General features: G+C 38.0%; 1 protein-coding gene across 4 annotated transcripts; it reads left to right on the top strand.

Moving 5' to 3' along the window:
* Positions 1-29,368: 29,368 nt before the first annotated feature.
* CPSF6 (cleavage and polyadenylation specific factor 6) lies at positions 29,369-59,707 on the top strand. Of its 4 annotated transcripts, none has more exons than XM_012788709.2 (11): positions 29,369-29,499; positions 41,267-41,476; positions 42,847-42,950; positions 45,059-45,204; positions 46,103-46,276; positions 46,403-46,513; positions 46,951-47,455; positions 47,804-47,919; positions 48,680-48,833; positions 51,964-52,153; positions 59,091-59,707. In XM_012788709.2, the coding sequence occupies exons 1-10, from the start codon at positions 29,440-29,442 to the stop codon at positions 52,148-52,150; spliced, it is 1,767 nt and encodes a 588-aa protein (XP_012644163.1). In that variant the 5' UTR covers positions 29,369-29,439; the 3' UTR covers positions 52,151-52,153; positions 59,091-59,707. The 4 variants fall into 4 exon arrangements, with proteins under 4 accessions (XP_012644163.1, XP_012644161.1, XP_012644165.1 ...); XM_012788707.2 differs by having other exon boundaries at positions 51,961-52,153; XM_012788711.2 differs by lacking the exon at positions 46,403-46,513.
* The last annotated feature ends 12,382 nt before the right edge of the window (positions 59,708-72,089 follow it).

The following is a 72,089-nucleotide window of genomic DNA, read 5'->3' as shown; positions in this document are numbered from 1 at the left end:
GATGCCACGGCACTCACTCTAGCCTGGGCAACAAAGCAAGACTCTGTCTCAAAAAAATAAATAAATATTCATGGGAATTGCCATTACTGAGAAGTTAAGAGTTTCTGCTATTTTTTTCTATCCAAAAAAATTCCATGGTAGAACATTTAATCAGGAGGAGGTTTTCACTAAAGAAGAACACTCAGTGATAGCTTTTAGAGGATGTCATTTGTTTAGCAATATGAATCAGCACAAGCATCAGTTTGGACATTGTACAGAGAACAAGAAAAGGAGCTATTTTTCCCTGTATAGGAACACTGTGCCAACAGGACCACAATCTTCTCGTGACTGATTGCTGATAGTTAACGATTCAAATTTGACTTTGGCATAATTTCTAAGCAAGTCTTTCCTTGCTCAAAAGCAAATGCACTCTGTGTCTCTCGCTGCCCTCTATTGGCTGGAATGAGAGGTGCTGGCTCGGGTGGAATTGGGTAATCAGTAACCTAACATCTTTTTCTAGCAGTAAATGCACGCGACACTTTGCTGTACACAGGTTACCCTTCAGCATAGTTTGACCTTAAGTATCTTACACATATAATTCCCATTTTTTCAGACATAAGATTAACTGGCATCCCCCATACAGTGTTGTGGTGCATAGAGACTCCGGGCTTTGTGGAGAATCTTGTCACTCTATGACCTTGGGCAAGTGATAAAATTTCCCTAACTCTTCCCTAATCTAGCTTCCGTGAGTCATTGCAGAAAGGAATGAAATAGTGTTTGTAAAGCACGGTTTCTAGAAGAGATGCAGTGCTTGATAAATATTGCTTTTCTTCCCTACCCTCACTCACGTTCCCTTGTGCACCCCGGAAATATTTCTAGGGGTGAATCCATAGCAAAACACTTGCAGGTACGTTATTTCATCTCACAACAACTCCTATCTTCACAAATAAGTAGTAGAAGCTAAACTCCACACAAATTCGATTCCAAATTTTGTTGGTTCACATCACTGTGTTTCTCCGTTGTAGCATTAGAAAGTGTGATATCCTTCTACCACCACCATTACTTCTGCCTAACACTCTTTTTCGCTCTCCTAGGTGCAATGGACTGATTGTTTTTGTCTCTGCCAAAATTCATATGTTGAAATCTTCACCTTCAATGCGATGGTATTAGCGGTTGGAGCCTTTGGGAGGTAATTATAGGGTGAAGCTCTCATGAATGGGATTAGTTCCCTTATAAAAGGGACCACAAAGAACTCTCTCGCCTTATTTCTACCATGTGAGGACACAGAGAGAAGATGACTACCTATGAACCAAGAAGCAGGCCCTCACTAGACACCAAATGAGTCTTCTGGCACCTTGACCTTGGACTTCTTAGCTTCCAGAACTATTAGAAATAAATGTTTGCTGTTTAAACCACCCAGTCTATGGTATTCTATTATAGCAGTCCAAAAGGATTAGGACACTAGGTTAAGAAAAATTTTGGTAACTACTCATCTTTCATATAGTTGGATGCCACTAAATATTGTTTAACGTTGATAAAACTAGAAATACAGGAGGTTACATAGAGATAACAATTAGGGAAATAAACACAGAAATAGTTAAAAGTGGTTACCTAATGGAAGTGGGGCTGGAAATGGGGCGGAGAGGAAGACAAGAGACTTTTATGTTGGTTTTAGATTCTCCAGTATTGTTTAATTTTGTTACATGTGTGCATATTAATTTTATAATTATCTTTTTAAAAATTTCTCTTCTTTTCAAAGAAGACGTGGTTGCAGGTGCCGTGGAGTCGTGGTGTGCTCCCTTCTGCTCCTTACTCACCACTGTTCACTTTCACAGAGGAACAAGTCAGTCAGGAAGCCACGCCACAGCCATGGCTTTTAAAGATACCAGAAATACACCTGTGGAGGCAGAGGTTGAGTGAGAACTCGCTGTCACAGAGGGTTACAACAGATCCTTTTCGTATCCCTGCTCTGGGGGACTCACAGGTCTGATAATGCTAGGATAAAACCCTCACTCCAAAGATAGGATGTAGGCCAGGTGCGGTGGCTCACGCCTGTAATCCTAGCACTCTGGGAGGCGTGGATTGCTTGAGGTCAGGAGTTCCAAACCAGCCTGAACAAGAGCGAGACCCCCCCCCCGTCTCTACTATAAATAGAAAGAAATTAATTGGCCAACTAATATATATAGAAAAAATTAGGCCGGGCATGGTGGCACATACCTGTAGTCCCAGCTACTCAGTAGGCTGAGGCAGTAGGATTGCTTGAGCCCAGGAGTTTGAGGTTGCTGTGAGCTAGGCTGGCGCCACGGCACTCACTCTAGCCTGGGCAACAAAGTGAGACTCTGTTTCAAAAACAAAACAAAACAAAGATAGGATGTAAAATGTGGTGTTTGGCACATCCCCTCAGTCCACCTCTGATATTAGCTGAAGTCAAACAGTTCCCTAGCTCACTGCCAGTGCTCCATTCTGAGAGGCCCTGTAACTCTCCCTTATTCTGCTCTGGGTTTTTTTGAAGCCACAGGAGCTCCCTGGACCCACGTGCAGGACAGCGCAAAAGTACAGAGGAAATGAACACCTTGGGGACAGACCTCAACCAGAGGTGAAATGGATAAGACAGGTAAGAGCAGTTCCATTACAGCTTTATTCATATTAGCCAAAGTGGAAACAACCCAATGCCCATCAACAGAAGAACAGTTAAGTTAATTGTGGTATATTCATAAGACAGAATACTACACAGGGATAGAACAATCTACTGATAAAAGCAATAACAAGGATGAATCTCATAGATATTAAGTTGAATGGAAGAAGACAAATTTAAAAGAATATACACTATTAACATAAATCATTGTTCTGGCCGGGCGTGGTGGCTCACACCTGTAATCCTAGCTCTTTGGGAGGCCGAGGCGGGCAGATCATTTGAGTTCAGGAGTTCGAAACCAACCTGAGCAAGCAACCTGTCTCTACCATAAATAGAAAGAAATTAATTGGGCAACTAATATATATAGAAAAAAAATTAGCCAGGCATGGTGGCGCATGCCTGTAGTCCCAGCTACTTGGGAGGCTGAGGCAGAAGGATCGCTTGAGCCCAGGAGTTTGAGGTTGCTGTGAGCTAGGCTGACGCCATGGCACTCACTCTAGCCTGGGCAACAAAGTGAGACTCTGTCTCAAAAACAAAACAAACAAACAAAAATCATTGTTTTATTCAAAAAGAAAAGAATGCATACCATATGATTTCCCCCATACAAAATTCTAGAATGGGCAAAACTAATCTATGATGATAGAAGTTAGTTTGAATAATGATTACAGACTGAGAAACAAGAGGGACCCTTTCAAGGTGATGGGAATTTTCTATATCTTGATCTGTGTGGTGAAACACAAGCGTATACATATGCGATAATTCATCAAGCTATCCACTTAGGATTGCTGCTTTGGGTCCATATGTATTATCTTTCTATAAAAGTTTAAAAAATATTGGGGGTTCTCTTTGCAAGAACTGTTGGGTAACCAATGAACAGTGTCTGCCATATCCACTCCAGGGGGCCTGAGAGCCAAAGATCCTGATCTCCCTACACTACCTTGGGTGCGTTCTCCACTGACCCTGTGAAGAAGGGCATGAGGTGCACTCTCTAAAGACATTCCCCTGGGAGGCTGGTGGAGGTGGAATCCTTGGAGTTCAGAATTCTAGTCAAATATTCCTTTGCTCGTCACTTGCATTGGTATGGTGGTGTGTAAAAGGAACATGGAAAGATAAGATAGATCTCCTCAAATTTAGACCTATTGCCTAAAATTCAATTTCATGAGCATTGTGGGAGGCCTGGGATTTTACTGCTGGAGTCAATGATGAAGGTAGATCTGGAAACATAATTATCTATGGTGAACACAAATAACACAGCTCTCAGCCGACAACTGGGAGGCCTCTTTTTCTTCCTGCTATCACCATCCTAAGATTACACTGAAATGTACAGTTCCTAAGGTCTTCACTGGTTGTCACTTAGACATATCTCCTCATGAATTTTATTTGGCTGCAAGGCTTAATTTAAATAAAGCAGCAGGTGAAGACTTTGCTATCAAAATTATTTAAAGCTTCTTCTAAATCACCTCTTCCAAAATACAGACCCATTTGCTTGTTAAACACTCCACTTAAACATTATGTCTATTTCTTCCTTAAAATATGTCCGACTGAGGATTTCTGGGTCAGTGTTTTATGTAAGATTCAATAGAATTGCAAGCTGAGGGCAGGAGTGGTGGCTCACACCTGCAATCCTAGCACTCTGGGAGTGGCAGGCAGATTGCTCAAGGTCAGGAGTTTGAAACCAGCCTGAGCAAGAGCAAGAACCCATCTCTACTATAAATAGAAAGAAATTAATTGGCCAACTAATATATATATAGAAAAAATTAGCCGGGCATGGTGGCTCATGCCTGTAGTCCCAGCTACTTGGGAGGCTGAGGCAGGAGGATCTCTTGAGCCCAGGAGTTTGAGGTTGCTGAGAGCTAGGCTAGTGAGACTCTGTCTCAAAAAAAAAAAAATAGAATTGCAAGTTCAGATACTCCACTATTACATAATAGAAAAAATTATCAAGAATAATTTATTGTTAGTTACCTCATATTCTTCTTGGAATTAAATGGGCATAACTTTAAATAAATGAATTATAGAGCCGGTTTTTCCTGTTTATTTTTAACGTACTTCTCTGCCTTTAACCCTGAACAAGAATGACTCTAGGTTAAGCTCCCTGAGCATAGTATTAGCTTCTAATTATTGGTTCTTACAGAAAGCTGCATCTTAACATCTTAGCAAGAGGCACTATCTGCATTCTTACAAATCTGTCTCCTGGTAAACCAGATATTGAGGGGCCTGAAGCAGGACTGTGTTTTTACCTGTCTCCCACACTTTCTTTTTCTGTTTTTTTTTTGATGGTAAAAATAACATAATGTTAAATTCACCATCCTAATCATCCTTAAGTGTACAGTTCAGTAGTGTTAAATACATTCATATTGTTGTGCAACAGATCTCTAGAATATTTTCAATCTTGTAATACCGAAACTCTATACCCATTGGACACTAATTCCCCCTTTGCCTTCTCCCTCTCTCCAGCCTGTGGTAACTACCTTTCTACTTTCTGTTTCCATGATTAACTGTTTCTATGATTTTTTTTTTTTTTTTGAGACAGAGTCTCGCTTGTTGCCCAGGCTAGAGTGAGTGCCGTGGCGTCAGCTTAGCTCACAGCAACCTCAAACTCCTGGGCTCAAGCAATCCTGCTGGCTCAGCCTCCCGAGTAGCTGGGACTACAGGCATGCGCCACCATGCCCGGCTAATTTTTTTTATATATATATTAGTTGGCCAATTAATTTCTTTCTATTTATAGTAGAGACGGGGTCTCGCTCTTGCTCAGGCTGGTTTCGAACTCCTGACCTCGAGCAATCCGCCCGCCTCAGCCTCCCAGAGTGCTAGGATTACAGGCGTGAGCCACCGCGCCCGGCTTGTTTCTATGATTTTTTCACTTTGGATGTTTTATGAGAGAAGTCATAGAGTATTCATCCTTTGTGACTAGCTTATTTTGCTTAGCATAATGTCTTCAGGATTCACCCATGTCCCCACACTTTCTTTTTAACCACTCTTTGAATGATACAAAACCACTGGATGACCCTAGGTTCATTCCCCCCTGCTAGAGGCATAAACCAGGAATGGCTCTAATGTTGCTCAAAACTGGGCTTTTCATGGGAGCATTATGTGGCTTTTTCTATATTTATGATGAGTGATTGGTAAAATCTTCTTTGAAAAGCTTCCATGCTAAGTCACCTCATTCATGCTCTAGAATAAAAAACTTGGGGAACTTGAATTTGTTCATTTATTGAAGGCCCAGAATAGGCCCTTAAAAATGACTCTGCCTTGATTATATGTACTCCCCCAATGTACTTTTGAAATCAGGAGGGTATGGGAGACTGTATTTTACAAAAATGGCTGCAACAGTATTTCTAGCCCGACATGCTCTTCCAAATTTTACCACTTAACCATCAACACTTGGGTCCATATCTCCTCTCTTTGAACCTGGGCAGAGGTTTGTGCAAAAGCTTCAATGAATAGGATGTAGTATAAGTGACAGTGCATGACTTCTAAGGATAGGTCATAAAAGTTTATATGACTTTCACCTGGTCCTCTCTCTTGCTCTCTCTCACTCTCTTAGACATGCGTCTTTTTTTTGTTTGTTTGTTTGGTTTTTTTTTTGAGACAGAGTCTCACTTTGTTGCCCAGGCTAGAGTGAGTGCCGTGGCGTCAGCCTGGCTCACAGCAACCTCAATCTCCGGGGCTCAGTGATCCTACTGCCTCAGCCTCCCGAGTAGCTGGGACTACAGGCATGCGCCACCATGCCCGGCTAATTTTTTGTATATATATTTTTAGTTGGTCAATTAATTTATTTCTATTTTTGGTAGAGACAGGGTCTCGCTCAGGCTGGTTTCGAACTCCTGACCTTGAGCAATCCGCCCGCCTTGGCCTCCCAAAGTGCTAGGATTACAGGTGTGAGCCACCACGCCCGGCCTTAGACATGTGTCTTTAGAGTCCTGAGCCACCTTGTAAGAAGTTCAGCTCTCCTAAAGCCAGACTGCTGGACAGACCACATGCAAAAACTACATAGAGATAGAGTTGCCCAAGGAGCCCATCTGTACCAGCACCCAGCTGATTGAGTCTTCCCCAGCCTGGCAATAGATGTGTGAATGAGCAAGCCTTCAGATGATTCAAGCCCTAGCCCCTGTCTGACCGTAACCACATGAGAAAGCTGAGCAAGAAGTGCCTAGCTGAGCCCTGTCAACCCCCATAACCATGAGAGATAATAATAATGACCATTGCCATTTTAAGCTACAATGTGTTGGGGTGGTTTCTTAGGCAGCAATAGAGAATGGGAACAGAGGGCTTGTCATACATTTATCCTAAAGAAGCTTTTAGTTAGATGCCTTACTTTTCATAAAACCCCATTTGTTAACTAAAATATAGAGTTCTATCCTAAAGCAACAACATAGAACAACTACCCTTCAGACTCTGATAGAGAATATAAACTCCAATGATCTGTTCCCAACCCTTAACAAAGGTCTGGTTTAGAGAGGTGATTTCAATGGAAAATTGTTGGAAGTACTTGCACTCCTCTGGATTTTCTAGGTGTAGTTTTTGATGTACTTAAAATTTTAGAAAGTTTCAGTGTTGAGCCACATTTCCTTGGACCCTGATAAAATTGCTCTCAGTAAATTGGGCCATAGTTCATGCTGCAGCTTTCACACTACAAGACAAACTTTAGCAAAGCTCTGTTGGATTTGCTGTAAGAATATCATTGAGGACACTGTTCACCATATCCCTCCATGTCCCAGATATAAAACCAAATACTAGAAATTTCTTTTAGAGCCAAGCTCCAATAAAGGTTGATAAAATAGAATGTTTTGCCTTCATAGTCAAGAAAATCATGATTAGCCTTCAGCTCTTTTTTTTTTTTTTTCAGACAGAGTCTTGCTTTGTTGCCCAGGCTAGAGTGAGTGCCATGGTGTCAGCCCAGCTCACAGCAACCTCAAACTCCTGGGCTCAAGCAATCCTGCTGCCTCAGCCTCCCGAGTAGCTGGGACTACAGGCATGCGCCACCATGCCTGGCTAATTTTTTCTATATATATTAGTTGACCAATTAATTTGTCTCTATTTATAGTAGAGACAGGGTCTCGCTCTTGCTCAGGCTGGTTTAGAACTCCTGACCTTGAACAATCTGCACGCCTGAGCCTCCCAGAGTGCTAGAATTACAGGCGTGAGCCACTGCGCCCGGCCTCAGTTCTTTTTTTGAGAGAGGGTCTTGCTCTGTCTCTCAGGCTAGAATGCAGTGATGTCATCACAATTCACAGCAACCTTAAACTCCTGAGGCTCAAGCCATCCTCCTGCTTTAGTCTCCTGAGTAGCTGGGACTACAGATGCAAAATGCCACATCTTGCTAATTTTCAAAATCTTTTGTGGAGACAGGGTCTCGTTGTGTTGCCCAGGCTGGTCTTGAACTCCTAGGTTCAAGCAACCTTCCCACCTTGGCCTACCAAAGTGCTGGGATTACAGGTGTGAGCCACCATGCACCCAAGCAGGCATAATTTTTTTCAGCAAAAAACTCAAATTCAAATCTGTGGCTCAGCTTAAATAATTATTGCTGGGATCCTATTGCTTGTATATCTCCATTTCATTCTACTGACTTGCTTTTGCCTAATGTATATTCCTTGAGCTCCTGGCTGTATTTATTATTTATACTTTTTATCTAATTATACATATTATTGTAAGCTTTTTCAAATACCTTGTGGAAGGGAGTATGATAATAATTATAAACGGAGAGGTAAATGAATGTATAAGTAAATTACCCTTCTGACCCTCACCAAATTATCAGCTTCCCACAGGTCTGGTTTAATGATTCATTCATTTACTTTCAAATATGGATTAGGCATCTACAATGGGCCACGCATTGTATTAGGGAGAATCAGAGCTGAAAAGATTTTTTTAAAACCCACAGTCCTTACCCTCTGGGAAACAGAGTGCCTGAAGGTGGTCCAGAAATTCAGGGCCTGATAGCAGTGAGGGGTAATTTCAAATAGCAACATCTTTGAGGTCTCGTAGTCATCATAAAGCCACATATCTTGGTCTTTTTCATAAATAAGCTGGGGTGGGTGAGGAGTGAGGAGTAGATACTACCTGAATACACTCTTTAGGTTCCTGGCCAGGAACATCCAAAAGCTACCATCTCAAAAATTCCTTCTAGTTCTAGAGAAGCTGTTGATAAAACTTGCCCCTCAGACCTGGAATGGCACTTCTATGCCGACCAATTCATTTGTCCTCTAAGAGGCCAACACTTGTAACTCTCTGGTTTGTGATTGGCTGCTAGCTCTACTTCTATACAGATTCTTTGACTCCTACTCAGGCCACCTGCAGCCTTCATTTATACCAGTTGGGTAAACTTTTGCACCTGTCTCTCAGGCTACATCAAGGTCCTCCAACCCTGGAAACTCTCAGCTTCTCCTCTTGTCAATGGTGACAATAAATCTAATCTGCTTTGTCAACCATAAACCTTGGAGTCCTGCCCACATCATTATTTCTGACAGAATTTCTGTGAATGTTTCTAGTGTCCTTCGTGCTCTTGTCTCCAGAAGTTCTCCCTAACACTGGGATATTTTGCCCTTTTTCTTTTCTTTTCTTTTCTTTTTTTTTTTTGAGACAGTGTCTTGCTTTGTTGCCCAGGCTAGAGTGAGTGCCGTGGCATCAGCCTAGCTCACGGCAACCTCAAACTCCTGGGCTCAAGCGATCTTGCTGCCTCAGCCTTCCGAGTAGCTGGGACTACAGGCATGTGCCACCATGCCTAGCTAATTTTTTCTATATATATTAGTTGGCCAATTAATTTATTTCTATTTATAGTGGAGACTCAGGGTCTCGGTCATGCTCAGGCTGGTTTCGAACTCTTGACCTCGATCCGCCTGCCTCGGCCTCCCAGAGTGCTAGGGCTATAGGTGTGAGCCACTGAGACTGACCTATTTTGCCATTTTTCTAAGAGAACTTGCCCTTCCCTGCCCCCAACATTCCTGGCAAATATGGTTACTAATTCTATTACTATAGGATCTAGATTCCAAAGAAGATGCTTGATTTGCTAATGCAAATATTCATAAATACTTTGTAATGAAATAATAAATCCCTTTTGGCTTCTTTAAATGCTGGGTTCCAGGTACCTGGCACCAAAATACAAATAAACCTGTCCTTCTGTAGGCCCTTGTCAGTGAAGTTTTAATAAACTATAGTACTCTGAGCTAAATTTATATAGGTGTAAATTGCATTTTTGAAATATTCATATGCTGTCTTCTATTTACCTAATAAGAGACGTGTGACCTCAGCTAATTTCCCTAGCAAATCATCTTTCAAAAAGTATAAGTACTTTTTCTGGCAAATAGTCCTCATGGCTGTCATTTTTCTAAATGGAGCATAAAAAGGGAGAGAGATTCCCCTTTCCATCTGTAGGAAAATCATTGCGGAGTGAATTTAGTAATTATCCTTTGATAGACCCACATTATCTGCTACTAAGCATCCTGTGCTCAGTGCTGCAGAATGAAACTGGGTGATGATGGCTCCAAAACTTCAACACAACTCCAAAGGTCAAAGTCTTCCCTCACCAATATGGTACAGTCCATCTGCTCTAGCCCTTTATCAATACCAAACACCCTCCCTTGCCCCAACATTTTGCCGCAGAAATATCCCCTTTAAACACTATTCACACCAACTGTCCTTCTATTTTGAAGGGTATGCTTCAAAAAGATAGAATTTTGCATCCTCTTGTCCACCTGGTTGGGTGTATTAAGTAAATCTTAAGAGTAATACTTCTGTGCCGTGCTTCTATGGAGAATAATTAGGTCTCTCCTGTAGCCAAAGCAAATTTTATACACAACTCACTGCATTTCTCTACCCAGAACACTGTCTTTTACAAAAAATGCTTTTTCCCCTTATCTTTAAGTGCCACTGTTACCCCAGCAACAGACCAGTACCTGTAGAAAACATAAATCATTAGAGAAAGCTTGCAGGAAATTTTCCTATCTGTTAAAAAGCAATACATGTTCATTGTTACTGAGCAGCAAGGAAATATATTAAAATTATTTAGTCATTTAGTTATTTTTCTTATACAAACATATCACCTGCCCATGCTAAAAAATAACCTGAGATGACCAGCGCTGGGGTTCCTTAAGGTCTTGAAAAATATTGACCTCATGGCCTACTCTATCAGCCAGAACACTTCGTATTACAAGTGACAGAAAATCCATCTTAAAATGATTTAAACAACAAAGGCAAATTGTTGGTTCATGGCTCGTGTGACTTGAAGGTCCAGAGTGAGGGCTGGCTTTAGAAGCTTGAACCTGCAGCACAAACCATGTCACTAAAGACCAGGTTTCTATCTGTCCACTCGGTGTTGGCTTCATCCTCAGTCTCTGCGCTGAGACCCTTGGGTGGTTCTAGAATTCTCTCATGATAACCAAATGGCTGCAGCAGTTCCAGCACATTCCATCACACCACACCAGCCTGGCAGATACAAGTAGTTCCTGAAGACGTGAGAGGCTTTCGTGGAAGGCCCAGCAGACATTTCCTTGCATCTCATCGGCTATCACTGAGACACATTACCATCCCTGAACAAACAAATGGTACCTAGGGAATGAGGCTGGAGCTGGGAGTGTTTGTCTCCAAAGAAAATCAAGGTGAGAAATGAATTTTTGGCAGTGGAAATAATGTCCATAAAATCTTCCCACCTTGTACCTTTACCTTGTCTTTCACAATGTCCTGCTGTACCTGAGAAACTCTTGCTCGTCCACATGGATATAATTGCACTGTTTTCAACTCAGGGGCCCACTTTCCCTGGGTCATCTCATCTACTGCCAAGGCCTTAAATACCATTCACGTAAGCATGCCTTTTGAAGAAGTACCTTCAGTCCAGACTTTTCTCCTGAATGTTAAAAAATATGCAGGAGAGGCCGGGTGCAGTGGCTCACGCCTGTAATCCTAGCACTCTGGGAAGCCGAGGCAGGAGGAGTGCTCGAGGTCAGGAGTTCAAAACCAGCCTGAGCAAGAGTGAGACCCTGTCTCTACTATAAATAGAAAGAAACTAATTGGCCAACTGATATATATATAAAAAATTAGCCGGGCATGGTGGCGCATGCCTGTAGTCCCAGCTACTTGGGAGGCTGAGGCAGAAGGATCACTCGAGCCCAGGAGTTTGAGGTTGCTGTGAGCTAGGCTGACGCCACGGCACTCACTCTAGCCTGGGCAACAAAGCGAGACTCTGTCTCAAAAAAAAAAAAAAAAAAAAAAAAAAAAATATATATATATATATATATATATATATATGCAGGAGAAAGATCTACTAGATATCTACATTTGTTTTTCTCAAGAGCATTTCAAGCTCTTGTTTTTCTAAAAAAGAATCCTTGCCTTTTAGAGATACATGATAAAATACTTACAGAAGAAATGATATGGTATTTGGGATTTGTTTCAGAATACTCTAGTGGAGGGAGAGGGAGAGGTGTGGGTCTAGCTGAACAATGAGATGAATTGTCAGAGCTGAAGGTAGGTGCACATGAAGTTATTGTACTCTGCTTTCTACTTTTGAGCATGGTTAACACTTTTCACAAGGAATTCTTTCTTTCTTTCTTTCTTTCTTTCTTTCTTTCTTTCTTTCTTTCTTTCTTTCTTTCTTTCTTTCTTTCTTTCTTTCTTTCTTCACTTACACCTTGAAGACAATAGGGACCATTCTTAAACTCACAGCAAACTCAACATGTTTGTAAAAGTTACAATATAGATCCAGCCACCTAAATAAAGCAAGACTTAAAATAATACTAGCTTTACAGGAGAAAAGACATTTCTCTTTTATGTAAAAGTCTGGCATAGCATCCCATAGTGTCAGGAGCCCAAGTTCCTTTTATCTTGTTGCTCCATTCTCCCTCTCCTGGGTCTTCATGGCCCCATATGGCCCAATATCATATCGCATTTGGACCAGCAAGAAGGAAAAGAAGTAGGGTGTATGCCGTTTCTTTTAAGGGTGCAACCCAGAAGTCACAAAAATCACTTCCACTTGGATCCCATTGCCCAGAACTTAATTACTTGAGTAATCTAGCTGCAGGCAAGGCTGGGGAATATGTTGTCTTTCTGAGTAGCCATATGCCAAGTTAAAGACTTCTTTTTTTTTTTTTTTTTTTTTTTTTGAGACAGAGTCTCGCTTTGTTGTCCAGGCTAGAGTGAGTGCCGTGGCGTCAGCCTAGCTCACAGCAACCTCAAACTCCTGGGCTTGAGTGATCCTTCTGCCTCAGCCTCCCGAGTAGCTGGGACTACAGGCATGCGCCACCATGCCCGGCTAATTTTTTATATATATATCAGTTGGCCAATTAATTTCTTTCTATTTATAGTAGAGACGGGGTCTCGCTCTTGCTCAGGCTGGTTTTGAACTCCTGACCTTGAGCAATCCGCCCGCCTCGGCCTCCCAAGAGCTAGGATTACAGACGTGAGCCACAGCGCCCGGCCAAAGACTTCTACTATTAATACTAAGAAAGAAGAGAAATTGAGAGGCAACTAATAGTCTCAGGCCTACTCTGCCCTCCTAGCCACCCAAATATCCATGTGTCCCCTTCTTTCCACACATTTATTTCTTCTCTGGGAGCAGACTGCCAAAGTTTCATCCAGTTTCTTCATCCAGCTCAAAGTTCATAGTCTCTGGTTAATTTTCAGTCCTCTTTATAATGTCCATATGTGATTCCTCATGGTTTGGTAGCCTATAAACTAAAAGATGAGTTATCTGCCTCCAATCTTCCTTTTATAAATTGTAGGGCAGGAATAGAATAGCTACTATTTTTTAATATCCATTTGAAAAAGAAGAATGGGACACAGGCAGCAGCCTCTGGTTCATAGAAATCATCAAATCCCACAGAACAGTAACTGCAAAGACTCCCTTCCTTGGAAGTTCCTAGATTATCCCAATTGGCAGTTGCTATTCCTGTAACCCAGGGGGTGGGTGAATGGGGGAAGCAAGGATCTTTCTCTTCCTTTTCATGTCCCCATTTTTATCCTATGGGCAATTATTTTTCTCCATTCTACTCTATGGCCATGCCCAAAGTAGGCTTTGTAGAATATGCCCTACTTAGGGCTGCTTAGTTTTCAAAACTTCTGTGGTACAGGATTGGAGGCCTTTGTGTAAGTAATTACACAGCCAAAGGTTTCCTCTGGATATTCTTTTATTAATTATTTAATTTTTTTTTTTTTTGAGACAGAGTCTCACTCTGTTGCCCAGGCTAGAGTGCCATGGCATCAGCCTAGCTCACAGCAACCTCAAACTCCTGGGCTCAAGCAATCCTACTGCCTCAGCCTCCCAAATAACTGGGACTACAGGCATGTACTACCATGCCCTGCTAATTTTTTATATATATTTTTAGTTGGCCAATTCATTTCTTTCTATTTATAGTAGAGATGGGGTCTCACTCTTGCTCAGGCTGGTTTCGAACTCCTGACCTTCAGTGATCCTCCCACCTTGGCCTCCCAGAGTGCTAGGATTACAGGCGTGAGACGCCGTGCCCAACCTATTTTTAATTTTTTTTATTATTTTTTTGAGACAGAGTCTCGCTTTGTTGCCTAGGCTAGAGTGAGTGCTGTGGTGTCAGCCTAGCTCACAGCAACCTCAAACTCCTGGGCTCAAGCAATCCTCCTGCCTCCCGAATAGCTGGGACTACAGGCATGTGCCACCATGTCCGGCTAATGTTTTCTATATATTTTTAGTTGGCCACTTAATTTCTTTCTATTTTTAGTAGAGACGGGGTCTCGCTCTTGCTCAGGCTGGTTTCGAACTCCTGATCTTGAGTGATCCTCCTGCCTCGGCCTCCTAGAATGGTAGGATTACAGACGTGAGCTACCACGCCCAGCCTCCTCTGGACGTTCTTAAGTCTGAAGACTGATCTTTTATGGAAATGGTTTCTCTTCTAAAGCCTCTGAGACAAACACAGCCCTGCCAACATCTTGATTTTAGGCCAGTGAGATCCAGTTCAGACTTCCAATCTCCAGACTGTAAGATAGTAAATGTGTGTTGTTTAAGCCATTAGGTTTGTGGTAATTTGCTACAGCAGTAATAAGAAACTGTTACAAGAACCTATTAGTTAACATAGGGAAGCTGTGACACTACCAAACCCAAAGAAGAAGTTAAGTTGGAAGGATGAGAGGCATGTTGGTGACAGCTCTACCCCACCTCTTCGAACGCACCTTCTTGTGCCACGTGAAGGTAAGCACAGTAAAGCTGGCAGTTACATCTTCCAACCAGGTACTGTTTGGGCAGGTCCAGACTCTGGATGCTTCACCAAATCTCTTTTTTTCTCCATTGTCATAGCTTTGACTTTTGAGTTCCTGGCATAACTCTCTAGTAACGGACTATAGAAATGATGCCTGAAAGTATAGTCTTCGGCATAACTCTCTAACTTCCAATATCTGCCTCTGCCCCTTGCCGTCAGTCTAAAGATCCAGAATTCTCTTCTCCAGCTCACTCAGTTCAGCTCTCCATATAACTGTGTGTTTGGCACACTCCCTGGATTCCTGGAACATTTACAGCCTCAGGCAACAGAACTTCTCCCCCACCAGCCTTGGTGCCACACGACTCCCACCAGCCCGGCTGGTCTTTATGACTAAAGGAAATAGAGATTCAGGGATAAATGAAGTTGTTATTGGGGGATTGTATTACTGAGGACTTAGCAGGAAAACACACACACACACACACACACACACACACACACACACACACAGATTTCACCCATGAAATATCAAAAAAACAAGAAAGCAACTGTGAAAGTCTATGACAACTAAAAATTGCAATAAGCTGCTCAAGCTTCATAAAACATAAATAAATGCCCTATCTGCATAGATTTCCTAAGAAGACTGACTATACTATAAAGATTATAATCAGCACATTAATTCAACATTATTAAATCATAAATTTGACTTACCCAAGGCAAATATGCTAATTACATAAATATTAATTACTAATTAGACATTCAATTAATGCTTTGCTAGTGGCTTCTTTGTATTTAAAATAATTTTGAGGGACATCTAAGGGACCCAAGTCTGACTAAAAAGCTATTCTGAAAAATAATTATTGTTGTAGCGTATGCAGTGGTTTGAATGTCCCCATCAAAACTCACATTGAGGCCGGGCGCGGTGGCTCACGCCTGTAATCCTAGCTCTCTGGGAGGCCGAGGCGGGCGGATTGCTCGAGGTCAGGAGTTTGAAACCAGCCTGAGCAAGAGCGAGACCCCGTCTCTACTATAAATAGAAAGAAATTAATTGGCCAACTAATATATATACAAAAAATTAGCTGGCATGGTGTCGAATGCCTGTAGTCCCAGCTACTTGGGAGGCTGAGGCAGGAGGATTGCTTGAGCCAGGAGTTTGAGGTTGCTGTGAGCTAGGCTGACGCCATGGCACTCACTCTAGCCTGGGCAACAAAGCGAGACTCTGTCTCAAAAAAAAAAAAAAACTCACATTGAAATTTAACTGCCAATGTAATGGTATTGGGAGGTGGGGCCTTTGAGGGGTGAGTAGGTCATGAGGGCTCTGTAATGAAGGAATTAATGTTGTTTCCTTGGGAGTGGGTTATTTATCATGCTCTCTGGCCATGTGATATCTTCTGCCATGGGATGACCCTCACCAGATGCCAGCATCATGCTCTTGGCCCAGTCTGTGGTATTCTGCTTAGCAGTAGAAAACAGACTAAGATAGCATCTATAAAGTGAAAAATTGTAAACAGCCTAAATATTCAACAATGGAGAAATAGCTGAGTAAATTATGGACATACATAAAGTATTATTTGATCATTCAAATTTATCTTTAGAAAAAAAATCTTAATAACATGAGAAATTGCTTATTTTATAGTAAGTGAAAAAAGCAGGGTGGAAAATGATACACTGTATTATTTCAACTTTATAAAAATATGCATTGAGAAATATTAGGGTACATCACAGAGTGGATAATATATAGGCATTAAAGTGATATAAAGGAATATTTATTAATCTAGAGAGACATTTACATTACTTCCTTCAGTAAAAAGGAACATATAATGCCATTTTTTAAAAACAAAATGTGTATTTATACATGTGCATCAAAATAAAGATATACATGAAATGTTAGTAGGATTATTTCTAGGTATAAGGCTAATTTTTATTTTCCCCTTTTTGCTTTCAGCATTGTCTAAATTTTCTTGTAATTATCATATATTAATATATTAATTTTCTATGGAATATAAAAAAAGTAGTTATTTCCAGTGGTGGGGGTGAAAGGCAAAGGAATATACTCAGAGAAAATACTCAACATGCTAACGGAGTTTCCTCTACATTGCAATTTCTTTTCTTTTACCTTATATTTTTTATGCATTTCAACATTTCTTTCTTTTTCTTTTTAGGCAGAATCTCACTCTGTTGCCTGGGCTACAGTGCTGTGGCGTCAGCCTAGCTCACAGCAACCTCGGACTCCTGGGCTTGAGCAATCCTCCTGCCTCAGCCTCCCAAGTAGCTGGGACTACAGGCATGCGCCACCATGCCCAGATAATTTTTTCTATATATTTTTAGTTGGCCAATTAATTTTTTTCTGTTTTTAGTAGAGACAGGCTCTTGCTCTTGCTCAGGCTGGTTTCAAACTCCTGACCTTGAGTGATCCTCCCACCTCAGCCTCCCAGAGTGCTAGGATTACAGGCTGTGAGCCATCGCGCCTGGCCTCAACATTTCTTTAAAAAAAATACATTGTTGGCCGGGCACTGTGGCTCACGCCTGTAATCCTAGCTCTTGGGAGGCCGAGGCAGGCGGATTGCTCAAGGTCAGGAGTTCAAAACCAGCCTGAGCAAGAGCGAGACCCCGTCTCTACTATAAATAGAAAGAAATTAATTGGCCAACTGATATATATATATATAAAAATTAGCCAGGCATGGTGGCGCATGCCTGTAGTCCCAGCTACTCGGGAGGCTGAGGCAGAAGGATCACTCAAGCCCAGGAGTTTGAGGTTGCTGTGAGCTAGGCTGACGCCACGGCACTCACTCTAGCCTGGACAACAAAGCGAGCGAGACTCTGTCTCAAAAAAAAAAAAAATACATTGTTATCTTTATTTTATTAATGATTCTTACCTCTTTAATTCTCATTTATCTAATATTAATATAGCTGTACCACCTGGATTTTGGCTGCTATTTGCTTGCTACACCTTTTTACATCCCTTTATTTTTAATGCTTTGTGAACCTTTGTTTAGGTATGTGTCATATAATTTCAAGAGCATATTGATTCTGATAATCTCTGTCTTTTAATTGGTGAGTTTAATTAGATATGCATTTATTGTGTCCTAATATAGTTGGACATCTTATTTACATTTTACTTTGTGTTTTCTATTTTCATTTCTATTCTTCTTTCTTTTCTCCTTTCCTGATTCCTGTAAAGTTAGCAAAAAATTTCTATCATTCTACCTTTTTTCTCACTGACGTAAAGTCTATATATTATGTCTCTGGATTTTGGATGTTACCTTTAATTTTTGAATTACATATTTAACTATATTTTTAACAATGTCTCAGATTATTCAACATTTCTCCAGAACAGAACCTAGCACAGGTTATTTTAATTTCACCATCTTGAGCATATTAGGTTTTGCATATATATTTATTGCCTCATGGTTGCAATATGGCTGCCATAACTCCATTAGTTATCAAGTTTACATTCAAGACAGAAAAAAGAAAAGAGAATAAAGCTGATATCTATCCTGTTTATTATAAAAGCAAAAATGTTCCCATATACTATAAGCAGAATGACAGCTAGCTTGTATTGGCCAGAACCAAGTCATGAGGCTGCCCTCACTGCAAAGGAGGCTGGGGAAGGGAAGGCATGTGATGGCCAATTGACTAGAATTCCATTTAACTTCAGGAAAAACTTGAAAATGGCTCATAAAGAGGGAACAAAATCCCTTCTAAGGTGTGGAGCAAGTCACTTTCCTCCATTGTAAAATTAACACATTGAATAGGTTATCTTTGTTGGTGATTATGGTGATGAGAGTCTGGATCAGGATAATAGTAGCAGAATACAATGTATTTGAGAAATTTTTTTAAATTCATGATAGACTGAGTGAATCCAGGCTTTTCAACAACTTGCATTATTCCTTTTTATTCCTTTCTGCTTTTTCAATACTATCTAGTAAATACCCATATCTTGGTTCCAATTGCTTTTACCAGTCTACTCAACAATTTGTGTGGGAGGGACCAGTATTGCTCTGCTACAGATCTGTTTAGGATTCAGTTTCCTCTTCTGCAAAAAAAAAAAAAAAAAAAAATATATATATATATATATATATATGTATGTTATATGTATATGTATGTATGTTTTATATATATATATAGGATTCATAGGTTCTTTTTAGCTCTGAAGTTTGTTGATCATTTTTTTTTTTTTGAGATAGAGTCTCACTCTGTTGTCCAGGCTAGAGAGCAGTGGTGTCATCACAGCTCACTGCAGCCTTGAACTTGCTCAAGCAATCCTCCTGTCTCAGCCTCCCCAGTAGCTGGGACTACAGGTAGGTACTGCTACACCAGCGCTAATTTTTCTATTCTTTGTAGAGAAAGGGTCCTGCTATATTGCTCAGGCTGGTCTCCAACACCTGGCGATCCTCTTGCCTTGACCTCCCAAAGTGCTGGGATTACAGCCCTGAGCCTCTGTGCCTGGCCTCCTATTGATGCTTTTCAACAATTCTATTCAGTTGACATTCATTAAATACTTCATATGAATAAGGCATTCTTCCAGATGCTATGGGTATATAAAGATGAACAAAATGTGTCCCCTGACCTCAAGGAGTTTACAGTACAATAAGTATATGATATAAGGTTTTGTCATCGTCATCATCAGTTATCATCATCACCTATGTTCTTTTCTTCAGGCTTCCTTGCTTCCAAAGCCAGTCTTAGCATCATTGGAGCCTAGGACAGAGAGGGTTTGTAACTTCACCCTAGAAATTTCCATTCCTGACTCCATGTAATTGAGGTTTAGAGTTTCTTGAAAGAAAGACAGCATATAGAAAAAGGAGCGAGTGGCAAAAATTAGCTTCATTTTGGTAGGGTCCGTAAAAATGGGATGGAGAAGGGGATGCGATTGCTTGTCAGTCAGAACCCATGCTCCATGATGGCTTACCTATCTCTTGATATGAAACATTTCTTGGCTTTGAATGAGGAGGCACTTTCCTAAAACCGGTGTGAGCATTCACCACCTATTGAACAATTTAGTCACTAAATAGGCCATGTCAAAGATTTAACCAAAGTTGAACAAAACATTTTTTTTTTTTTGAGACAGAGTCTCACTTTGTTGCCCAGGCTACAGTGAGTGCCATGGTGTCAGCCTGGCTCACAGCAACCTCAATCTCTGGGGCTCAGCGATCCTTCTGCCTCAGCCTCCCGAGTAGCTGGGACTACAGGCATGCGCCACCATGCCCTAATTTTTTGTATATATATTTTTAGCTGGTCAATTAATTTATTTCTATTTTTGGTAGAGACGGGGCCTCGCTCAGGCTGGTTTCGAACTTCTGACCTTGAGCAATCCGCCGGCCTCAGCCTCCCAAAGTGTTAGGATTACAGGCGTGAGCCACCACGCCCGGCCTGAACAAAACATTTTAATCTCATCACTCCTGAGCTAAAAATTACAACAGAGTAGGTAATGAGTAAAGCCTAGCCTAGAATGATCCCTTTTCTGAAGTCCTGGTCTCCAAAGAAGTGGATTAAAGCTCTTTGATTCCACTAGTGTACATACATGAGAGGTCACACTCTCCCATTTCTACTCTCTGTGCCAGAACTCTCCTTTGTCTCTCCAGATCCATTTTCTCCCCTTCTCCACCTTGTTCTCTGTCCCAAGGTAACCTCCATGGACTATAGCAGTGGTTACCTCTTCCCCTGTACTTCCAGTTGGGTTCAACCCATGGGAGGTGCTACTGGCAGATCTAAATTCAGGAAGAGATTAGTATCAGGTATTTATCACTCAGGCCCTGTCTCCACTGTGGGCCTCTTCTGAAGGCTGCAGCTGAGTCAGGTGGCCCTCTCCACAGTTACAGCTCTCCCTCTGGGGTTTAGTAACTGATTTCTCCCTTTGATCCTTCAGGCTCCCTGCTGTTGCTCGCCCTACAGAGCTTTATTGTCTCTTATTGGTTTCTCTTAACCCTGCTCACACCCTCATAAATGGCTACTCCATTAAACTTCCCATTTTCCCCATTGAGTGTGCCATCTGCTTCCTGCCGGGTTCTGACTGACACAGCTTCGCAGGGAGTTTCAAAGTAGTATCTGCGCTTCCAAAGATTATCAGTCTCTCCGCCCCCTCACCCCTGTCACCCGCGCTGTACATACAGTTTGTAATTTGAGTTGATGCTTAGGAAGCATTTATCTCAGGTATATATTACTATGTGCTAAAAAAATATTGGAGTTCCATTCCTCTTGGGAACCAAAATAAAATATTAAAGCTCCCCCTCCCCCCACTGGATGACTGACTGGACCCCCTCTTGGCCAAGAGGATACCCTAAACCTGAGTTGCTAGCCATGAGAAGGGAGGTCAGACCTGCCTCATCATGCCCTCCTCCCTTCTTACAGATATCCTTTGTAACTCATTAACAGGCCCAAGCTATACAAGACCAACCTGCAGGTCCTCAATATATGCGACAAATCACTTGAATCTGGGTGTATGTCCGGTGGCTTGTCTCTGATTAACAGACTTCCTTATTTTAACTTAAAACATTCCAATTTCTTTAGACAAAACTTCATTTCTTTAACCAATTACAAATCAAAGAGTCTTTAAATCCACCTATAACCTATAAGCTCCCCCACTTTCAGATATCCCACCTTTTCAGGCCAAACCAACGTACTCCTTCCATGTATTGATTTATGACTTTAAGTATAATTCCTGTCTTCCTGAAATGTATAAAAGCAATCTGTGAGTCCACCTGCTCAAGGCTTTTGGGGCATGGCTCCAGGCCATGGTCCTCAAAGTTGGCTCAGAATAAACCTCTTTAACTTATTTTACAGTTTGGCTACTTTTCCATTGACATGCTCATCCCTAATAATGCCTCATTTGAGATAAGTATTATTATCCCTATTTTTTTTTTCAACAGGTCCCATTAAGATCAAGTAACTCTTGTCCAAAATGGCACAGTAAAGTAGTGACAGAGTTAGGTTCAAACCAGGCTCTATCACCTTGAAACTTACCACACCATCATGATGGAATCATATTTACATTTGTATCCCTCAGCACTGTCTTCTACAGTGGCCCCCACAGAGTAGTTGAATTAAAAATGTTTGTTGAATAGTAGAATGAATAAATCCATCATCACTTACACATTTATTTAGTTGCTCTATACATTGGTGGAAAAAATAAACAGTATGATTACTAATTTAGAGTTCCATTCGCTCATAAAAACAATATATATATTTTTTGAGACAGAGTTTCCACTCTGTTGCCCAGGCTAGAGTGAGTGCCATGGCGTCAGCCTAGCTCACAGCAACCTCAAACTCCTGGGCTCAAGCAATCCTTCTGCCTCAGCCTCCCGAGTAGCTGGGACTATAGGCATGTGCCACTATGCCCGGCTAGTTTTTTTCTCTATATATTTTTAGTTGGCCAATTAATTTCTTTCTATTTATAGTAGAGACGGGGTGTCTCCCTCTTGCTCAGACTGGTTTCGAACTCCTGACCTTGAGCAATCTGCCCGCCCCTACTTCCCAGAATGCTAGGATTACAGGCGTGAGCCACCGCACTGGGCCAAGCAATACTGATGAAAAATACTTCCATCCTAGTAATGTTACTGTGCTTTGCTGATGTCCAGCCCTTCACCTGGACTTTACATTTCAGTTTCACCTTCACCTTCAGTAATTTTCCGACACAAATCATTAAAAACACAAAGACAAATACATTTTATGAAACACAAAATAAGACCACTTATAACAAACCACACACTTTATTTTTTTTATTTTTATTTATTTATTTAAAAAAATTTTTTTTGGCCTTCGCGATGCTTTGTTTTAAGTGAAACCATACACTTTAAAGCCATGGTGAGAACTGTTTAGTTTTCAAATACATTTTCATACAAGTGCTGAAAAATATCTTACGACAAACTATAGTGTAGCCTTCAGATGTTTTTATTTTTATAATCAGGTGTGCGACTCCTTATGACTACAAGTTTCTAAATCCCAAGCCCCATCTTGAGTCCAAATGTATGGCTATTACGCAAAATAAAATCCTAAGTCTATACTTTTCTATTTTTAAAAATAAAGTTAAAATATTTGTTATTACAAAGTCGATAAATACATGTTGTAATAACATTGAAAACACAGAAACATGTAAATAAATAAGAAAATAAAAACCCATAGTCACACTGCCCAAAACCAATACTAACATTTAGATTTTTTTTTTCTTCTTTATTTTTGAGATAGGATCTTGCTCTGTCACCCAGGCTAGAGTGCAATGGCATCATCATAGCTCACTGCTGCCTTGAACTCCTGGGCTCAAGATATCCTCCTGCCTCAGCCTCCCAAGTAGCTGGGACTATAGGTGCATGCCACCACACCCAACTAATTTTTAATTTTTTAATATGGATTGGGTGTTTCTTAAGCGGGTCTTGAACTCCTGGCCTCAAGCAATCCTCCAGCCTCGGCCACTCAAAGTGCTAGGGTTACAGGTGTGAGCCACCACGCCAGCCCTGGATGTATTGTTCTCCACTATTTTCTTTATGTGTATTTGAGATTAACTATTTTTAGCCAGTATCTGATCACCCTGGTAGTATGTGCATGAGCATGTGATATAGGCTTAATATGCAGTGTCTGACTTTGAATCTTAAGGGAATGTACAAAGGAACCAAACTCAGAGTTGTATAAGGTGGTTGCAGCTGTCAAAGTTGCAGCAGTCTGGCAGTGAGTGACCATTAGCAGTGGAGCACAGTAGAGTGACATCAAGTGTCCAGTGACATGACATACTAGTAGTAGCTTTCTAAGCAGTTTATCTCTGTGGCATGATCTTGACTCTATTTTTGCCTCCTTTTGTTTCTGCCTATTTTCCAAGCTTGGTTCTCAAGCTGTTTAGTTAATTTTGTTAGTTCACTGATATCCTCACAGCAAATTTCCCTATTATTTATGTCAATTTGAGCCTTTTTTTTACTTGTAACTGAATGCACCTAAATGATATATTACGATAAACCTCTGGATTTGCAAGTGTTAGATCATTTTTGACCTATAAAAACTGTAATCTTCTATAGTTCAACCTAACAGAATTTGGTAACAGGAAGTATGGTGCTTGAAATATGGGAGTGACTGATAAGGAGGACAAGTAGAGGGTACAATACACCACTTTTTTGAGCTCAGAATAAGTACTTCTTATTTCATCATAGCAAAATAATTGGCTTAACCAATTGTCTCTGAAGTAGGGTATACAAATGTATTCATTGGAATATAAAAAGATATTAGATTCCATATTTTTATTTTTTGTTTAAAAAAATTAAAACATTAGGCTTAATGAATATTTAATATATGGACTGACACTGGTATCCTTGCTCAGTTCACATGTCAAATAGTTTTGTGTCGGCTGGGTGCGGTGGCTCACGCCTGTAATCCTAGCTCTCTGGGAGGCCGAGGCGGGTGGATCGTTTGAGCTCAGGAGTTCGAAACCAACCTGAGCAAGAGCGAGACCCCGTCTCTACTATAAATAGAAAGAAATTAATTGGCCAACTAATATATATAGAAAAAATTAGCCGGGCATGGTGGCGCATGCCTGTAGTCCCAGCTACTCGGGAGGCTGAGGCAGGTGGATTGCTTGAGCCCAGGAGTTTGAGGTTGCTGTGAGCTAGGCTGACACCATGGCACTCACTCTAGCCTGGGCAACAAAGCGAGACTCTGTCTCAAAAAAAAAAAAAAATAGTTTTGTGTCACTAAGGTATGAGATAGACATTAATCTAGGTTTTGAGGGGCCTAATACTTCTATATTTTGGAGGCTTTCTTAAAGAAAGAAAAATAAAAAGAATTTAAAAATACAAATACAAAATAAGGCATAAAAGTAAATAGTTATTTAAAGAAGGAAACAGGAATTTCAAGTTCATGTCTTTCTCACAAAGAGAAGAAAGTATAATGAGTTGATAGTTGTATATGCCTCATTATTTAGTGTATTTCTTCCAGTAGAGAATTCCATTTTGACTAGGCATTAATGAGAACCAAATCTTCCACTTACAATTTTTCGTGTCTCATGATTAAACTAATTTTCCACATAATAGTATCTGGCGCCAGACATTTTTTGTGTTTTGAGACAGACTCTCACTCTGTTGCTTGGGCTAGAGTGCCGTGGCATCAGCCTAGCTCACAGCAACCTCAAACTCCTGGGTTCAAGCCATCCTTCTGCCTCAGCCTCCCAAGTAGCTGGGACTACAGGCATGCACCGCCACTCCCAGCTAATTTTTTCTATATATTTTTAGTTGGCCAATTAATTTCTTTCTATTGTTTAGTAGAGATGGGGTCTCACTCTTGCTCAGGCTGGTTTCGAACTCCTAACCTTTAGCCATCTGGTTCCAGACATTTTAAACTTTGTTTCTCCTTCACTATGCACATACTTCTAGTGCCTAGTATGGTTGGACACATTCAGATCACAATATGACTCCTGGCCTTGTATCTTTGTATCATAGAAGCTGTAAGAGTTGGCACAGTGGCAGTAAAAATGTTCCTGGAAACTATTCCTATACCAAGATGGCTAACAATAACTTATACATAAATATTTCCTACTAAACCCAAACTAAATGTATCCCTCATTCAAATTCCACTTAGATCCAAAAAGATGCCCACTGTCACTCCAACTTCACCCTAGTTGAGAGAATATATGACAAATGGGAGAGTGAAGTGGAAGGAAAGGGTGGTCTCAAACAAATTGTGGAAGGGACCCATGAAGGTGAGGAGTTTTGAACATTAATATCTTCAGCTGCCCAGTAATACCTTCCTTTGGTATGTGGGCAATTCTGAGAGAAGATAGGAAGTTCCAAAATGCAGAGGATTCTAAGGTGATTCCCTCACATAGGTATATAATACAATTTGCTTGCAGTGTATTATGATATATGGCAGTTTATAGATACATACACTTACAGACTATATTTTATAGCCTTAACTAAGCTAACCTTCACAAAATGCACAAGTGTCTCAAAAAGATTCCTAAGAAATCATGGTTCACAGCTAATATTAATAATGAAAGTACTAGTGAAAGACCGGAAAAAAAAAATGAAAGCCAACACTTGTGCTACTTCTAGTATGACTTAATGAGATGAAAATGATCACGTAAGCAGATTTGACAAGATTTGGCCCCAAAATTTCAAAAATCTCAAGAAAACTATTTGAAACATGGGCTTATATTCACTAAGGGTAATATGAGGCCATTATGATTAGCAAGACATTTAAAAATCTTGTTTATTTCATGTTTTAAAATTTTATATTCATATTGTATTCATGGTGCAAAAATGTTTATATAAAATGCCTCAATAAAATATTTAAATATTGATATTTAAATTTAGATATTGGAATTATCAGAGACTTCAGATTATAAACCAATGATACCTACTATATTCAGAGAGATAAAAGCCAAGACTGGCAATTTTGGCAAAGAATTAGATGCTATAAAAATAAACCTAATGGATTTTTTAAAGAACTGGATAACAATTATAGAAACTAAAATTACAAAAAAACCAAAATTAATATATCAATAGTATATATTAATATCATTAATATATTAATATATTTGTTATTGATATTAATATACAATTGATATATAAATATCAATTAATTATATTAATATATAATTGATATATTAATATCAATTAATTATATTAATATCAATTAATTATATTAATATATAATCGATATATTGATATCAATTATATATCAATACAAAAAACAATATTAATATATCAATTAACACCATAGGAGAGAGAATTAGTAATCTAGAAAATATATCAGAATAAAAGCTACCTAAAATGAAGCATAGGGAGGTAAAATAATGGGAAATTAGGAGAAAACAAGGGTAAGAGAAATAGTGAATAGAAAGAAAAGATCTAATGTACACCTAAGTGAAGCCATAGAAGGAGAGAAGGGATTGGAGGAAGAAAAGCAATATTTGAATAGGTAATGGCTCAAAATTTTCCAGAGTTCATGAAACATGTTGGTCTATATATTCAAGAGGTTTAGTGTATTTCAGGCATCATAAATAAAAAGAAATACATTTCCAAGCACACATAGTAAAAGAACAGAAAGCAAAATCTAAGAGAAAAATCCTAAATGCATCCAGAGAAAAAGGACCAACTACCTTCAAATAAGTGGTAAACACACTGACAGCTGACTTTTCACAGACAAAAATAGAAGTCAGAACCTTGGAATGAATTTTAATTATACTGAAAGAACATAACCTGCTTCTATCCTTGCATCTTCTCTGATTCTACTATCTCATTCTTGCTCTTATAAGGACCTTTGTGATTACTTTTAGCCCATGAGACAAGCAAGGATAATCTCCCTATCTCAAGATCCTTGACTTAATCATATATGCAAAGTCCTTTTTGCTGTATAAGGTAACATATTCACAGGTTCTGGGAATAAAAACATGAACATTTGTGGTGGGCCATTATTCTTCTTACCACACCACCAATCTAAAAAACGCTATCACCCTTTAACTTGAGTGGTTCTTTTCTCCTATAATTCCCCATGAAAGAAAGCAAATTAGTATTTCCAAGAAGCTGAAGAGGATAGGGTACTTGGCATATTATCTCATTTAACGTACCATCAACCTTCAGCCTTGGTGAGGTATATACATTATTGCCCAGATTTTAAAGATTCTGAGCTGAAGATAGAGTTGATACTTTGACTGAGGTCAGCTAGTTGATAAAATGACTAGAAATTTGAACTCAGAACACCAGATTGGTCTCTGTGACTGCAATAGAGCTTTTTCAACCATACCAAGTACAGTTTTAGTATCCTTTATCTGAAATGCTTAGGCCTAGAATAGTTTCAGATTTTAATTTTGGGGGGATTTAGGAATATTTGTATGTAAAAAACATGGGATGGGACCCAAGTCTAAACATGAAACTAATTTGTGCTTCATAAGACACCTTATATACACAGTCTGAAGATAATTTAACACAGTATTTTTTTTAATTTTTTTTTTGAGACAGAGTCTCACTGTGTTGCCTGGGCTAGACTGCCATGGAGTCAGCCTAGTTCACAGCAACCTCAAACTCTTGGGCTCAAGCAATCCTTCTGCCTCAGCCTCCCAAGTAGCATGCGCCACCATACCCGGCTAAGTTTTTCTATGTATTTTTAGTTGGCCAATTAATTTCTTTCTATTTTTAGTAGAGCCGGGTCGCTCTTGTTCAGGCTAGTTTCGAACTCCTGACCTTGAGGGATTCGCCCGCCTCCGCCTCCTAGACTGCTAGGATTACAGGCGTGAGCCACCGTGCCGGCCTAACACGTATTTTTAATAATTTTGTGCACAAAACAAAGTTTTGACTGCATTTTGACTGCAACTCAGCACATGAGATCATGTGTGAAATTTTCCACTTGTGGTGTCATGTTAGTGCTCAGAAAGTTTCGGATTTTGGAGCATTTTGAATTTTCAGATTGGGGTGTTTAAGCTTGGCTTGATGGTGCTTGGCTTATCATTGTAGGAATAATTTCTGGCCAGTCTGTATCTCAGGAAACACACGCTAATGTAGTGAGTTTTCAAATGGGTGAAAAGAAATACAGAATGAGGGGAAGGTTTCAAACTACAGAAATATCTTCAAATAAAGTTGGTGGCAAAAGATTCTTAATATTAACCATGAGTCCTGTAAGTACGTTCCCTGACACAGCGAAAGGGACTTGGCAGATGATTGAGTTAAATCACTTAGGTTCTATTAGGCTTCAGTTCTCTTGCCTGTAAAATGGGATGTTTGGACCTAATGACACCTTTTCCAGTTCTCTTCCCTGTCAGACACTATATGATTTTGAGGAAGAAGCCTCTGGCCTCTAGATAACTCCACCTTGTTGGGTGGGCTCTAAGATGACTGCATTCAAGTTAGAAGCGTCTGAGCCGTGCCAGAGAAAACCTATTGCAGATCTAAAGAGGAAAAAATGCAGAGCAATGAACAAGAGAGGAGGGGGAGATGAAAGAAGCCCAGAACGATGACGAGAGAGAGAGAGAGAGAGAGAGAGAGAGAGAGAGAGAGAGAGAGAGAGAGAGAGAGAGAGAGAGACAGAGAGAGAGAGAGAGAGACAGAGAGAGAGAGAGAGAGACAGAGACAGAGAGAGAGACAGAGAGAGAGAGAGAGAGAGAGAGACAGAGACAGAGACAGAGAGAGAGAGAGAGAGAGAGCGAGCTATTAAATAGTATGCAAATGTAACCACCAACGGGTATCCAGCGTTTACGATGCGAATAAAACTCTGCTGGTCTTTGAGGATGCAGGAATAAGACATTGTTCTCAGTCTCAAGGGGCTCACTTTGTATTTAACCATGGACTTATAACTTCCACCTTTATAAGACCTGGATGTGAAAAATGTAAGAAAACCAGAGGGATAAAAATATTTAGAAACGTCTGAATGTGTCAGAGGCAACGTGAAAAGACAGTCTGTGGAAACAAGTGGGACCCACTAGTACGCCTGATGCGCAAGTAGGGGAAGAAAATTGTCCCCCACCCTGCAGGCCTAAGCCAGACACACAGAAAAAAAGACCTCTGCCCCTCAGAGGCGCTGCCTTTCCTCTCAGCCAGTCCGGCCGCCCGGCTGCAGAGCCCCGGCCGCCCCCGGCCGCCCCGCCTGCATCCCCCGGGCCTCGGAAGTGACGCAGCGCGCCCCGCCCCCGCCGCTAGATCCGCTGCTGCTGCCGCGGCGGGCGAACCTGCAGGAGGCGGCGGCGGCGGCCGAGGCCGAGGGAAGATGGCGGACGGAGTGGACCACATAGACATTTACGCGGATGTGGGCGAAGAGTTCAACCAGGTAGGTGAGGGCCTGGGCCCACGCCGCCGAAGCGGACGGCGCTGCGGCGCGGACGCTGACCCCGGGGCCCGCGGCAGGCCGCGAGCCGCCGCGGCTGCAGCCCGTGCGCCCTTGCCGCCTCTGGGCCGCGCCGCCAGACCCCGGCGCGGCGCCCCCCTCGCCCCTCGTTCTACCGCGTCGTTTCACAGGCCGCGGGCGCTGCGGCCCGCCGCGGGGCCCAGAGCGCGGACGCGGACTGCTGTGCAGCCGCCGCTGGCCCCTCCCTCGCCCCGCCGCCTCGCTCCCATTGTTGGCGGCGGTCGGCGGGCGCTTCCCGCCGCGCTAGGCCCGGGCGGTGGGGCCGCGTGTGCGCAGCGGGGAGAACGGGCCGCCGCCGCGCCCCCTCCCCCGCAGCGGGCTCGAGGAGGAAGCCCCGGCGGGGCGCGCGCCCGCCGCCGCCTCTTCCCCGACCCTGCTGCTCGGGCTCCGATTCCTCCCGTCGCTCCATTTTGTATCCTGTCCGCGCACGGTCGCCTCATGGAAGGCCGCGTTCACGGCCCTTTGTATCCCGCGCGCCCAGTCTCCTGGGCTCCCCTGCTCGCGTTTGCGACAGGTTTTGGCTTGGCGCCTTCCTCCTCCTCCCCTCTCACTTTCTGAAGGCGGCTTAGGTGCGGGCACGTTTGCAACAAGTCCTTTGACTTTTGGACCCACAGATCGTATTTAAAAGGTGCGCTGGTCCTGTCTAGTTAATGGAAGGCTTGCGTTGTCTTTGAGGCCCGGTTGTGCTTGGCCTTTGTGATGAAAATGCCTGCGAAAACAGTGGCCTGGACCAAAAGGAAGAATTGGTAGCGCGATGGTTGGTTAGAACAAAAAGATGGTAGCTCACCCACAGATCAGTGATTACAATGAGAGAACGTTCACGTGAAATTCTTACGATATGGTTTTAAAAATAAAGAGCTGTAGATAAGACTCTGTTGTCGAAAACAACGTGTTAAATTTTCCCTGGGGGGGCTCTGCTTTATGATTTGAAAGGTTGGAGAAAGTGAGAATGCAAGGTTTTTCTGGTATCTCTACGGCCAAGGTTGCCTTGAAGAACTCGCCGCGGAGCTGCGCTATCTGATAATGGGCATCCTTGCAAAAGATGTCGTTTGTTACTAGGGCAGTGACGTTTAAGCTCTGAACCTGCTGTTCACATCTTTGCTGCGTTCTATGTAGTAACACATTTTAAAGAATCAAATTGTTCCTAACTGCAGTGCACCTAAATGCTCCCCCTCCAAGCCTGTATGAAAAGCTTAATAAAATTTTACTGGTTGATGTGGGTTCCCCGTCCCCCCCCCCCCATTAAGAATCTTATTTGTGGCTAGGTGCTCATGATTTTAAAAAAATATGGAGACTCAGAAATCTTTACTTTTATATTTTTCAGGAATGATTTTGTGTCTCTGGTTTAAATATTAGAAAAGAAAATATATTACCAATTGGCTTTAAATGTTTCCTACTCCGTTAATGACTGGATTTGTTTAAATGTAACCCATTGTAATCAAACGTTAAGTTTTAAAATTCTTTTTTTTAATTGTGCTTATATTTTGATTTTATGATGCATGAGTTGTACCAATTACAAATTAGCAAAATTTCTTGAGTGCAATACAAGTCTCTAATGCGTTTAGTAAGGTCTGTAGATAAAAGACCTCTAGGAAATTTCTTTTCCTTTTATTTGTCAAATGAGTATAACATTGCATCCAAAAGAGGGTTATAACTGCAAGTAAAGGAACAATAAATTTTTCAAGAGTGTCTTTGTTAGCTTTTTTTTGTTAGTTTTTAATTATTAGGGGTTCATAATAGTTGTATATATTTGCAGGGTACATGTGATGTTTTGATACAAGCATACAATGTGAATTAATCAAATCATGGTAATTGGGGTATCCATCACCGGAGGCATTTGTCATTTCTTTGTGTTAGGAACATTCCAGTTCCACTGTTTTAGTTATTTTAAAGTATACCCTACCTTACTGGTTATAGTCACTTTGTTGTGATACTCATTATTTTTTCTTACAAGAGAATACATTTCTTCACCTTTCTGTGCATGATAAAGAAGAATTGGGGTACAGTCTTGGAAGTTAAGCTTTCTTCATTAAGTACCTCTTAAGGAAATATTTTTAGGCTTTTGCATATTTAATTTGAGAGGGACATCTTCGTTATCCATGTAGCTGGATGGAGTGATACCTTCTTATCATTATGCAGAAACTAGTGCTGACTGAGCAGGCGGTAAGAGATTAACATTTTGTGACCCTTTGAGGAACTACTTTATAGGTTCAGCATTATGTCTAACACATAGTTGTATCATTTTACCAGCAAAATCTTTATATGTTTGAATAGATTAATGGGAAAATTAAATAGAGGCACTGTTTTTGTTATTATTTTAAACATCATTGGCCTTTAATTTTCTGCTTGCTATGGTAATTCTTGTACCAAAAAAAATGCCCACAAAAGGATAGTTGGTCCTTTTTCAAGTTTATCCTGTTTTTTAAAAAAAGTTATTATTAATGAAATATTTTTCTGAAATTTTATCAGAAATAAGAGGCAACCCACAAAATTATTCCGACTGATTTAATCTACACATTATTATTAGCTGATAACCTTATTTCTGGCAGTTGCTATATAAACTAGAACTCTTGTTTTACTGTAGTTGAGTAAACTGCTAAGTATTAGCCAGTCTTGACTTATTTTGGCTTCTAAACTATTGTAAACATATAAAAAAAATTCTTTGTTCTCCAGTGTGAGCTGCAGTTTTAATTGTATTTGTGTATTTCAAAATTATTGTAGTCTCTGGATTTTCCATTTTTCTACTATAAATGTTACACTTTAATGAAGTTTTTTTGTGTGTATTTTGGTAAAGCGCAATATTATTTTAAAAAGTGTGAGACATTCAACAGTTTAGAAGAAACTTTGTTTGGGGATAGGGTGAGAATAAGTTAGTGAAACCGTAGTAGAGTTCCTTTCTAAGCCAGATGAATTTAAGAATGGAGAATGAAGGAAAGAAGGCACAAGGGACTAGCTATTTATGGGTGTTCTTTAGTTCTTAAATTGAAGGTCTTTGGATGTCATCAAATCGAGAACAGTTGATTCACTGGAAGAGGAATTTGAACTACTTCCAAACCTCTACATTACTTGAATTTGGAGTTGAGAAGAAAGGGATTCTGTCTCATACTCAATAGTGTATCAGTTAGTTTGAACTGGGATTTGTACTCGAGTGTGGTAGTACTAGCCCAATATTGTGTAATTGTAGACTTTTTTATTTTGACCAAAACTAAGTGATAATGTAAAAAATTTAATTGTTCAAAATACACTTCTTGAGTATCTGTTATATGCCAACAAGGAGGAATGCAAAGTTTAGATAGTTTCTACCCTTAGAGTACACTGTATGGGGGTGAGAGGTACCTACATATAGTCATCCCCTCTTATCCTCAGTTTTGCTTTCCAGGGTTTCAGTTACCACTGGTCAACCAAGATCCAAAACCAAGATCCAAAACATACTTACAGTAAGATACTTAGACACCACATTTACATAACTTTTATTACAGTATATTGCTTAATGTATCCCTTAATGACAGGGATACTTTTGAGAAATGCATTGTTAGGTGATTTCCTCATTGTGTGGACATGATAAGAGTGTACTTACAAACCTGTGCTACACACCTGGGCTATATGGTATTGCCTATTGCTCCTAGGCAGCAAACCGGTGCAGCATATTACTGCACTGAATACTGTAGGCAGTTGTAATAAATGATAAGTATTTGTGTGTCTTAACAGAAAGGGTACAGTGAAAATATCTAAAAGGCAAAAAGTGGTGCCACTTGTATGGGACACTTATTCATAAATTTAGGCTGGCAGGACTGGAAGTTGGGTAGCTGTGAGTGAATGTGAGGGACTAGGATGTTACTGTATACTACTGTAGACTTTATTTAACATTTTACAGTGCACCTGGGCTATACTAATTTTTTAAAGTTTTCAATAATAAATTAACCTTAGCTTACTGTATCTTTTAACTTTTTAACTCTTATAGTAGTAACATTCAATTAAAAAGTTGAAAACAAACACTATTCACCTGTGCAAAATATTTTCTTTTGGCCAGGCGCAGTGGCTCACACCTGTAATCCTAGCACTCTGGGAGGCTGAGGTAGGCGGATTGCTCGAGGTCAGGAGTTCAAAACCAGCCTGAGCAAGAGCGAGACCCCATCTCTACTATAAATAGAAAGAAATTAATTGGCCAACTAATATATATAGAAAAAATTAGCTGGGCATGATGGCACATGCATGTAGTCCCAGCTACTCGGGAGTCTGAGGCAGCAGGATTGCTTGAGCCCAGGAGTTTGAGGTTGCTGTGAGCTAGGCTGACACCATAGCACTCACTCTAGCCTGGGCAACAAAGTGAGACTGTCTCAAAAAAAATTTTTTTTTTTCTTTATATCCTTATTCTATAAGCTTTTTTCTTTTCTCTCTTTTTTTGTTTTTTTAAATAGGGACAGGGTCTCACTCTGATGCTCAGGCTAGGATGTAATGTAGTGGTAAATAGTGGATCATAGCTAGCTGCAACCTTGAACTCCTGGACTCAAGTAATCCTCCTGTCTTATCCTCAGTAGCTGGGAGTACAGACACACACCACCATGCTTGGCTAATTTTTTTTTTTTTTTGAGACAGAGTCTCACTTTGTTGCCCAGGCTAGAGTGAGTGCCATGGCGTCAGCCTAGCTCACAGCAACCTCAAACTCCTGGGCTCAAGCAATCCTCCTGCCTCAGCCTCCCGAGTAGCTGGGACTACAGGCATGCAACACCATGCCCGGCTAATTTTTTCTATATATATTAGTTGGCCAATTAATTTCTTTCTATTTATAGTAGAGATGGGGTCTCGCTCTTGCTCAGGTTGGTTTCGAACTCCTGAGCTCAAACAATCCACCCGCCTCGGCCTCCCAGAGTGCTAGGATTACAGGCGTGAGCACCCGGCCTTTTTCATCTTTTTAAGAGATAGGATCTCCTATGTTGCCTAGGGTGATCTCTAACTCGGGTATCCCAGGCCTCAGGTGATCCTCCCACCTTGGCCTCTCACAGTGCTGGGATTACAGGTGTGAGCTACCATGCCCAGCAGCTTTTTCTGTTTTTTTATTTCACTTTTAAGCTTTTTTGTTCCAAACTAAGACACAAATACATTATCCTGGGCCTATACAGGATAAGGATTGTCTTCCATTTCCACATCTTGCCCCACTGGAAGGTGTTCTGGGGCAGTAACATGCATGCAGCTGTCACGATAACAGTGCTGCCTTCTAGAATACCTCCTGAAGGACCTACCTGAAGCTGTTTTACAGTTAATTTTTTGTATATAAATAGGAGTATACTCTAAAATAATGACAAAAAGTATATAAATACCTAAACCAATAATGCATTCACTTATTAAGTATTACACACTATACATAATTGTAATTTATTTATTTTATTTTTTAAATTTATTTACTTATGTTTGAGACAGAGTCTTGCTCTGTTATCCCAGGTAGAGTGCAGTTGGTGTCATTATAGCTCACTGCAACCACGAACTCAGGGGCTCAAGCGATCCTCCTGCCTTAGCCTCTAGAGTAGCTGAGACTACGGGCAAATGCCATGACGCCTGGCTAATTTTTCTATTTTTTGTAGAGACAAGGTCTCACTTGCTCAGGCTGGTCTCGAGCTCTTGAACTCAAGCAATCCTCCCACCTCAGCCTTCCAGAGTGCTAGGATTATAGATGTGAGCCACCGCACCCAGCCTGCATTATACGTTTATATGACTGGCAATGCAGTAGGTTTGTTTCAGCACAAATGCTTGAGTAATGTTTGTACTATGATGTTAAGAAAGCTACATCATCACTACACTATAGTAATTTTTCAGTTCCATTATAATCTTATGGGATTACCATCTATATATGGTCCATCATTGATCAGAACATCATTAGGTAGCACATAAATGTAGTTCTGTTTTATTATTGTTACTATTAATCTCTTACTGAGCCTATTTTTTTTTTTTTTTTTTTTTTTTTTTTTTTGAGACAGAGTCTCGCTTTGTTGCCCAGGCTAGAGTGAGTGCCGTGGCGTCAGCCTAGCTCACAGCAACCTCAAACTCCTGGGTTCAAGCGATCCTTCTGCCTCAGCCTCCCGAGTAGCTGGGACTACAGGCATGCGCCACCATGCCCGGCTAATTTTTTCTATATATGTTAGTTGGCCAATTAATTTTATTTCTATTTATAGTAGAGACGGGGTCTCGCTCTTGCTCAGGGTGGTTTCGAACTCCTGACCTCAAGCAATCCGCCCGCCTCGGCCTCCCAGAGTGCTAGGATTACAGGCGTGAGCCACCGCGCCCGGCCTGTTTTGTTTTGTTTTTTTGAGACAGATCTCGTTTTCTTGCCCAGGCTAGAGTGAGTGCTGTGGCGTCAGCCTAGCTCACAGCAACCTCAAACTCCTGGGCTCAAGCAATCCTACTGCCTCAGCCTCCCGAGTAGCTGGGACTACTGGCACGACCACCATGCCCGGCTAATTTTTTATATATATATATATATATATATATATATATTAGTTGGCCAATTAATTTCTTTCTATTTTTATAGTAGAGACGGGGTCTCGCTCAGGCTGGTTTTGAACTCCTGACCTTGAGCAGTCCGCCCGCCTCAGCCTCCCAGAGTGCTAGGATTACAAGCGTGAGCCACCGCACCCGGCCTTGAGCCTATTTTATAAATTAAAAAGTATGTATAAGAAAAAAACATAGCATATATAGGGTTCCTAACTATCCATGGTTTCAGGCATCCACTAGAGGTCTTGGGGTGTATCTCCCACAGATGAGGGGGGACTACTGTGATTATAACACACTGACAGGTTCTATATTGTAAATACCACGTCTTTATGTTTCTCTCTTTTTTTTTTTTTTTTTGAGACAGAGTCTCACTCTGTTGCCCAGGCTAGAGTGCCGTGGTGTCAGCCTAGCTCATAGCAACCTCAAACTCCTGGGGTCAAGGGATCCTCCTGCCTCAGCCTCCCGAGTAGCTGGGACTATAGGCATGCGCCACCATGCCTGGCTAATTCTTTTTTTCTATATATTTTTAGTTGTCCAGCTAATTTCTTTCTATTTTTAGTAGAGGCGGGGTCTCACTCTTGCTCAGGCTGGTCTCAAACTCCTGAGCTCAAATGATCCACCCGCCTCTGCCTCCCAGAGTGCCAGGATTACAGGCGTGAGCCACTGTGCCCGGCCCTTTAGGTTTATCTTTATGTGTAGAATTCCTGTTGATGGGGAGAGGAAAGTCAAGAAAAATTCTGTGAACTTCAGGAAAACTTATGTGCACTGAAGTAGTGTGTTTTTTGGGGGGATCAAAATACGTAATTGATACCTAATTCAGTTAGGAATTAGGGACCTAGAGGTTACCAGTTTTATTTCATGAGTCATTTTGCTTTATATTTAGCCATTATATATTTACTCTATCTGTTGTTTAGCCAATTATGGAAAATAAGTTTATTGGACAAATATCTGTAAAGCCTGATTTATGATAAATTTATGTTTAATAGAAAACCATGAAAGATAAGGCTGTAAGGTCAAAAATGAGCTAGGTAGAATGGATTCAGAAACACGGATAGAAATGTTGAGGGGAGCTAGAACTCTTTTCACTTGGTTTTATCATTTATGAGCATAGTTAATTTCGTTGCCTATGAATTGTCCACTGTGGTTTATGTGGCATATTTTTACTACCAAATTGGTTTCCTTGCCATTAGTTGAGCTTTTTACAGGGATTACAAGCTAATTTTAATGTCTGCTCATAACATAATTAGACAAAATCAGAAAATGATGTTTTTCTAAAAATATATAAGATTATCTGCTACTGGATTGTGCATGCTGTTTCTTTCCCCTGGTATGGAATACATTTTATAACTGCAAAATGTGATTTTTTTTTCCCTGATTATATTTCTCTAAATGGAAATGGCTATTAAAATCTTTTTTTTTTAATAGAGGGGCTTTGAAACAAGTAGCCTTTGCTGTGCATTACTGGTTGTATCATATAATGTGTGAATGTTATTACTATAATTTTAAAACCACCAAAAGCTCTGTTGGGCCTGTCAGAGAGAATGAAAACTATTTTGACAGCTATACCAAGGTCATCTCCATAATGGTGTACAGTATATCTGTGTTGTTAAAATTTTATGGGGAGTGATGAGGGAAAAAGATGTTTAAAAATAACCCCAGGGAGAGCAGCAGTGGTGATGATGGCAAAAAGGTTGAGAAACATCGCCTCAAAGGAGCTAATAGAATTTTGGTCATTTTATTGTCCATTTTCTCTGACTTGGCAACAGCTCTTTGTAAGTTATATAGGACATAATCTTATAGGGTAAAATCTTGAGAGGATATCTTGCCTTTACAATGATTGTAGTGGTTCAGAATGGTAGAGTATGAAAAAATTGCTTAGTGAATTTTTTAACAAACCCTAAGAGCTATTTTCTGAAAGTTATGTGTAATGTGCAGCTTTATTGATGATGCTAGCTACTATGAAAAATAGGTAAGATCAGGTAGTATTTGGTGTCTAAAATAGAAGAGTGATGTTGATATTTTCTTGATTTTAAATGCCATTAAAATTAAAGGTAATAATTGAAAAGACTCTTCACATAGGGGGACTTGATACTGTTGAATATTCCTCTTTGACAAAGTAGAAACTTTTTTTTAAAGTTTGTTCAGTAGTCTTACAGAGCTCACTTTGTATATGACCTATGATATACATTTTGAATACTTCCTGAATATGCATGTTTTCTCACTTTCTTGAAGTGGGAACAAAGTTCGATGTATTTTTGTAATGTGGAGGATAGGTGTGATATGATGAAGCTGAAAAAGGAAGATTACTGATACTACAAAAGAGTATGTGCTTTGAATTTCATTTTTAGTAATGGCAGCAAATGTATTTAGAGTCATTAATTTTTCTCCTAGTCCAAATGTATACCATTGGGGGTAGGAGTACATGTTGTGGTTTTGAAACAGAGTAAAGCTAACTAACTAGTCCACTTGAGATCAAACCCCAGGACCATGATCTTAGTTAACATCATGCTACAACCAATAAGAAGCAGTCCATCTACCAGACAAAATGGCTATCCTAAATATTGGTATAATCACATCTATATGGGAAATTGGTTGGTGTCAACATAGGTATTTATGTATGGACAAAAGTAGTAAGTGATTGTGTTGCACCAAGTTAGTGTAGCTGCAGATATGCTTGTAAATTTTTGTCTACTTATGTAAACAATTTTGCAGATTTACAACTAATGAAAAAATCAAATAATGTTAACCTGTTTGTGTAAGTGAAAGTGTAAATGTAAATACTTTTAGTCCTGCTATTAATAATCCTTGCATTCTTTTTTACTCTCCCTCAGACCATATATTGTGATTATAGTCTCTGCTGAGAAGGATGGAAAAACAACTCCCTTCGAATAATATTAATAATTCTACTTGATGAACACAACCAGAATGCAAGAGAGTTTAAAGTGCCACTGCCCCTTGCGGGAAGCTTTTTATAGTATCTTAAGTGTATGGAACCACTGCTGCAGCCACTTGCCACCTGAAGCTTCAGCTACACTGAAACTTCATAATAAAACTTAACCTCCTTTTTGCTAATTTTTACTGTTACTACAATTTGAGCATGTTACTTTGTTCAACAAAAACTCATTTCTTAAAGATTATTTTAGTATTTGTGTACAAATAAAACTATGGCATTATTCATTGACCTATGGCCTTAGTTTCTGCCCGTTGCTAAATATGACTTTGTTCTCTGATACATCAAGATCTTGGGCACCTTGTTAAATAAGTCTTACAGACATTCTACCTCATAACAAGTAAAATTGGTATGTAAAGATTCTGTAATTAGTTAATTGGATAACTCATTAGTTATGCAGAAGATTGTCTGAGATTGCTTTACAAATCTGAGGTCCCTTTGGCTATGTGTATAAATGGTATTTCCCTTTCTGGGCTTTTTTCTTCTTTTTCTATTTTTCTTAAAAAATATGTTATTGCTCTCTTCTAAATAACAAAACAATAGCCATACTCCCTGGGGACCCATAATAATATCTTGTTGATCTGTTTACAGTCATATAACAAATATTTTCTCTGGGTCATTTTCTATCTGTGTAATAGTCCCTCAAACTATTAGCTACCCCTTACGTGCCATTTGTATAACAGTTCCTTAATAAATTATATTAATGGGAGAGTCTGTGAGTTTTGTCTCAGTTCTTAAGTTTGTTGTCTTACAATTGTCCCTTTTTCCTTTATTTTTCTCAAATGTTCTACCTCAGAGGAATAAAATAGTTCACACTGATTTAAGTACTTAGTTGCAGAAAGGTAGAGAGGAAGATAAAAATGGAGCTTTCCTCTGCTACAGGCTTAGTCTAGCTTGTTGCCTGGTAATGGTTGCCAAAGGCAATCACAATGGCATTGAGTGTTTTGCTGATACCTACCTTTGCTTATTTACAAATCGAACCCTCTCTTCCATTTTTTGTTATCATTTAGGCATGTGACATCCTCTAGCATTGATTTAATTTTGCTGGTGACACTCAATGGCAAAGCTTTACTTTAAAGCCTTATTCATTTCACTTTCTCTTGCTAATTTACTTGACTAGCTATCTAAGAAGTAGGGTAAGCATTAGCTCTTTGTTCACTGAAAATAATAAAACTATTGTGAGTTACTAATTTGGATAGTTTACCTATATTTCATTATTTCTCTTTCCCTTGTTGATTGTTATGGCATTTTGAATTATTTACATATCTGCATTTGTTCTGCACTTTCCTCTGGCTCAGTTCACTATACTTTTTTCTAAAACTACCGTGTTTCCCCAAAAATAAGAGCTACCCATAATATAAGCCCCAGCAGGATTTCTAAGCATTTGCACAATATAAGCCCTACCCTGAAAATAAGACCTAGTGATGGGCATGGCTACGCAGCGCATCTGCACAACCCATGCATTTTGTCTTGGAGCAGTAAAGAAGACAAGCAGCCCTTCTCATCTGCCCCATGAGAGCTCTTTTGCTCGACATGAGAGATTGGGGCCAGTGGTTCTAAAGGAAATAAAATCGCAAGAAATTCAGGATGGAATTCGAGGTTTGGAGAGTTATGATGATGTTCCAAAAGAAGATGACTTTAACTATATTTGAATAAATGTAGATTGTTGTGCTGTACTTAAAAAAAACAACACATCCCTGAAAATAAGCCCTAGGGTGTCTTCTTAAGGAAAAATATATAAAAGACCCTGTCTTATTTTCAGGGAAACATGGCAGTAGCTTTCTCAGTGTTGGGAAAAAAGATCTGATGAATACCAAAGAAAATTATAGTTGTATTTTTTGTAGTCAAATACTGGAGACTTACAATGGATTTGGGTTTTGTTGGTGATATTTTATGTCACCTTTTTTTTTTTTTAACTTGTCTGTTTGCATTCATGTGTTGTTACTTTTACTGAAGTATTTTACTTCTAAGGAAAGTTTTATGTTATCCGTGTCATTCTTTTTCCAGAGGTATACTATTTCCTATATTTGTAATGTCAGTGGAAAAGTAGGATTCATTATATAGAAACTTACCTTATAGGCACTGTTCAAGAATAAGTCTCTTGCATAAAATGAGAAAAGATTTGTACTGAGATCTTTGGCATTTTTCTATCATTTATCAGATTTTTTAAAACAACAATTTGAATTTGTGTTCAAATCTATTTAATAGTATTCTGGCTGTTGTGTAATCTAGAGCATTATTTCTGTATCTCAGGAAGCTGAATATGGTGGGCATGATCAGATAGATTTGTATGATGATGTCATATCTCCATCTGCAAATAATGGAGATGCCCCAGAAGACCGGGATTACATGGATACTCTCCCACCAACTGTTGGTGATGATGTGGGTAAAGGAGCGGCACCAAATGTCGTCTATACATATACTGGAAAGAGAATTGCATTATATATTGGAAATCTAACATGGGTAGGTAAAGTTAACATATTAATTAAATTATTGGTAATCGTTTTTGAGCTGCTCTCGTAGTTAATATTTTTTTCTCCAGTTTTTAAAAATAAAGATTTGAAGTTACTATATTTGTGTTTTATGTTTGCTTATGCAATGAGGAGGGAAATACAGTACCTTTAAAACATTAATTCCATTTCTTCTCGTTTTGAATTTTGCAGTCATTCAACTTATCTTGGTAGAGATACTAGTTAAATATAGTTAAATTGTTTTTTGTCTTCAATTATCCTTTATATGTTACTACTTTTACCTCACTTCAGATATCCCAATTTTCCCAAGAAGAATACATCGGGTCTCAAACCAGGATTCGGAAGTATAGAAGGAGAGGAAGAAATATGGTTTAAAAATAGTGTTCATTTTCTAATTCATATTATAGACTTGAGTTTCATTTCTGCTCTTCAATTTAAAATCTAATTTATAGAAACATTGCTATATATATATTGTATTTTAATTTGAGTTCATGAGACTGTAAGATTGAGAGTGTCATTAGCTGCATGTGTGTTTCGATTCATAGTTTTACTAGCATTAAATCTTATTCACCGAAACAACCCTTATAGAATTTTTACATCTCTGCTTACTTGTTACAAATACTTGAAAGTTAAAAAATTATATATCTAAAAATCAGAATAAAACTTCCATTTCTTTAATAACATTTTATTAAAATATTTTATTTACATTTCTTTTAAAACTGATTGTGACTGATCTCCCACCACCCAATGTGAGCAATCTACAATATTGGAGACAATTAGCAGTGTAGTTATGAGAGTGCTGAGTAAAAATTTGAATCTCAGCTCCACCATCTATTTTGTGACCCTGGGCACGCTCTTTAACTTCTCTATTGCATCATGTGTAAAACGGGAATAATTATAAGACTTATAGAGTTATAAGAATTAAATAGTTGATATAAAGTACATGATAGGTATTCAGTACATGTTTTTTTTTTCTCTCCATTTTATATTTAAACATAAGATGAAATTTATTTCATAAAATAGTTTCTTTTAGGAGGAAGTGACAAGTGAGATTTATTTTATTAAAAATTTAAAATCAGTTGAAAGCTAGAAGAGACCAGAAACTCTTGAGAATAAAAACCTATCTTATCTCTGAGAGTATATGCCTTCTAATATCTGAAGCACTTACCAGGGAACAAAGTTAGGTTCTCACATGTTTTTGCACTGTTCAGAAATTGGAGGCTGACTGGCAATAACTATACTTTGATTTGTATTGAGCATTAATTTTCTGTTTTTTATCCAGAATTTACCCTTAAAAACTAAGTTGAAATAATAAAAACCTTGAATATGTCTTAATGGTTAATGAGGGAAAATGTCTTGCAGTGGACAACAGATGAAGATTTAACTGAAGCAGTTCATTCTTTGGGAGTAAATGATATTTTGGAGATAAAATTTTTTGAAAATCGAGCGAATGGCCAGTCAAAAGGGTAAAAATTTTTTTCTTCCTTTGATTAGCTAGTGATTTTTTCCTAAGTTAATAGCTATTAATGATTAAGTTAATGATAAGTATACACATGTAGGACAGATGATTATTTGCATTGGAAGGAGGTTCTTGGACAAGCTTCATACTCTTATTTCATCTACCCTGTTAATGTAATGCACTAAAACTAGTGGAGTTGGAGATGTGGACACATTAGGTCTATTTCTAATTTTCCCAGGTTTTCTGCACCTATGATTGAAGTCGTTTATTGAATTGTCATTTTTAAGAAGCTTTACCCTCCCTGTGATTAAGAGATGGGGGAAGATGGGCAACTAGAACGTAATATAACATGATTGTTTTGCTTTATTTAACTACTAAACTATATAAGTGAGATAGAATCATTAAAAGAACATTATAAAAATAGATATCCAGAACTAAGACTATAAAATGCCACTATCTCACCATCCACAGATGATCACTCTTAATATTTTAGTGAATACATTTTCAGGTTTTTGCCTTAAAAAACAATAAGATTGTGATTCACATGTTTTTTAAAATGTTTAATACAAGGAGTAGAACATATCAATAAATACACATCTCTATAACGTCTAATTCTTTTCCATTATACCTTACATGCTGCTGTAATTATTTTATCTCTTATTTTTGGTTATTTCGGTTTCCACTTTAGCCTATAATAAATAATGTTGCAGCAGGCATTATTTTATAAAAATCCTCAGGTGGAGATTTTGGAGGGGGGTTTTGTTGTTTTAAGACAAGGTCTCACTCTGTCACCCAGGCTTGTAGTACAGTGATGACATGATCATAGCTCACTGCAACTTCGAACTCCTGGATTTCAGGGATCGTCCTGCCTCAGCCTCCCAAGTAGCTAGGACTACAGGCTTGGCCCAACCACACTTGGCTAACTTTTAAAAAAATTTTTTTGGAGAGATGAGGTCTCATTGTGTTGTCCAGTCCAGCCTGGTCTTGAACTCCCAGCCTCAGGTGATCCTCCTCAGCCTCCCAGAGTGTTGGGATTACAAGCATGAGCCACTGCGCCTGTCTGGATTTTTTTTTTTTTTAAGCATAAATTGCTAGATGCAGAATGATAAAGAATAGACTTATATTGTTTATTTCTCTAAAAAGATTGTACTAATTTATACTAAATTAAGAATACTTTTAGGCCGGGCACGGTGGCTCATGCCTGTATTCCTAGCACTCTGGAAGGCTGAGGTGGGCGGATCGCTCAAGGTCAGGAGTTCAAAACCACCCTGAGCAAGAGTGAGACCCTGTCTCTACTATAAATAGAAAGAAATTAATTGGCCAACTAATATATATAGAAAAAATTAGCTGGGCATGGTGGCGCATGCCTGTAGTCCCAGCTACTGGCTGAGGCAGAAGGATTGCTTGAGCCCAGGAGTTTGAGGTTGCTGTGAGTTAGGCTGACGCCATGGCACTCTAGTCGGGGCAACAGAGTAAGACTCCCTCAAGAAAAAAAAAAAAAGTAAAAAAATATATTTTTAAAATACGCAATCTGAGATACTTCTCACCAACTTCACTTCTGCCACTGAATTTTATATTTTATTTATTTATTTATTTGTTTGTTTATTTGAGTCTCACTGTGCTGCCCGGGCTAGAGTGCTATGGTGTCAGCCTAGCTCACAGCAACCTCAAACTCCTGGGCTCAAGCGATCCTTCTGCCTCAGCCTCCCGAGTAGCTGGACTACAGGCATGCGCCACCATGCCCGGCTAATTTTTTCTGTATATTTTTAGTTGTCCAGCTAATTTCTTTCTATTTATAGTAGAGACGGGGTCTCACTCTTGCTTAGGCTGGTCTCGAACTCCTGAGCTCAAAGGATCCGCCCACCTTGTCCTCCCAGAGTGCTAGGATTGCAAGCATGAGCCACTACGCCCGGCCCTGAATTTTATATTTTAAATGACTAAATTCTATGGTATGTTATTAAGAAAAGACAAATGAGAAAGTGTATACTTGCATAGCTTTGAGCAATATTTTCAGTATTTTTTAAGTAAAAGTAAATTCAGACCATTTTTAAAAGCAATAACAGTAACATTAATCTTTCCTCACTTTCTACCCTTACTCCTTTAAATGCCTTTTAGGTTTGCCCTTGTTGGTGTTGGATCTGAAGCATCTTCAAAAAAATTAATGGATCTGTTGCCTAAAAGAGAACTTCATGGTCAGAATCCTGTTGTAACTCCATGCAATAAACAGTTCCTGAGTCAATTTGAAATGCAGTCCAGGAAAAGTAAGCAATTCCTCAAAGGCTTTTATTAAAAGATGTACATTTTTTAACCAATGTATTTGTTAGGTGTCATACTAGGGAAATCGTCTTGATATTGGTTCATTGAAAACTGCATTTTAGAAAGTCTATGCTTTGAATTCAATTTAATTGCTGGTTATTATGATGGACCATGTGCCGGAAACCTTCCATTCCATTTTTTTTTAGATGTAACAGACCCAATGTTTTACAAAATTTGCAAGTTCTGTAGCCCTGCCATTCTTGTCCTGTCATTCCCATCTTAGAGAAAGGAATAAACTACATTCTAATCCTTAGATCGAAGGAAAGCTATATGGATGTATTGTTATGGTGGGGGAGAGATCATTGAGAACCAGAAAATATTCTTTGATTTTTCTGCTTGGCACCAAGACCTTTCACCACTTGGTAAAGTGAATATAGAAAATATTTGCCATTATACACTTTAAGAATGTTACCATTTAAAGAGATAAGATAGATGATCATATAATTAACAGAAATTCAAGTAGTTGTTTTTCTTTTAATGTTTTAGCACTTAAGACTTAATTAAAGATGGTGTTAGAAAATTTAAATGATCTATGCTACTGCAATTAAGATTTCTGTTGAAGCATTTCGGTCTTGGCTGCTGCAGAGTACTAGTATTTTGAAAGTAACTGATATTTACTCATTGGAAATATATTTAAACCTGTGTATTTCAAGACTTTAAAAGCACTTAAATAGATGTGAATGTTTTCCTAACCAATATTTCTCATGTAGTGTGCATGGTCCCAAGGCATCTTCAATATCTAATATAAGTGAACTTTGAAATAGAATTGTTTCTAATAACAGTGGTTACATTTCAGAGAATAATTTTAATAAGTGCTATTTATGAGTATTTGGATATTTGCAGCTACACAATCAGGACAAATGTCTGGGGAAGGTAAAGCTGGTCCTCCAGGAGGCAGTTCACGTGCAGCATTTCCACAAGGTGGTAGAGGACGGGGCCGTTTTCCAGGGGCTGTTCCTGGTGGGGACAGATTTCCTGGGCCAGCAGGACCAGGAGGGCCACCCCCACCTTTTCCAGGTAAAACTTTTCTTAAATTACCATGGATAAAACATGTCTACCTAATGCCTCTTTTCCTTTTCTCTCTTTTTCAAGTAATGCATTATTAATGTGACTTACTCTCGTTATGCTATTTTTGGAATCCAGGAAATTTGATCAAGCATCTTGTTAAAGGAACTCGGCCTTTGTTCCTGGAAACTAGGATTCCATGGCATATGGGGCACAGCATAGAGGAAATACCCATTTTTGGCCTAAAAGGTCTTTATTTTTCTCCAAACTTGCTTGACTTATATATAGAATATTTACATCCATCTTATTTTCTTACCTCTTAAAAAATTCTTTCAAGACCATTTTTCCTTGTTTCACTTTCTAGCTTGGCATCAGAGTAGACTATAAGGTGGGTGATTTCACAGTAAGAAGTGTGTGTACACTGAAAGGTGGAAAATATCTCTAAGTGTTGTAATCTTTTTAAAGTTTGTTTCAATAATTTTTCTTAAGCATAAATTGAGCTAGTTAAATGTGTAAGGATATATTTCACCATTGTAGTTGTTAGTGTAGCATTTACCATATGGGTTTCATTTAAAGAGAAAGAATCTTGGTCTATGAGTTACGCTTTAAAAGTATAATCTTGGCATGTAAAGGTTAAAATATCTTATTATTGAAGTGTTTTTTTTCCTCTCTCCTTTATTCTATAGCTGGACAGACTCCACCACGTCCACCCTTAGGTCCTCCAGGCCCACCTGGTCCACCAGGTCCTCCACCTCCTGGTCAGGTTCTGCCTCCTCCTCTAGCTGGGCCTCCTAATCGAGGAGATCGCCCTCCACCACCAGTTCTTTTTCCTGGACAACCTTTTGGGCAGCCTCCGTTGGGTCCGCTTCCTCCTGGCCCTCCGCCTCCAGTTCCAGGCTACGGCCCCCCTCCTGGTCCACCACCTCCACAACAGGGACCACCTCCACCTCCAGGCCCTTTTCCACCTCGCCCACCTGGTCCACTTGGGCCACCCCTTACACTTGCTCCTCCTCCGCATCTTCCTGGACCACCTCCAGGTGCCCCACCGCCAGCTCCACATGTGAACCCGGCTTTCTTTCCTCCACCAACTAACAGCGGCATGCCAACATCAGATAGCCGAGGTCCACCACCAACAGATCCATATGGCCGACCTCCACCATATGATAGGGGTGACTATGGCCCCCCTGGAAGGTAAGTTAGTATGTATCTATGAAAGTATTTGGTAAAAGATAAGAACAATGACTCTGAAAAATATTATATTGTAGATCTGTAAGTATATCATTTCTGCCCTCCAAAAAGATGAGGTTTCTAAGTTGCTCATTTATTTCAGTTAAAACATACTTGTGTAAGAGAATTTTGTTTAGACTTGTTCTCTTTGTAGGAAAAATAGCATGTTGCAATCTGGAAAAGTAACAGCTGTCTGTAAGGCACATGTCAAAAGCAGCCTGTATGAATTGCTTTACACTGTTAAGATTAACTTAGAAAATCTGTTGAGTACTAAGGTTAAGTACTAAGTTAAGGTTTATTTTTATTTTATAGGGAAATGGATACTGCAAGAACGCCATTGAGTGAAGCTGAGTTTGAGGAAATCATGAATAGAAATAGGGCAATCTCAAGCAGTGCTATTTCAAGAGCTGTGTCTGATGCCAGTGCTGGTTTGTATATTTCTTCCTGTATTAATGTTTCTTATTTATGTTATTAGGAATGACCTAAAAACTTATATACTGTCGATTAGATTGGTTATTTACATGTAATAATTCCTTTTATATTCCCAAATCATTATTTTAAAAACACTGAAGAAAGATGTATGTCACAGTGTAGTGGAAACATCCTAATTTTAAGTTATTAGGTGCAGATTTAAGTCTTAGCTTGACATTTAACACATTGACTGCCACACAAAAAAATCAGAAACTTTTCCTCGGGGCCACAGTGTTTTTTTATTACAAAAATAGAACAAAAACTTCAAGTGTAATTTAAAGGTAAACATAAATAGAAAAACAAAATTCATTGACTTCTATTCATTAATAAACATTTTTAGAATTAAATTATCAGTATTAATTATAACAATAAGAACACCAACAAGTAAGGTTTTATATATGCTTCATGTGGCCCAGGGTTGAAACTAGAATGAGTTAAATACAACTCTCAAGGCAGTTAATATGTTAATAGTTCAGGGACCTTAAGGCAGCTCACTTAATCTCATATTTGCAAAATAATAACCTATTTCACACAGCTATAATTATAACCAATTATGTTCCTTTCGCCAATGGTGAAACACTAAAAACAGACATTATCTTCTATAGTCATTTTAAGGCACACTACTTTGATAAAATACTTTATCCCTCTTACACTAAGTAGTTTGATGGTAATTTGGAAATAATTGTTTGACTTCAGACCTTTTCCTTTCCCCCACAGGTGATTATGGGAGTGCTATTGAGACATTGGTAACTGCAATTTCTTTAATTAAACAATCCAAAGTGTCTGCTGATGATCGTTGCAAAGTTCTTATTAGCTCTTTGCAAGATTGCCTTCATGGAATTGAGTCCAAGTCATATGGTTCTGGATCAAGGTAAAACTTTCCTGTCTCATATCTTTTTTTTTTTTTTGAGACAGAGTCTTACTCTGTTTCCCAGGCTATAGTGCCATGACATCAGCCTAGCTCACAGCAACTTCCAACTCCTGGACTTAAGCAGTCCTTCTGCTTCAGCCTCCCAAGTAGCTGGGACTACAGGCATGCGCCACTATGCCCATATTTTTAGTTGGCCAATTAATTTCTTTCTATTTGTAGTAGAGATGGGGTCTCGCTCTTGATCAGTCTGGTTTCGAACTCCTGACCTTGAGCGATCCTCCTGCCTTGGCCTCCCAAAGTGCTAGGATTACAGGTGTGAGCCCCCACTGTCTCATGTCTTTTTAAAACTGCTAGTTTGCAAATGGAAAAACAGTGTATGGGACTTCAAAATAGGACTTTGATTTTAGTTAGTGTTTACTTAGCAGCTAGAGTGATTTTTGTAAACTCTAAATTAAATGTCAGTTGTTTTCCTAAAACTCTTCAAAGGCTTCTACGTGCTCTTAGAATAAGACCATAAAGATATAGACACACTATGTGATATAGTCCCTGCCTATCTTTTTTAGCCCCATCTTGCACCTCTTCCTCACTGTTCTCCAGCCATATTGGTCTCCCTTCTTTTTCTCTGGATACATCAAGCATTTGATCACCTCACTTGTTTTGTGCTTGATATTCCTTCTGCTGGGAACCTTTTCCCTTGGCTCTTCATATACCTGCCTCCTTATCCTTCATGTCTCAACTTAATCTAATTTCTTAGAAGCAATCTTTAACCAGGTTAGTCTGTCATATAGTTCTGTTTATTTCTTTCATAGCGCCTACCATAACCTATTGTTATCAATGCATATGTACATTCCTTCTTGCTCGAATATGCGTTGAATGATGGCAGGAGTCTTACCCATCCTATTCACTATATCTTTCTTTTTGTGTGTGTATGTATGTGTGTGATAGGGTCTCTGTTGCCTAGGCTACAGTGCAGTGGTGTGGTCACTGCAGTCTCCAACTCCCAGGCTCAAGCACTCTTCCTGCGTACTGGGACTACAGGTTTATGCCACCATGCTCAGCTAATTTTTAAATCTCTTACAGAGATGGGAGTCTCCCTGTGTTGCCCAGGCTAATCTTGAACTCCTGGGCTCAAGCAATCCTCCCACCTTAGTTTCCCAGAGTGCTGAAATTATAGGTGTAAGCCACTGCACCCTGCCTATCCTGTTAACTGCAATATTTCTAATTCCTGCAATGCCTGGTATAGAATGGATGCTAAATGAATATTTCTTTTTTTTTTTTTTTTTTTGAGACAGAGTCTTGCTTTGTTGCCTAGGCTAGAGTGAGTGCCGTGGCGTCAGCCTAGCTCACAGCAACCTCAAACTCCTGGGCTCAAGCAATCCTCCTGCCTCAGCCTCCCAAGTAGCTGGGACTACAGGCATGAGCCACCATGCCCGGCTGATTTTTTTTTTCTATATATATTAGTTGGCCAATTAGTTTCTTTCTATTTATAGTAGAGATGGGGTCTCCCTCTTGCTCAGGCTGGTTTCGAACTCCCGACCTCGAGCGATCCGCCCGCCTCGGCCTCCCAGAGAGCTAGGATTACAGGCGTGAGCCACCGCGCCCGGCCTAAATGAATATTTCTTAAATGAGAGAGGGATTGAATGAATGAATGAATGACCTATTTTTTAGGTAGTTCTTTTTTAGCATTACTGATAGCCTTGACATTATATATATTTTTAAACGTAGATGGTGAATCTTCACGTGATATTGTTCTATCTTAAGTGAACTTTATCTAGTGATGAAGTCTTCGTTAAGTTAAGGAAAAAGAGCTTGTTTTGGCATAGTCCCCAGCTTTATAACTATTGCCTTTTTGACCCAATATAAAGATCTTTGGATCAGAACAAATTTGTCATAGTGATAGATGATACCTTGTCTCGTTTTTTTACACTTTTTTTATCTTTCTTTTTGAGACAGGGTCTTGCTCTGTCTCCTGAGCTAGATTGCAGTGCAGTGGCATCGTCATAGCTTGCTGCAGCCTCAAACTCCTGGGCTGAATGATCCTACTGCCTCAGCCTCCCAAGTAGCTGGGACTACAGGCACATGCCACCATGCCTGGCTAATTTTTCTATTTTTTGTACAGACGGTCTTGCTCTTGCTCAGGCTGGTCTTGAACTCCTGGTCTCAAGCAATCCTCCCGCCCAGGCCCTCCAGAGTGCTAGGATTACAGGCATGAGCTACCATGCCCAGCCCTTATGTGTCTGTCTCTCTTTCTCTCTCTCTCTCTCTTTTTTTAAATTAAGTCCAGAGAAAGAATTTCTACCTTGATCAAGGAGCTTAGCACCTAATAATGTTTGCTAAGCCTAGCTATTTGGTGCTGAAATGCAAGATAATTGTTTCATTTAAACTAGTAATAGACAATGGTTATTTACTATTATGAATTTAGCAGAATTTTTACATGTCTTTTTGGCAACACACTTTGGTTAAATTATCTGTTTTTTAAAAAAGGCAATTTATGAAACATTTCTACTTGCTAAATATAATGTGAACACAACAGCAATAGTTTCTACTGGTCACAATTATTAGGCTTCTCCTTTGCCTCTTCTCCAAACATACATATATATTAGAAAGTTTCTTAGTGGTGCATAATGCTCCTGATGAACCATATCTTGACTAGGTAGAAATGTAAAATTAATATTTTATATATAAGTTTATGTAATTTATGTAGATAGGTGATAATTTTATCTAGTTGGGCCCTGTTGTATGTTGTGATTTCATGAATTTTATATCTAAAAGAAACTTTTATGTTCTTTGTCTTCAAATACATGTGCTTTGAAAGTCTCTCTTCTCTTTTCTCTTTGTTCAGTCAGTATCCTACACTTCTGTTTTAGGGTGCTAGTTTAAATAGATAGTGTGATGTAGTTTCATGGTATGTGGTTCCCTTGTTTTTGATGAGTATTTTTAAAAATGAAATTTCTGGTTCGTGCTTGTTGGTGAGTCGGTAACTCATTATTGGAAGGCCAGGACATAGTAAGTCTAAACTAGATTTACAAAGAATTTTGCCTTTTTAGATTTTTTTTAAGCATGAAAATTCTGACTCACTTCTTATCTATCCAATTATGGAGAGCATTAATCCAGTAATTTTTTTTAGAAGACGTGAACGATCAAGAGAGAGGGACCATAGTAGATCACGAGAAAAGAGTCGGCGTCATAAATCCCGTAGTAGAGATCGTCATGACGATTATTATAGAGAGAGAAGTAGAGAACGAGAGAGGCACCGGGATCGTGACCGAGACCGTGACAGAGAGCGTGACCGAGAGCGAGAGTATCGTCATCGTTAGTAGGTAGGTATTCCTTGTTCCTGTTATATTTAGCATGTGTATTATTAACAGTAATTATAACTCCAAGGCTGTTGTTTATACAGTATATACCTACATTTTAAATGGTCCAACTACTTGTTCTGAATTTAATCTTCTGGAAACATCTGAGACAAATAACAAGTAAGTAATGACAGGTAAAAATTTTGACCCTTTATTTTCGAATATTGTATTGCTGTGTTATCACTTTCAGGTTTCAAATTTTTAATGGTCTTAACAAAGCAGGGAAATAATCAAGAGGACTCATTGTGTACTTCTAAAATCTAAAAATTGGGATTCTTATAATCACATACATAGTTTTCATGTGATTTAAAATATAAAATATAGGGAGTTATTTCATATATATTATGTGCTTGGATTTTTAAAAATAAATTTAAAGTTTCTATTCTTGAACTAATTTCATTTGTCCCTAAAACTTTTTAAGAAAATCTAACACTATAAAAGCTTGTAATACAGGGGGATTTTTTTTTTCCTCAGCATTCAAAGAGCCTTTTTCCTTTAAAAAATTTTTTTTATAAAAGACACTGTTTTCCTGACATCTGTTTTTTGTTTTTTTAAAGAAAAGAAACTATCCTTTAATTTGCAACGATGTAAAAGTACTCAGTTAAAATGGGTTCAGGGTACTCCATACTTAAAAACTTTAAATCCTGTCAAGCCATACATGCCAGGTTAGAATAACCTTGAAGTAATTTTCTTTGATGTTTCATTCATAAACCATAATCATTGTCTTTTTTTTCTGTATTTTAAAACTATTTCTTGTGTACATTTTTCATAAAGTGGGAAGAGTTGTCTGTTTATGCTTCATTTTCACATGTAATTTTATTTTTATATTTGTGAATAGCATTTATTCATGTGAAGAGTTGGGAGAAGGGCACTATAAAGCTTGTGCATGTGATACAAAGGTTATTATTCTGTAAACAGAAGTATTTTCTTTATATGTTGGTGGCATATCCAAATTAAATTAGGCAAAAACAACCCCATTTTTAGGTAAATACTCTTTATGCAGTTATTTTCAATAATCGTGGGAAACTTAAGGAAAATTCAGTTGTGGTAATTGTTAGTATTTAAATTGTTATGGAAAGAATTAAAGGCTTTATTGAGTATATGTAATTCTGTGACAGAATAGCAGTTTCTTTAACCATAACATATATTTTAGCAAATGAAGTCCTTTTGAACAATACTATTTATAAAATAAGCATGTAAGTCTTATTTTTGTGGGACACAAATAAGCTCTTATACTGTTTAGAATGCTAAGGGCTTTTTAACTGAAAAGGCTGGTTTTAATACTTTTCCGTGATTTTGAGTATATAGGTTGAATATCAAAATTTTAATTTTTATATAGGTCTCCATGTATTGTATCACAAAATTTAATATAAATAATTCTCAAAATATTCCTTTAATATGAGGCAAAATATCTTTCACTTTTAAAACTAAGCTTATTGAAATTGATACTGTTTGTGAATGTAAAAATTGAATGTTGTATCATGTAAACCTAAACACTAAGTTTTAAAGATGTAGCAGTTTTTTCCCCTGAGTGAAATACATCTGATCTCATAAAAACATTTTTCAATGTCTGTCCATCAGTTGTTTAAGATGAATTGTGGTCAGTTATTAGTTGAAATGGTTAATTATATCAGCCATTTCAATTATAGAAAGGTACAGATTCTATAAGTTATATTTTCTTAAATTTATTTTTATTTTTGAGACAGAGTCTCACTCTGTTGTTGCCCAGGCTACAGTTCCATGGTATACGTACGCCTAGCTCACAACAACCTCAAACTCCTGGGTTCAAACAATCCTCCTACCTCAGCCTTCTGAGTAGCTGGGACTCCAGCTGTGTGCTACCACCATGCCTGGCTAGTTTTTGTGGGTTGTTTTTTTTTCTCCTATTTTTAGTAGAGACAGGATCTCTTTCTTGCTCAGGCTGGTCTCGAACTCCTGAGCTCAAGCAGTCCTCCTGCCTCAGTCTCCCAGAGTGCTAGGATTATAGGCATGAGTCACCATGCCCAGCCTATATATATTTTTTAAGGCTTTGTAAGTTATCAGTAAGCTTCTAGTTAGTGCAGGCATGGTAAAAAAAAAAAAAAAAATTGAATATACTTTCAGTCATCTTCAAAATCGGATGGTGCCATCAAGAGGCCTCTTTAAACCAATTTAAACCCAAAGTTAGTTAATGATAATTTTCTTACTGGTTTTGTTAAAACTATCATAGTCAACCAAGTAAACTCCTTCCGAAAAGTCCATTGTTAATCTTAAATACTTTGCATTAACTAACATTACATTCCAGTAATGGGTACACCTAAATATATCATGACTTGAGTTTCATTACATTCAGACATTAACTATGAATTTCTAACGTGCAAATACTATTGTTGGACATTTTTTCTTAATCACTGATGTACCATACCAAAATCTCCATGTTTTGTTTGTACATTAATCAAAATTGAGTTGTAATATTGTATGTGCCTTCATCCAAGCAAAATTTTACATAAGCATTTCCAGTGCAAAAAATTCTGTTGTCCTGGACTATTATTGTACCTTTGCTATACAAAACAGTATTTACTGTGGATGTAGAACATGAATAAAGAGGTGGGGACTGGGATTAAATATATTCGAGTGAAAAACATTTTTAAACAACAAAAAAACCTAAATGCAAATTTCATCAACATCATAATAAGGTCTGCTGTTGACCTCTTTAGAAGTTTAAATATATGAGTCCTTTTGAGCTTTCATGTAAATCTTAAATGGACTAAATGAAATAAGAGTGACTTGAAAGCTAAAGTGAATGACAGTAGTAAGTCTTTATATAAATAACTACTGTAATTTATTCTTAAAGTAATGATGACTGGCTAAAGGGGCAAGTTCTTAATTTAACTGGAAACTTAATGATGTTGGCAAGCTGTTAATGTCTGTCCCATCTTAATTTTTTTTGTGTTTGAACTGTTGGTAATGTTAATTGCATTCTCTCATTTTAAAATGTATGAGTTTTTCTAAAAGCATTCTAAATATCTAAGTTCAAGCAGATAATATTTTAATTTTAAAAATAACCATTGTAAATTTCAATATGTAAATACATTGTGCTTCATATTCTGTAATTTCTGCCTCTATTCTCAGACCACTCTGAGCAAAATAAAAGTAGTTCAGTTCTTTTAAGATTGTATACTTCTTACAGAAATAATTTTACTTTCATAGTTGAGTTATTTTCTGTTAGATTGTGTTCCTCTCATTTATTTAGAATAGCCCTACTCAACAAATTGGTGTTGTTTTTCTTTATGTATTGAAACCAAATTATTTTTTAAAATACTTTTTATTCAGGTTTTCCTTTGTCTGAGATTTTACATATTCCCAAATCACTATCCCATTCTTTGATAAAAATTTTAAGCATTGTATATGGAGTCTGGAATGAATAACTGTATTTTGCTATGTGATTACTTTTTTTCTACCTTAAATATCATGATCTTAGATTGTTATTTTTGCATTGCTTACTCAGCTTATAGGTTTGTATCAAACCAAAAAAGCCGGAAGAATTAAAAGTTCTTTTTTATATGTTAAGATGTTTCTTCTCAAGAGTTAGTGTTGTTTGAGGCTTACGTGGAAATTAATGTCTCTTAAATAATATTTAAAAATTATTTCTGCAACTCTTAGGTCATCTGAAGACGACCTGATAGGTTCCAGCCTTTTGTTTCATTGTGTTTTCCCATACTTCCTAATTCCTGTGCTTCATCTGGATATCCTAGCTTTCTTTTCTCTAGCTCTAATTTTCCTAGCTCTTAGTATTATTTACAAAACCTGACTACGTAGCTGTCTTAGTTGGTTACAAGAGAGGATAGGAAGTGATCCCTCGAATGGATGTATAGTGTGTTTTGCTCACTGTGGTTTAAGAATATAGTTTTGTTTACAAATGATTAATGTTCCCTGTTAAAAAAATTCAATGCCAATGTGAATCACCTTGCTCTCTCACCTTCATCTCAGTGTTAAATTTACTACCATTGTTTTAATTTGTAAATTAGATTGTTTTGAATAATGTTTTGATTATTTAGTTAGCATTGTTAAAAGAAAACCTAATAACCAAAAAAAAGGGCAAGGGTGCCATTTATGCTATCCATATTTATGAATTTGCCTTCTGTGGTAGCATGTTATAACTCACAAAGAATTCTGAGTTACAGTTTATTTTGAAATGTCCATTTTGTGAATCTTTTGGAGGCAAAGGTCATTTTTCTTTGACTGTGAAGTTTATTTCTACTATTTAGTGGACTATCTAGAGCAACAATTATGTATATATTTTATAGAGTAATAAAATACTTTAGCTAAAAGGAGGTAAGTACTATGTCCAGTCCAGAGGTAGAGAGATAACAATATGAAATGTTTTGGCAAGCAAGGAACTTTTTGTAAGCATCTGCAATAAACAGAATTGTTTTTGTGTCATATGTTCTAATCAACACAAGAAGGAAGTTTGATTTTAAAGAGTTAACTTGTATATAAATACTTCTCTTGCCCATCTCTTCTCCATTCTTATCAAGGAAAAATTATCTCATAAAGAAAAGTGATTTGTACTCATTGAGTACATAATATATCTCAAATTATATGAGGATTCTTTTAATCAATATGAAAACCTAGAAAAGAGCCCTATCAAATATATATTTGAACTTAAAAGATGAATTTACCATGAGTTTAAAATGCCAATGCTAGCAAATTTACTTAGTAAGTTTCTAACATAAACACTCATAATTTGAGTTGTTAAGAATGGTTTGATCTTACATTATCTAAAATGCAGGAGTTTCTCTGTGTATTGGAAGTTTACTTAAGTGCTCACTTTAGTTTACAGACTTTAAAGAGCTTTTGTAGATTCCATTTGTCTTAGTTGTTTTAATGATTGTTTATTCATAGGTCTTCCTTTTATAATCGATAGCTAAAGCAAGTGATTGTGTGGCTTTAACATTACAGATTTGACCAAATGATATTCTGAAAACATGAGCATTGAATGTATTTGTCACTTTAAGCTTCTTTTTGATATCTTTGTTTATGTAGATGTCTACTTAGACATTTGAGACTATAACATGGAATTGGATTATTGGAAATGGGTTGTATTCAAATTTGCTTCCGTTTGAGATTGTAAAATTTGTATTTCCAAGTGGATAAATGTAAAGTGTTTAGAAATAGAAATAAAAACTGCTAGATTATCCCCAGATTTTATATTGTCTGTATGGTGAAAATTAGAGATTTATTAATAGTAAAGATCTATCTATATAAAGTATAATCAAGCAAAAGATGAGTGCATTAGTCCTGAATAAAGGTGTGTGCTGTAAATTCACAAACAGGATTTTCCATATAAAAAGTAGTATAATTCTTGACTGGAGTGATTTGATATAAAGTTGTAGTGTATGTGATGTGTTTTATGGAAGGGTTGAATATTTTTGTTTTGCCTACTTTAATTTTTCCCTCTTAATGACCCAATCTCTCCTCTTTATCCCTTCCAGCACAACAAAAAAATTAGGGAAATAGCATTCCTTTGCAGTAAGATTTATGCATTTCCCAGTAATTCTTTTTTCAGAATAGAACATATGCCTTGTCTCTCTTTCGTTTTTTAAAAAGTACATTGCAAGTAGTACAAATACAACATTTGAAAGCTGCCATTTTTAGATTTCTTCCATTAAATAATTTCACTAAATAGCTTAATTAACATATCATAAGATGAAGATGCATTAAAAGGTAACATTAGAAATGGCTGAAGCATCTCTTTGAAAAATATGGGCATATAGAAACTATTTAAAAGAGAAATTCCAGGGTTATAACATCTGTTTTTTCCTTTTGCAGTTGTAAAATTTTAAGTTTTTACTGCTAGGCAGTGTGAATTTGTATGTGCACTGATGCTCTTAAGATAAAACCTAGTTGGGGAAAAATTTATAATTGCAACAGAAAATGAATCCTAATTACAGAACAAAGTATTTTTCAATTATTTTTATGGCAAAATACCATTAAACATTAGTGCCCTTTTGACTCTTAAATCACTTTATTATTGAAGTGCTCTCAGAATTTATATTTTCAATATCCTGCATTTCAGTGATCACTTACATACAAGTTAATTGATGTAAACCTCTCTACCTGAGGTTTTCATATATGTGTATTCTTGAAATTTTAGTTTATCAACTTTATTGTTTCTTTATTTTTCCTTTATGTGAGTTTTCAATGAAATTTATCATTGTGGATTCCCATTTAGCTTATTTTTGGCTAGTTTATATACTAAGTTAGATATTTCAATATAGGTGGAATAGAGTGAGAGTAAAGTAAAATGTTTTAAATTTGTATTATGTTTAAAGATTTGTACGTGGATGTCGTATTTTAAATGTCCGTTCTGAGCTATTTAATAAATTTTGTAACATGGAGCACCGTTTGATTTATAACAATTGCAGAAGTTCCCTGTATGCTGTTAAATAAATACAATTAATTTGTAAAATAATTTATTGCATTTTATATTCAGTTCAGCATTTAATTGTTAAATGAGTTAATATAGAATTGATATGTGGGTAAATGAAAAATATTTACATTAAAATCATCCAAGCATTTTTCATTTATTTTTGTAGTTGCATATTTTAGAAAATGACTTATGAATGTTTCCATCATCACAGAAACAGTAGCTGCTATATTCATTTGTTTCAGTCATTAAATTTATAAGGCAATAATATCTAAGAAGAAAGAAATCAGTGTCTCAGTTTTAATCATCAGATAAATTGGGAACATTTGTCCACTGCAAGGGCAGCTACTGTTTCATTTAATTCTTATTTTGTGTTAGAATAACGTAACAGTGAAGTAGATGCACGACTTGTGTATGTATAGTTAAGCCAGCGTTTTTCTGTGTATTATGGGGAATAGCAAAATCTACATCACAAATTTTGACACATTACAGCTGAAGGAAGAGGATCACCTTCCAAGACAAAACAGTCTTCATGGGGGAAAAATGACGCTTGTCCAGCAGTTTGCTTCTTGTGATTGAACTGAACCTGTAAGGATTCATGGATAAAATGAACAGGAATAGATCTGAATAAAGCAAATCTGCATAAATGGTAACCAGTAGCTCTACTTTTATTTTTTATGTTGCTTAACTGTTTTATTTGAAGGAAACCTGTGTGATTTAAAAAGTTATAGCTTTTGCAACTTTATTACTGGTTATATACATTTGGCCATTATAATGTGCAAGCAATTGGAAAAAAAAAGTCAAGTAAATGCTTGTTTTTATAGTAGTTTGTTCTTGTTAAAAATGTTCATATGATAATGTCTGTAAACAGCACCACTTTGATTACAATAGATGTAGTGTTGTAATAAACTGTTTAATGGGGCTGATGTGTAAAGCTGTTCAAGTTATTTGATGTTTACACCTCAGGGAAAGTCTTGTGTTCAGCAATATCTAAAGATAATGTTACTATGACATTTTTACTGTCCTTTACAAAAGCATTGCAATAGCGTTTTTGGATATGCATCAATCTAATCTTGCGTTCAGTGAATTAAACATACTAATTAAGTGTCACTTGCCCTTGATTTTGATATTAGAATAGGTGATTACATGGATATTTAATATTTCTATATTCTGCTTTTCTAGCTGTTTTTACCTAGTTTAGCTTGTGACTTTGCTGAATGGTATGTAAACTTGTAAAAACTGAAATTTGACAGACATAGCAATCCAGTCAATGTGTTGGGGGTGAAAAAATGTGAAGTTTTAACATTTTAGAGAAAACCCATATTTGCTATGTAATTATAGCTTAATTACAACACAGATGTACTGAAACACTTAACTGTGTACTGCTAGCATTGGAAGAAATATTTTGAAAGTTTTGATTTGATGCTGCAGTTATTTGTTGTTTCATATTGATGGTTTATTTTTGAAGCCATAGGTAGTGTAAATACAGCGTGCAGCAGCAGATACATGTGAGTTAAGAGAGCCTTAGTTTTATTTTTTGCTTGGTATAGATTCTTGAAGTGATGTTAACATTGGGTTGTATTCTCTAGTATGTGTAATGGGAGATTATAGATGTACCCTGTCTGCACAGTTTAAGGAATTCTGTGTATATTCATGCAACCTGTTGATTCATGCTAGAGTTACTTAATCAAAGACTTTTTTTTTCAAACCTGCCTTATATAGGCCCACGTTAAAGGCACCTGGCGAGCATGTGTTCTTAATTGCAAAATTAGAGGCAGTGTCTTGATTAGATATTTTTATGAGAAGGTAATTCTGAATCACTATTCAGAAATTTGAGTTAAAATTCTTAAGCAGATTATTAATTTGTTAATATATTTTTAAGATCTGATAATCTTTGAGAGATCTGATAATACACATTGGTTTTTAAAGTATAGCCAAATTGTAGGACAATGCTTGAAGTATTTAAGTACCCTAGATATTATGTAATGAGCATCTGTAGAAGCCTTCCAGAAATTTCCACTGCCGTTCTTCAGTTTCATTTTGTCTGCTATCAAACTACTTCTCACAAAATTAGCTGTTTTGAATTATCCATATTACTGCCAGCTTTATTTTAAAATATTTTGTGTTTGGAGTATCTGCATGGGATCATTGGTGTTTATCAGAACTGTTTGCTCTCAGAAGTGATTTTTTTAAGTGTTTTTATCTTGTTGAAAATGCAGTGTTTTTTTTAACATTTGAAAGTTGTATTGAAATCGATTTTCTTGTTTTCTGTATAGGTGTTAGTTTTTGTCATTTCTTAGCTTTTTTAATATTTTAAGTACATTGCCCTAATGCGAAGAAGGATGGACTAAATATATTACAAGGGAAATTAGTTAATAGTAAGATTAAAAGGTAAGTAAAATGTCCATGAGAATAAAAATTTCTCTGAACAATTTTAAAATGGAATCACAAAAATCTAACTGCACTTGAACGTGAAATGAAAACTGGAAATTTTGTACTAATTAAATCCTTTGTTTACCTTTTCATTTTTTATCAGTGGAACCCTTTAATTGCTCCTTCTATATCACTGTTCTCCCTGCTTGGCTGATCTCATTGCATGACTTTTGTTGCAGACAATGTGAGTGTACTAGATTTGTTTGCTGCTAGTCCATTATTTTAAGTGTTGTCAGAGGGAAATAACTTTTTGGTTTGACCAAGTAATTTTGCAAAGTCCTCTGCCTGATAACACATGAATGTATAGCAGTTAAGATGAAAATTGCAAGCCTTGTTTAATTCTTCATACCCCCTTCTGTTTATAGGCTGATGTTGTTTGAAAACTCTTCTTCTTTTTTTAATGTGTGAAAACAATCCAAAGAGAAAAACCCTTGCACAGACACCAAAAAAATAATAGTGTCTCAGAGACCTTTTTATTTTTTCCTTAGTTAATAACTGTAATGGATATGAAAGCAAACTTGAGTTGAATTTTAAACCATAGCATTTGTTAGTGCTATGAAGTCACATTCCTGTCAGCCAGTAGTAAAGTATGGGTGAGTGATACCACCACCTGAATGGTATTGCTTCTCAAGCAACACTGAAGTGAAAGTGCTGCTTTTGGTTAAAGGAAGTATGTTGTGAAAAGCATATTCCATTATACATTTGTGGGTGTTTATTTTGTCAATTTTCATAAGCAAGATTTGGAGTGAGTTGCCGTGGCTTTTGATCATAGTTTAGCCTATTTAATGACCCTTTTACCTAGAATGTTCTTAAGCAGTTAACTACAATTTGGAGTTCACAAATAACTGTAGCTTAAGATATTATTTTCATTTAATTCTCCTGTGGAGAATATTGCTTTATTTTCTACTAGTTTTGGGTCAGTTCTTAAAATAAACATGGTGGTTTTAATGAATGTTGTATAATATTTTATAGTGAAGGGGAAATTGTTGAAAGGGTAAAGACTTTCTCTTTCCCTTATGTATTTAAATGTGCCAATAACCTAAATACATACTGTTTTATACAATGAGATGCTATTACAAGACTTTTTTGTTGGAGTGATCGCGACATTTTGGTTTTCATACCTGAATGATCATTGCATTTTCTGTATCTTACAAAATGGCTCCAATTTTGTGTTTTAAGCTTCAGCTTAAGTTATTTTAAGAGGAAGTTTGTGTTCTAATTCTTTACTGAGAATACAGTATTGAGATTCTCTCTTTTTTACAAATAACTGCTTTTTAAATTTTATTCATTAAGTTCATTTGCATCCCATAGCCGTCTGTAAATGTTTCCCCCAGTTGTATGTACTTAAATGCACGCTTATCCATTGTATATATTAGACATTTTTTGTGCTAAAATATATTAAGTGGGATTTTTGTAGCAAAGCATTCTATTTTTCTGTTCTTATAGTGTGTGTGTATTTTTTAACATTAACCTTCAGTTTAAACACTGGTATATTTATTTTATTTTTTAGTAACTTGACTCTTAGAAGCCTTAGACCAATTTTTTCAATAAGTATTCAACCAAAAATTACAAATTTATTAAGATGTGGCCTTACATATGGCATTCCTTGTGTTCATAATGTGAGATTTTTGATTTAGAGAAATCAAGATTCAGGATTACAGTTTCATTGTGAGTTGAAATAGAAAATGTGTTAAAATGTCTAGGCTTCTGGGAGAAAGTTCTTATACTCTTCTTTCTTGGCATTAGAAAGAAGGAATATAAATTTTTATGAATATTCTAAATATTCAGGCAGTTGTATCCTATTTGGATGACTTAGGTTTGTCTTAACCAGTGTTTTTTTAAAATTTCAGGTTGTTGGCATTCACTGAGTATGCAGCTACTATGATTTTTATATGGGACGTATAAACACTTGGTTATATACGGACAGATTTTAATGTTTTAAAGGCTTCCTGTTATATTAATTAACATATGGTAATGGGAGTCTTTTAAATATTAGGTTGGATTTAATTGAAGTCACACAAATCTTGAAGTGGTATCTGTGGATGATAAATACTACCAAGAGTTTTTCATGTGGGAGTATCCTAAAACTCCGCCATGGATGTAAATGTTTTACATTGATTTCATAATTGGATAGACCCTACATTTAGTAAAAACATTTCATTTTGAAGGTGTGTTCTTTTTGTCGCACTGTTACTGCGTAACACTTCTCAGCATTCTGTAAGTTAAATTATTTTAAAATACAATGGTGAATTCATGTTTATTTTTTTACTTTGAAAATTGTAGTACTCAGGTGGTATTTAATGGGAAAGGATCCTTTGGGGTAAATCATAATGTATTCTAAGGAATGCATCTATTACATTGATGACTTTAGCCTTAAAAAAAGGTCTATTTATTATTCCTTCTTCCTCTGCATCCCATGGTATATTAGCAAAGTAGTTTACAGTCCTGTACAGCCTTACAAAGTTGTTTTACAATTTTTAATGGAAAGCCCTTAACAAAAAAATTGTATCATATTACCAGTATCCATGAATTACTGAATCACAGTTTGTAAATAATTTGTTTAATATCAGAAGGCCAAAGAAAGTCTTAAAATTTTAGCTATTTACTCTATGGTGACTTCACAATAAGATTTCTGTGCGAAAGGTAAGGTGATATTTGATCAAACAGACATCTTTTTGATGTCCTTGAGAACTAGACTTCCATATTAGCTTCTATTAAAAAATTCATTCCATTTTATTAAAATGTTTGTAATTGCAATTTTGTGTTTAATGTTTACTTTGTCTTTTCTTTCTTTAGCATTTAGGTGACTGTTGAGCAGTTTGCTATATGGCCATTGTTGGCCTTAAACTGCACTAGTAACAAGCATGGCATTTATCTTGTATTGAAAATAAAACAAAGTTTTGATAAAACTTTGCAGTTTGTCCTTTTTTGATTTCTAATTTGTTAACCATGTGTATGGTTTTGAATAATTAATAACCATTGGCAATATACAGGGTAACAGAAATCGGACTGGTTGTATTATTATGTCTTTAAGCCAGCCTCCTAAGTAGTGATTATTTTCTTCTGTATTGGCGTTTTACTGCACTTAAAAACATTTGTCCAGTCTTAGGTGATTAAGTCATTGTTAACCTCAGTAGACTTAAATGAAAACGTTTGTAGCAAAAAAATAATTCCAAGGTTAGCTTGAATCAATATAGGATAATTTTTAAACAGTGAAATATGTGTGGTTTTAATAAATCACAAATCAGGTATCAGGCCCCAGATTTCTGACCTGCAAGCTTCAGTGTATGTTGAAGGTAACACTTCTAAACAATTGAAAAAATCACATGAGAAATAATAAGTTACCATCACTGGGATCCTTTCCATGCCTGCATTAAAATTGTGGTTCAGGCTTTTATTAGGTTCCCTGTTTGTTATATGTTTACATTCATTGATCCCCCATTTGTGTTGAATTAATTGAGACTCTTTTCTCTGTCCTATAGAATTTAACTGTAAGAAGAGATTATTAGGAATATCTTTTGCCAAACTAAACATATGAATTAGCAGTCTGGGCCTGAAAGAGGGAGAAGCTTGTTTTACAAAGGATTTATAGACAGAATTTTCTCAGTCTTCCTAGTTTTGTTTCCTAATCATTACCATGAAACAAGAATTATTACTAGAAATGGTTTCCAATGCATTCTGGGTCTCCCTTTTATATTTCATTAACAGTTATGATACATAACATAATATGGCACATCAATTCCGATCAGCTACCGTTGGTTCCAGATGAACAATATATACCTTCTTTACCTTTTAAAAAATCTATATTCATTTTATTGAAAAACTTTGAAAAAATAAAACTGAAATAGAATGTTACACTGAAATCTGAAGAAGGAATGACTTGAAGGGGGGAAACCTAGGCAAAAAGACTTACAAAAATGGCCTTTTGGCAGAGCAAAAAGGAACATACTAGTAGGAACTGAAAAATGCCAATTTGGTTGAAGTAAGGAGAGAGGAACATCACCTGTGGAGGAGGGGGCTGCTCAAGAAATAGGCAAGGCCAGACTTTCCAGAACTTGTAAGACCCATAAAAATTGTCCCAAGAATAGGCTGAGGTGGGCAGATCACTCAAGGCCAAAGATTTGATTGAGCCCAGGAGTTCAAGGATGCAGTGAGCTCTGATTGCGCTCTGGCCTGGGCAACAGAGTAAGACATTGTCTCTTAAAAAAAGCCTGAGCAAGAGTGAGACCTCGTCTCTACTATAAATAGAAACTAATTGGCCAATTAAAAATATATAGAAAAAACATTAGCCAGGTATGGTGGCACATGCCTGTAGTCCCAGCTACTTGGGAGGCTGAGGCAGGAGGATTGCCTGAGACCAGGAATTTGAGGTTGCTGTGAGTTAGGCTGCCACCACAGCACTCTAGCCCAGGGGTGACAGAGTGAGGTTCTGTCTAAAAAAAAAAAAAAAAAAAAAATGTCCCAAGAATGATGTGGAGTCATTGAATAGTATGAAGTGTTACAATTAGATGAGCATTTCAAAAAGCTTGGCTGCTCAAGGCGGGCGGATCCTTTGAGTTCAGGAGTTCGAAACCAACCTGAGCAAGAGCGAGACCCCGTCTCTACTATAAATAGAAACAAACTAATTGGCCAACTAATATATATACAAAAAAATTAGCCGGGCGTGGTGGTGCATGCCTGTAGTCCCAGCTACTTGGGAGGCTGAGGCAGAAGGATCGCTTGAGCCCAGGAGTTTGAGGTTGCTGTGAGCTAGGCTGACGCCACGGCACTCACTCTAGCCTGGGCAACAAAGTGAGACTCTGTCTCAAAAAAAAAAAAAAAAAAGCTTGGCTGCAGATTAAATTGATAAAAGAGAAACACCCTTCTCAGGAGTGAAGATAAGGATAAATAAGAATATATGGAAGTTTGTAGGCTGTAGGTGGTAGAAATTTAAAGTGTTGGTCATATGCGGTGACACACCTGTAACAGCACTTTGGGAGGCTGAGGCGGGAGGATCACTTGAGGCCAGGAGTTTGAGAGCAGTCTAAGCAACATGAGACCCTGACTCTACAAAAGTATTAAAAAAGAGCCGGAGGTGGTGGCCTGTGTCTGTAGTCCCAGTTTTTCAGATGGCTGAGGAAAGACTTGATTGAGCCCAGGAGTTCAAGGATGCAGTGAGCTATGATTGCGTCACTGTGCTCTGGCCTGGGCAACAGAGTAAGACATTGTCTCTTAAAAAAAGTTAAAATGTTGTATTTAGTGATTTCTGTTTTCTTTGAAATAGAAATTGAGATCATTGTATTGCAGGCATGGTTTAAGCTTGGGAGAAGTAACAGTGTTGGTCTGTGAGGTTGGGGGCGATGTGTCTGTCTAAGGTTAGAGTACATTTTTATGGTGGCAGTCCACTTAGTAACATTTATTCCCCCAGGAGAAGGCAGGTGGATCAAGCTATGCAATGTGGAAGGCAATAATTATCTTCATCACATCTCAATTTAGTGTTTGTCAACCCAGCTGCAGAACAGTCACCCAAGCCCTCCCAATTGTTCTTTGGAGAATTGCCATCAGCATTTTAAAAAGGCACTTATGTACCTATTGCCTCATTAATTTCTTTTTTTTTTTTTTTTGAGACAGAGTCCCGCTTGTTGCCCAGGCTAGAGTGAGTGCCGTGACGTCAGCCTAGCTCACAGCAACCTCAAACTCCTGGGCTCAAGCAATCCTCATCCTCCTGCCTCAGCCTCCCAAGTAGCTGGGACTACAGGCATGCGCCACCATGCCCGGCTAATTTTATTTATATATATATATATTGGCCAATTAATTTCTTTCTATTTATAGTAGAGACGGGGTCTCGCTCTTGCTCAGGCTGGTTTCTAACTCCTGACCTTGAGCAATCCGCCCGCCTCGGCCTCCCAGAGAGCTAGGATTACAGGCGTGAGCCACCGCGCCCAGCCCTAATTTCTTAATCACCTATAAGACAGATGAGATAGTATTCTGCTTTTACAAAGGAGGCAATGGGCTCCAAGACGTTACGACTGGCAGAATAGTGAGTAGAGGTTAGAATGATTTTATGATTTCAATTTTTCATGTGTTTGCTGTTACAAACTAAGCCCCTACCACCATAAACCTTTAAGCTTTATTGATAGCTGAGCTGTAAGCATTTAGGAATATATTACCTTAAAACGTTCATTTCTACAAATGTTGAGCCACCTACCCTATCTACTGTTGTTAGATACTAATAACTTTTTGTGTAAGACAGATCATAGCAATTAAGTGTGGTATATTTTTATTTAAAAAAACTCATGTAAATACTTGTGTAGGTTCTACCTACACAGTTACTATAGCTATCGTATTAGATACAAGGTAGATGGGTGTAACGTGTGGAAAATTTTGGCACTGAGTCTAGGAATTGGACACCACCCCAGTATAGTGTAGAAACTTGAGCTCTATGTTCCACTTTCGTTTTTTCCCCAAAACTGGGTAAGTCATTTCACATGATGACCTCTTCAGCTTTCTTCAATTGAGGGGTAAAGTTAGCCTTTTCACACAAATGCAGGAGTCTTTCTAGGGATCGAACTTATCCTAAGAACACAATTGATTAGAAAGTGATTTAAGGTTATGAAGACAAGCTAATAGTTATTAAAGGAATTTAGTGATGGCTGGCTTTTCACAGTTAATAGTATTATATTTTAAGTTATCCGTTGTAAACACTTGTCTACAAGTTGAAGTCATTTTTAGACAACTCAGAATTTGGTCAAGGAACACTGGCAACTGTTCTACCCAAGTGTGTAAAAGAGCTCTTATATTTCACATTGCTTGTAAACATGCTGTGTGGATCTGTGTACACTGAGACTGCCTACCTATAAATTTCTACAGCAGTCCATTTATGTTGTCTTTGACTTAATTATCTGACTACGTGAATGGACATGAAAAGGGGAGGAAGATGAATGGCCCAACTCCTCGTCTCTATTCAGAATACCTGGGCAGTAATTTACCTAAAGTTATCTTCTGCCAACTCTTTCCTCTGCTTACAAACATTAAGGACAGAACATGCCCTCTTAACAAATTCGGCCAAGACTAGTTGATCAGTTAATGGAAAAAGTTAAAGCAGTGAATCATAAATTTAAACTTATACTTACTCTCTGTGTCCTTAGTCTCCTTCGTTTCTCTTCCCTTTTAATTTTGGAGTACTCTCAGGGGTCTTAGTGTCCCTACACTCTTGAAGCTCTTACAGTCTTATGGCTGTTGAGATTTATATGCTATCAACTTACAAATTTGTATTTCCAATTCAGGTAAATAAATTAGTCTTTCACCCTTCCCTTCTCTCCTACTACGTGTTCAACCCAGCAGCTAATATCAATACCATCATTTCAATTGTTTAGTCCCCCAACTGAGATCACTGTTGACCCCTCACATCTTACACCCTACGTCTTGTCCCTACCATCAGAAAATACCTAGGACCACTTACTGTTGCTGCTCTCTTCCCTTGCTACTCAAGTCTATTCTCAGCATAGCTATCAGAATTTATATTGTATCTATTCAAAATCCTGCCGTGGCTCCTATTTATCAGAGTAAAGCTACAATCCTAACAAAGTTCCCCTATGATGTGACCCCTCTTAACTCTGACCAGGTCTCTCAGTACCCTCCCCCATGCTCATTCCGTTCCAGCCATTCTGGCCTCCTTGTTTTTCAGATAGGCTAGGTGTGCTCCTACCTCTCTGAGCCTTTGTGGGCCAATTCCAGCATGCCTGGAATGCTATAGATAGCTGTCTGTCGAGAATCTCGATGAGGTTTATTTTCATCATTCTGTTGACTCTGCTACTCTAATCTTTATTTTTCCCAAGCATGACCTAACTATATGTTTGTTTTCCATTCAAATATAAAGCCCCATGAAAGCAGGGATCTTGTTTTATTTTCTGTTAAATCCCAGGTGTCTTCATGAGCATGTAGCATGTAAATATTCAGTAAATATTTAGATGAATACATGCCCTTTAAGTGTAGTTCTACCATGCTATCTTGTGGCAGCAACTACAACTATAAGAGCTTTGTTGCCAGCATTTTCTGAATTGTAAAATGTATATAACATAAAAGTTGGCATTCTAACCATTTTAAAGTGTACAATTCAGTGGCATTAAGTACATACACAATGTTGTGCAACCATCACCACTGTCCATTTCCAGAACCTTTTTGTCATCCCAAACAGGAACTCTGTACCCATTAAACAGTAACTCCCCATTCCCACCCTAGCCCCAGCCCCTGGCAACCTCTATTATACTTAATGTTTCTGAATCTGCCTATTTTGGGTATCTCATATAAATGGAATTATACAGTATTTTTCATTTGGGGTCTGGCTTACTTGGTGTAATGTTTTTAAGGTTCATGGTGTAACGTGTATGAAATCCATTCCTTTATATGGCTGAATATTCCATTGTGTGTGTGTGTATATGTCACACTTTGTTTATCCACTTGTCAGTGGACACTTAGGTTATTTCCATCTTTTGACTATTGTGGAATAATGCTGCTATGAACACAGGTATACAACTATCTTTAAGTCCCTATTTTCAATTCTGGATATATACCTAGGGGGGAAATTGCTGGGTCATATGTTAATTCTATTTTTAACTTTTTGAGGAATTGTGGAACTTTTACATAGCAGCTGTACCATTTTACATTCTTTTTTATTTTTTTTTTTTTTTGAGACACAGTCTCACTCTCTTGCCCGGGGTAGAGTGCTGTGGTATCAGCCTAGCTCACAGCAACCTCAAACTCCTGGGCTCAAGCGATCCTTCTGCCTCAGCCTCCCAAGTAGTTAGGACTACTTGGGAGCCACCATGCCTGGCTAATTTTTTCTATATATTTTTAGTTGGCCAATTAATTTCTTTCTATTTTTTAGTAGAGACGGGGTCTTTCCAAAGTATTTAACTCAGTTTCCATTGAACCGGTTCTCTTTTGCACTCACGTTTCATTGGTGTACATAATATTAAATTATGAAATCACAAGAAAAAGTACCATTGGTATAGTTTAGAAACAAACCCAGTGAGTCTAAAAGTAAACATAACTAGTGGTTGCATAAGTTCTTGGATATGTATGCTGGGTGAATAAGTTAGTTTTATAGAGAGAATGTATAGGTAGGTTATGTGAGGCCAATAGAGGGCTCTGTATTAACATTTTGATATCAAATGGTCTAAAAGTTGGTTCCTAAAAGTCTGCTCTCAGACTAGCAACATTGACATCATCTGGACTGGGAACCTGTTACAAATGCAGAATCTGGGGCCCCACGTGAGGGAAAAAAATCTGCATTTGAACAAGATCCCTAGGTGATTTGTATGCACATTAAAGATTGACAAATTGTGCTTTTAAACTAATTTTAATAACTAGTATTCAACTCGTACTGTAACTTTAACTAGTTCTTGTCATTTGGTATTCAGGTTACTTCATTAGATTTACAACTAGTATAAAAGATACTGCAATGAATATCCTTTTTTTTGAGACAGAGCCTCACTGTCGCCCAGGCTAGAGTGCTGTGGTGTCAGCCTAGCTCACAGCAACCTCAAACTCCTGGGCTCAAGCAATCCTCCTGCCTCAGCCTCCCAAGTAGCTGGGACAACAGGCATGCACCACCAAGCCCGGCTAATTTTTTCTATATATATTAGTTGGCCAATTAGTTTCTTTCTATGTATGGTAGAGACAGGGTCTTACTCTTGCTCAGGCTGGTTTTGAACTCCTGACCTCAAGCAATCCACCCGCCTTGGCCTCCCAGAGTGTTAGGATTATAGGTGTGAGCCACAGCACCCGGCCTGAATATCTTTATAAGTAAATTTTAGTGCAAATATCTGTTTTCCAAAAATTAGTTAATTGGAGTGCTTGATTCAAAGAATATGAACATTTGAGGGTTTTGACACATTAAATTGCCTCTGATTTACCTTTACTCCAGCTGTATATAAAAATGCATAATTCTCCACATTCTTTTCAATAATGGGTGCTTTAAAAACTCAAGTTTTGGAGGTAAAAACTAGCACCTCATTTTTAAATATTTTGTGATGTTTAGAGTGGGTTAAATATTTTTAAATGTTAATGGTGTGCTGCCATCTAGGGATAGATAGATGTATGTTGAAAATGAAACACTAAGTTATGATTTGGTAATTCTATTTTAATAGTTGAGGAAACCATTCAGTACATGTGTTCAGGCCCCAAGTAATACAACCAATAAAGGGCAGACCCAAGAACTGAAAATCTGATTCAAAAACCAAGAAAGATCTGAAAGATTGTTTTCTAATCTATAGCCCCCATTATGTCACAGCAATACAATGAAACCAAAGTGAACCTCATAATAAGAATCCCCTGACTATTCAGGTAAAACCAGCTAGTCAAAACGCTTTTTATTTTCATTCTTATGCTGAAAATATTTCTAGATTTGCTCAATGCATACAATGAGAGTCATTTAAAAGGAAGGTATCTCGAATTTATAGCAAGTTGTTAATTAGAGAATGCATTTAACATTTCTTTGAGAAAATTTGTAGTATCCCAATATTCTGAATAGAATTCTCATGGTAGGTGTTAAGAGTGGATTTAATTTTACTCAGCCATATAATGCTAGTTTTTGTCTTTGTTTTTTTATTTATTTTTGTTGTTGTTACTGTTTTTTGAGACAGGGTGTCACTCTGTTGCCTGGGCCAGAGTGTTGTGGCATCAGCCTAGCTCACAGCAACCTTAAACTCCTGGGCTCAAGGGATCCACCTGCCTCAGCCTCCCCAGTAGCTGGGACTACAGACATGCGCCACCATGCCCGGCTAGTCTTTTTCTCTATATATTTTTAGTTGGCCATTTAATTTCTTTCTTTTTTTAGTAGCGACGAGGTATCGCTGTTGCTCAGGCTGGTTTCAAACTCCTGACCTTGAGCAATCCGCCCGCCTCGGGCTCCCAGAGTGCTAGGATTACAGGTGTGAGCCACCTCCCCAGCCCTATCTTTGTTTTTAATCCTAGATGAAAGCCTATCTTTTTCAGCATTTATATGTCTAAACTGTGCATGTGAGATTCAGGAAGGGGTTATAAAGTCAAAGAATATTCTTTCTGGTTCTTGGGAAC

The sequence above is a fragment of the Microcebus murinus genome, chromosome 10 (assembly GCF_040939455.1).
Source record: "Microcebus murinus isolate Inina chromosome 10, M.murinus_Inina_mat1.0, whole genome shotgun sequence".
NCBI lineage: Eukaryota > Metazoa > Chordata > Mammalia > Primates > Cheirogaleidae > Microcebus > Microcebus murinus.
Note: the sequence above shows the minus strand (reverse complement) of the source record. Positions and strands in the feature narration are given on the sequence as shown.

Excerpts from the sequence above, each read along its gene's own strand:
- CPSF6 (XM_012788707.2), top strand. The coding sequence starts at position 29,440 with ATGGCGGACGGAGTGGACCACATAGACATTTACGCGGATGTGGGCGAA. Across the intron at positions 41,477-42,846 it reads ATATTGGAAATCTAACATGG|TGGACAACAGATGAAGATTT; the intron begins GTAGGTAAAGTT and ends AATGTCTTGCAG. Across the intron at positions 45,205-46,102 it reads TGAAATGCAGTCCAGGAAAA|CTACACAATCAGGACAAATG; the intron begins GTAAGCAATTCC and ends GGATATTTGCAG.